The 72,089-nt window shown below is 48.6% G+C and overlaps 2 pseudogenes; one reads left to right on the plus strand and one right to left on the minus strand.

Moving 5' to 3' along the window:
* Positions 1-1,918: 1,918 nt before the first annotated feature.
* On the plus strand, positions 1,919-3,683 carry LOC149337602 (uncharacterized; annotated as a pseudogene).
* Positions 3,684-24,059: 20,376 nt separating this feature from the next.
* On the minus strand, positions 24,060-48,866 carry LOC149337603 (uncharacterized; annotated as a pseudogene).
* Between the last annotated feature and the right edge of the window lie 23,223 nt (positions 48,867-72,089).

A 72,089-nucleotide genomic window follows, 5' to 3' on the forward strand; every position in this document is an offset into this window, starting at 1 on the left:
AGAAATGGATTTAAATTTTCTCGTCAAAAAACAGTAGCTGTTCTTTTTTCATTGCGACGAGGCCAACAGGTCGATCCCAATCTACACCTGAATCACACTGCGCTCTCAATTAAACAAGAACACCAATTTTTAGGCCTAACTTTCGACAAGAAACTCACATTTCTACCACACATTAACAACCTTAAAAAGAAAGCTTCTCAAGCCCTCAATGTCTTAAAAGTGCTCTCCCGGAAGCGGTGGAGGTCCGATAGAGCAAGCCTTTTACAAATATATCGCCCTCTGGTGAGCTCCAAGTTGGACTACGGGTGCATAGTATATGGTTCGGGAAGAGCATCCTACTTAAAAAGATTAGACCCCATTCATAATCTTGGTCTGCGCCTATCACCTGGAGCATACAGAACATCACCAGTAGTTAGCCTTTACGTTGCAACTATTGAAGCCGCTCTTGAGGATCGAAGAATCGCCCTTACATGCACATATGTCTTAAAAACCCGTTCTCTTCCGAAACATCTCTGCCATCCAATTGTCACCAAGTGCGCATCTAAAAGATTATTCATCAACAAACCACATTCTATCAGGCCATTACTAGTGCGCTTTGAAGATAAATGCGAAGAGCAAACAGTGCTAGATGCCCTGCCGAATATTGCACAAAGGAATGAATATTTGCCACCATGGTACAGCCTGCCTTCAGTATGTGACTTCACAATGACACAGTTAGACAAAAAGCAAACGCCAAAGGAGTACATATTACGGGAATTCTTTGCACTACAAGAAAAGTATCACACCTACATTGAATTTTATACCGATATCTCAAAAACAAAGTCATGTTGGAAGTGCAGTAATGCAAGAAAAAAATAAACAGATAATGCGACTACCAGAATGCGCATCAGTTTTTACTGCTGAGTGTTATGCCATCTTCGTAGCTGTAGAAAAAATAGTAAGAGAGTACATCAAAAATAGCATCATTTAAACCGATTCCCTCAGTATGCTCAAAGCACTGCACTCCAGGAATGCTACTGAACCCATAATAGGAAACATCATACATAACATAGTTAAAATCACAAAACAAAAGCATAACATTAAATTCTGCTGGGTTCCTAGCCATGTTGGAATTGCAGGTAATGAGAAAGCAGATGTATGCGCTGCACAAGCCCGGAATGGCCAAATAAAGTAAGTGAACATACCGCACAGGGATTGCTTAAAGGTTATCTACAGTAAACACAGAAATAAGTGGCAGGCAGCATGGGAAGAGCACTCAAACAACAAATTACATTCTGTTAAGCCCATTTAAGGGGAATGGCAATAATGTAGGCATCAAGAACGTTTTACCGAAGTTATTTTATGTCGGCGCCGCATTGGACACACCCACCTCACGCACAACATTCTGCTAACCAAACAAAACAAACCTCTCTGTGAAATGTGTGGTGCTGAACTCAGTGAACCACATTTTAATTTCATGCATAGAACTAGAACAACTAAGAAAGAAATATTTTACATTTTACAGGGAAAGCACCCAATTACACCCCATGCTACTTTTAGGTGATCGAGCAATGGTTGACATCTCATGTATTTTTAGGTTTCTCAAGGAAGCCAGCATTTTAAACAAAATAGAAATCTTCACCTTTAACAAAAACTCTAACCTTGTATTTGGCGTATCATCGCCTCAGTTGCTTTTGCGCCATTAAAATCAATATAACTCACTAACATAGGCGTGCAGCTCAGAGAACGGAACAATCGTGGCGAGCTGGCCGTGGTCTCCTGTACGGATATTTACGGTAGGCATGCCGAATGCCGCATCAAACACTCAGGGCTTCTCTTCCATTGGCTGCTGACGAATCATCGCTGCGTCACCGCGCTCCAGATGGAAAAATGGGGAGTCTTTGATTGCCAAATGTACACACCTATTTTCTACGACGCTATGGTTAAGTTCACTGCCCTTAGAAACCTGCAGTTTTCCATGGTATTCCAGAGGACATCGACTTACAAGCAGCTGCTGGACGCGCTGCACTGCTTGCCCGACCTCGAGGAGATCGCGTTGGAAGTTTTCGACGCCGGCGAAGAATACAAGAACGTGGCCACCCTAGCTCACGTAATTAGGACAAAAGGCAAGCTTAATCGGCTGGCGATCGAGGACTTAGGTGTTGGAGGTGTTGGGCCATATATGCAGTGTGATCCACCAGTCATGTGGTGCAACACGGCAGCGCTACGGAGCAACGCGATCATCAGCGACCTTTGCATAGACGTCAGCTGGTTGAAAGCAGAAGTCTGCTGTCTTTTCTCGCAGTTTATCAAAGAAAGCGGCTCGCTGAAGTCGTTGCGCCTGTTCAGTTCGATCGAAAGGCCCACCTTTAACGTAGCCGATGTCGCAGGAGCGGTGGAGGACTCGAAGACGCTGGTTAGTTTACAGCTGAATGGCTTTATTATCGACACCAGTGAGACTTGGGCACTGGAGAGGTCCCTGTCCAGTGCCAAGAAACTGCAGCAGCTGGAGCTCATCTCCTGCGGACGGGCCTTCAGAGAGCCGAACAGTGAGCAGAACTCAGGATTCAAAACTGAAAGCGACTAATATAGCGTGGTTCGAAGGATTATGAAGCCCTTTGTCGACATGGTGCGCAATGTGAAGTCACAGCGAAGGCTCAGATTCCCTTTATATCTCCATACACCGAAGGACCAGCGGGTGTTGTTCCACACATTGGCGAATGAAGACTCTGTCGAAGATGAATTCATACGTGTTCGACTCATATCGCATCGTCAGTAAGCCAGGAACCGGCGTCCAAGTAATAATCGATAGCCTTTATAGAGGTGACCCGCTGATGGACGGGGTAACAGAGTGGGCCCGAGTTGTAAGCATTTTCCTGCTGGTATGCGGAGCAGCGCGCTCGGTTGGCCAATATAAGCAGTTGCACACATTCCACAGCCTATCAACCCTGACGGTGGAAGTTTATGCCTCTGTTGCTGCCGGACAAGCGGAAATTCTTGCTGAATTCCTGAGGCTCACCTAGTCACTGAGCACGATCGCATTGAGCTTTGAAGCGAAACGCGTGGAATCAATGGTTCTGCTCGACGGACTAGCATCAGGGCTCTCATCATTGAAGGCTGGTGTAGGCGTATGCGAGCCGGAAGCCTCCTCTCAGACGTCGTCTGCTCGAGTAAGAGGTTACGGGCGCTTACGTACAACTTGCACAGCGGGTATCAATCACGAGCGTTCTTCTCTACGCTCGCCAAGTCCATCCGGAACAACATCACCCTCCTTTCGGTGACGACGGCTGACTTCACTGTTCCAGACAGACAGCTAGACTGTATTAGCGAATTCCTCACCCGCAACGGCCAGTTGCTGGCCCGCAGCGCACAATTCGTAAGCGGCCGCGCCTTCGAGAAAACTGGTGCAGAAGCACTCGAGTTAATCGGCTCAAACCCCATGCTCGTGGAAAAAGTTCAAGAAATGTCGCCAGTAAAATAAAACAGAAGCTGAGGACATGGTCAGAAAGAGCATTGGTGATCTGTACGAGATGGACGGCTTCACGAGAGCAGCCGGTGTTGCCCGGCACAGCGTCGTCTGCAAACAAAGCCCCGACGGCCGGCCCGGCCTAGATGCACTTCCGTGGCTTTCCTGGTTGCACCTGCGTCGATATTTGCGCCTGATGGACGTTGTAGGCCCTTTTATCCCTTTATTGGTCTTCTAAAAAAAAGGTAGAAAAAAAATAAAAGAAATAGAGAGGATGCCTGAGCAGCAATGCTTTGCCAGGCTTAGCGTCAATTCCAAATAAATAGAAAAGAACTAAATGTTCCAAAGAAAAAAAATTTTCAGCAAAAAACAGAGGATTTAAGAAAAAACTCAAAAGAAAAGAAAACAAAAGGTTCAGCACAGTAAAAGTTAGTCGCAGGCAAACAGCCAAAGCACAACGTGAAGTCCGCGGAAAAAATAATAATAAAAAAGAAAATCCAAGTCACTGCAAAGTAAAGAAGTGCTTTGGACTGGGCTAGTTGGGACATATTTTCATAAATGCTGCGCTGCTTAGTTGCACACGGACAAAGAAACTGGACAAACGCTGAGGTTAAGCGCAATCTACCAACTGAAGTTTTATTCCTTGGAATAGGAAAAAGGAAAACACCAGCTCACGACGTAATCAGAGGATCGTGAAAGCACATAAAACATAACAGTGCACTGTAACAGCAAGAAGAACTATGGAATGAAACCATGACAATAAGCTTAACATATGAAAATAAAAACTTTATCTAAGCCCGGGATGAAATCGCACTCAACCCCCACCCCCCCGCGCGCCGCGCATCTGACACGCGCGGTTGATCCTATGCAAGTGTTTTGTCTCTCCGCAGCATATCTATTTCCCTGCGGGAAAGGGCTACGGAAGGGGCGCTAAAGTAATCGCCTTATTTGCCAGAAATCATCCGAAAGGCCTCAATTACCTCACGCTTTTTCTTTTCTGTTGCCCGCGCCAAAATAACCGTGTTTTGGAAATATGGGCTGCACTCGTGTTTCAGGCAATGGTTCGCCAAGTTTTCTGCATTCTGCATGGAGCGACATTTCCTCCTGTGCTCCAAAAGCCTTTCATTAAGGCATCGCCCAGTTTGCCCCACGTAGCGCTTGCCGCAAGAGAGGTGAATTTTGTAAACCATCCCCTTAGAGCATGGAACAAAGGGCGAAACATGCTTAACGCCGCACGCACTTTTCTCATCTGCAGGTCCTTCCTGGTTAACTTTTTTACAGATGCCTTTAAACTTTAAAGGAGCTGAAAAGACAACCTTCACATCAAACCTCTGCCCAATGTTCTTCAGCCGGTGCGAAATGTAATGCACATAAGGGAGGACCGCGAAAGGCTTCTTTCCATCACTTTGCTTCGGAGGCGAAAGCTCTTGATGTATTATTAAGTTTCTTAGGCAAGTTTCAGCAACACCAATTAGAGGCCTTAAGGGATATCCAGAAGAACCAAGCCGGCCCATTTGGATAAGCAAGCTATCATCCATTTTATGGTCACATGAGGGCCTGCTTCACGCAGGACATCGCGATGCCTCTTTTTACAAGCTTGGTGTGCCCGGATGCAAAAGGAAGTATGCCCTTATCTCCTCTCGTTTTATAATACCAACACATGTGGTCGCTTGAGAACACCATACTAATATCCAAAAATTGGAGCTGGGAATCTGAGGGGCGTTCTGACGTGAATTGGAGCCCATGATGTGCACGCGGCATTAGTGATAAGATATCTTCAGTTCTGGTCTCCGAGTACAAATCCTAAGGCAGGCAAATGAGGAAATCGTCGACATACCTGAATGACCCTGTGATCCCCAACTCGGTTAACTTCGGATGAAGCGTGCGGTTGCCTTTGGCCAAGAACAAATCACTCAATATGGGCGCAATACATGAGCCTATGCAAATTCCATCCTTTTGGGAGAGAACCACACCCTCAAATTCGACAAAAAGTAACTGGTGGTAGGCTTTCAGTAGGTTCAGAGACCGATCCACTGCAACACCACACTTGTTCTGAAAGCCAACTGCCCCGTAGGCGTCAATGCATTCTTCGACAGCAATAGGCACCTCCCTCTGCGAAATATTATAGAAGAGGTCCTTGACGTCCACTGAGAAGCACAGCACCGGGATAGACACACGCAGAAGCGAAACGAGATCTCTCGAGTCCCTTATTAACACGGGGTCTTCAACCGGCAGAAGGTCCAAAGGGCTCTGCAATAACTTTGCCGCGCACCTCTGCCAGGTGTCCCGGTCCTCAACAATCACTCGGAATGTCGCTCCTTCTTTGTGGGTCTTCACAGAAAAGAAGGGTTGGAGCGCAAGATTTTTGCTGCTGTTTATGTCTCCAGCAAGGCGGTGTAGTCCCCCTCCTTCACAAATCTTGGCAGTTTGTGTACGGGCAGCACTGAGTAGTTTCAAGTCGAGCTTTTTTCTGCACTCAAAGTTCTTCATGATGCCTTCCTTTGCCTTTTTTCTGTATTCTTCCTTGTACATCACCGCAAACTCCCCGGTTTTGTCTGTCAGAGCGACGCGTAAGTCCGAGTCACGCAACCAGTTGACAGCTCGGTCTGGCCTCAACCGCGACGTGTCCCCGTGCGTTCTAGCAGCCCCCGCAACCGCGCACAAGGCTTCAGCTGCGCACACCTTCCTGTCTTCCTCAGGCGCCCTGTCTGATACCTTGTGGACCATACTGATGATATCAGCAGCGTCAGCTCTCGGTTACACGGAGAACTTAGGCCCTTTGCTCAGCACTTCCTCGACCTGCTTAGGTAGCGTTAGTTCTGTCATATTAATTGGTCCCTTCCTGTCACCCGGAGGCCTGACGCGCTTCTTCGGAATTGTTGGGAACGCTGAGCCCCACATACGCTCACCTTCGGCCTCAGCGGCATCCAGAAAGAACCGTGACATGACTTTTGCGTCTCCAGGCCTAAGGTATGCCGAACAGGTATTCCTTATCCCAAGTTGGAACAAAAGTACCTGGCGCAATGTTTCTGATCGCAGGATCTTGCCCACACGTCTTGAAGCTGCTTCCGTTGGGATCACTCTTCCAAACACGGCAGTGATCACAGGTGACGACAGACCATGGCCGAGGGCATACGTCAGAGTACGCGTTCGCCACCGGGCTTCAGCGATGAAATTGATGAACACACAAATACGAAAAGAAAAAGCGTGAAGTAATTGAGGCCTTCCGGGTGGTTTCTGGCAAAGAAGGCGATTACGTTAGCGCCCCTTCCATAGCCCTTTCCCGCAGGAAAATAGATATGTTGCGGAGAGACAAAAGACTTGCATAGGATCAACCGCGCGTGTCTGTTAGATGCGCGGCGCGCGGGGAGGGGGGGGGGGTTGAGTGCGATTTCATCCCGGGCTTAGATAAAGTTTTTATTTTCATATGATCTTATTGTCATGGTTTCATTCCATAGTTCGTCTTGCTGTTACAGTGCACTGTTACGTTTTATGTGCTTTCACGATCCTCTGATTAAGTCGTGGGCTGGTGTTTTCTTTTTTCCGATTCCAAGGAATAAAACTTCAGTTGGTAGATTGCGCTTAACCTCAGCGTTTGTCCAGTTTCTTTTTCCGTGTTCAACTAAGCAGCGCAGCATTTATGAAAAGATGTTCCAACTAGCCCAGCTCCAAGCACTTCTTAACTTTATTTCGAGTTCAACGGGCTTCTTTGTTCCCTCCGGACCCCCTCTTCAACGTATTTGTGTGTTCATCAATTTCATCGCTGAAGCCCGGTGGCGAACGCGTACTCTGACGTATGCCCTCGCCCATGGTCTGTCGTCACCTGTGCTCACTGCCGTGTTTAGAAGACTGGCCCCAACGGCTGTAAACGCCTGTTTAATCTTCTCGCTACTGTTGTTTTGTCAGAGTCCAACTCTGTCTCCTTCTCCGGTGCCTTAGGAGGTTCCCTTCCACTGTCCTGCACTATGGTTTCTCTTGTGTGTAGCATCTTCATGTGGCTCACCATGTCGATGCCCTTGAGCGTCTCGAAATGCAGTGGGCATTGCATATTAGTCTTAGAGCGGGTTTTCGATGTGTTTGGGTCCAGCATCGACCTGAGTGATTTATGATTCCTTTTTGTACCCATAGTATCCCTTAATCTGTTGTAGAAACCTGCCCATTTAGTCTGCTCCTGTGACATTGAATATTCTGCTGCTTTAGTTATCTCTACAATGCATCTGTGGAAGCTTCTGTTTAGGCGTTGTCTCTTGTTCTCCTTAACTAGTCTGCGCCTTGCCCTCGACAAGTGTAGAAAGAGTGGATTGACAAAAAAGGTGTGTAGTGTTTACGTATTTTTTACTTAGCTCATTCTGCGGTTCTTTTGAAACCTCAGCGAAACTTTAGGCATGCGTCTTTAGTTCTACATGGAATTCAGTTTATTGTCCCTATTCTAGTCCTCTTATTTAGTCGTGTGTGAACACTGTATTGCTTAGTATGTATATATGAACACATCAAAATATGTCTATCATGGTTGTGTAGGCAACAGTTCACGAGTATTACCATGCCTCATGGTTTTAAAATTACGCGTGCGTTTTTGTATTGACAAAGTGTGCATACATATTGGCTGTTTTCTTGCTGACATTAATGATGCCAAGACGTGCACGTGCTTTCAAGAGCTATAGTGTCGTGGTGAATTCGAAATTGCTGTTGGTGATGCTTGTTGGCCGGCTTGTTGTAATGCTGTTTATGCTCATTTGTGTCCCTTCGATCGCTGGTTAAGTAACTTTCCCATCTGGCCTTATAGGTTCTGACCCTGGAAGCATTGGGTATTGGAAGATCACTGGAAGAAAAGTATTGAGATCCGTGGAGGCGGACAAGAAAATGGCCAAGAACCAGGGTGACCAGGAGCGAGAAGTTGCAAATTTTTTTAAGAGTTTGCCCTTGCTCTTGCAAAGAGAATATAACCTATTCGACAGCAAAGCCACATACTGTCGTGGATGCTGACCGTCGCGGAAACAGCTATGCACATGCTCCGTCTACAAGAAGCAGGACAACAAGAAGGAGACATAAAGCCGGTGATTGCTGTCCTTTTAGACATGAAGCGACAAGGAGAAAAACAAGAAGACAGAATGCCAGTCATTCCTGTCCTTCCAGACACACTTGTCTTTTATTCTGCGCTTTTCACACCAGTGTGCACTGTTAAAGGTGAGCACTCCGAAAAGTGGAAAGCTAAATCAAGCTTGTGTCTTTACACTGAAGGAATGCAGAAAACAATTTCATGAATTGTCTTGATGGCAGAAATATTGGCACTTGCTGTCCTCAGGATTATTTCTCCAGAGTTCATTTCTCCACACAGTGCCATTTATATGTGCAGCCCTCATCTTGTTACAAAAAAAAAAAATAAACTGTTCGCTAGAAGGCATACCAAGGGTGAAATGTTGTTATAATGATCATTTGAAGTAGATGCTGAAGTAGAGATCAGTATAGAATTTGTAAATGCATTGCATGGAGTTCAGGTTCGATGACAAAATTTTTTTTCTTCCTGTGCCTGAGTGCATGGGCCTCCCTGCGGTCATTTCGCCGTTCACTCGGGCCATCCAACATATTGTCGAAAGCACACCAATCCATGCAGTCATAGGCTTTCGTGCACATCGTTAGTCATGGAAATGCACAGTGCAGTGTACGAGACATGGCTTGGAAGGGTTTGTGCGATGTTGCAGTACTGTTCCTATTTTTCAGAAGCCATACAGTTAAATCCGCATTGGAGTACTGCTGCGACATTCACCGTACAACAAGCGGCTGCTACAACACCGTACAACAAGTGCCTCATGCTGTTGTGCCTATTTGCGCCTCGTGACAACAGTGAAACGGTAATTTCAGCATGCTTATTTTTTTTTTATTATGCTGTTCTGTTAGCCAGTTCATGCCTTGCATTGTTGTTCTGCCAATCACGGCACATTTTATTTGTGCTGAAATTTTAAAACTACTAAGGAAAGTACACCGTGTTTCCAAAGTGGACCTAGTATTAACGGCATGTCGTTCTCAACTACATCTTTGATCTGGGCTGTTTTATTTGCTCTGCTGCTGGGCAAAAGGCACGAATATAGCAGACAGGTGCTTATTTTATATTAGTACTACAGCTGTGCAAGTTAACACTAGATATCTAGCTGAAATGAAGTTTTAATTGGAATGAAAGGCAGCTAATTTACAGCTTTTGTTGTTGAATTGTCTGATTTTTGGAATATGGTAAAACATTTGTACGGCGGGATTTAAAGCACTGGTAGCCGTCACAAACGCAGCACCGATGTTCTGGTTTCGAAGCTCGTAGTTGCCTCGTAGTCTGCCGGGCGGCTGCACTCCTTGTCTTCTTTTACGTCTACGGGTTCGGCGCAACTTCTTCACTACAATCAACCCCCATCCAAGAAAGGGGAAGCCATCCTGGCGACGAAATGATAACGGGGTCGTAGTATGGCTTCAAGCGGTCGACGTGAACGATCTCACGGCCACGGTGGCGAAGGTCGCTGGAGGGAGCTAAAGGTTCCACGAGGTAGTTGACAGGGGAAGTCTGTTGGATGACACGATAGGGCCCTTGATATTTCGCAACCAACTTGATGGACAGGCCCCCTGGTGATGAAGGCACCCACAGCCAGAGGCGATCACCAGGAAGGAAGGTATGGGCTTTCTTGGGCTTTCTTGTACTGGTCTTCTGATGTCAGGGAACGGGCCAGCTGGCGGCACTCTTCAGCATGCCTGGCAGCTTCGGAAACCGATGTGCACTCCGAAATGTCCGGTCGGTAGGGCAGGATGGTGTCTAGCGGAGACGAAGGCTCGCGAGCATACAGGAGAAAGAATGGAGAGAATCCAGTGGTTGCTTGGACAGCGGTGTTATACGCATATGTAACGAATGGTAGAATCCGGTCCCAATTGGAGTGATCGGAGGCGATGTATATGGACAACATATCGGCCAGTGTGCGATTGAAGCGTTCGGTATAGCCATTGGTTTGCGGGTGGTAAGCGTTTGTGGTCCGGTGGACTTTGTGACATTCATGGAGGAGCGCTGCAACAACCTCAGATAAGGATTTGCCTCTATCGCTGAGAAGCTCACGAGGGGCGCCATGCCTCAAAATGAAGTGGCGAAGAAGAAAGGAGGTGCCATCAGTTGAGGTGGCGGCCGGAAGTGCTGCAGTTTCCGCGTATCGAGTGAGGTGATCGACGGCCACGTTTATCCAGCAATTCCCCGCTGGCGTGTACGGCAGACGCCCATACAAATCGATTCCCATACAAATCAGTCCGGGCAAGGGAGAAACTGTAGCGGAGCAGGAGGATGTGGGGGAGGAGGCTTGCGAGGCTGGCAGTCGGTTTACGAGCGCACATACATAACGACGAAGTTATACATGCCACGCCAGTAGAAGCGCTGTCGCAACCGTTCATAAGTCTTCAACACTCCCGCATGGCCACACTGGGGATCGTTGTGGTAAGAAGCGCAGACAGCACAACGGAGGTGGCGAGGTACGATAAGCAGCCACTTATGGCCGACTGGCATGTAATTGCGTCGGTAGAGGAGGTCGTCACGAAGAGCGAAGTGGTGCGCCTGACGGCGAAGGGCACGAGGGGCCGACGAGGGCAACGAGTTGGTGAGGAGAGCGATGAGTGACGCTAGCCAGGGGTCTTTGCGTTGTGCTGCAGGCATGTCGTCAACGGACAGGGAAGACAAGGCTGAGCTGGAGGCGGGCGGCAACCGGATGTCAGAGGGCACCGGCGAGCGGGATAAAGCGTTGTCATCAGTGTGCTTACGCCCAGTCCGGTAGACAACGCGGATATCATATTCTTGCAGTCGAAGCGACCATCGGACGAGACGACCGGTGGGGTCTTTCATTGAAGATAACCAACAAAGAGCATGGTGGTCCGTAACAACATCGAATGGACGCCCGTACAAGTACGGCCGAAATTTCTGAAGCACCCAGACGATGGCCAAACATTCCTTTTCGGTGACTGAATAATTGGTCTCGGCCTTGGATAGAGTCCGACTGGCGTACGCCACGACGTATTCGTCAGCGCCAGATTTGCGTTGGGCCAGAACAGTGCCGAGGCCAGCGTGACTGGCGTCGGGGTGCACTTCGGTAGGTGCAGCCGGGTCAAAGTGGCGTAAAATGGGAGGCGAAGTAAGTATGGTGCGCAGTTTCGTAAACGCAGTATCGCAAGCCGGCGACCAGGCAGAAAGGTCGTTTTGGCCACCAAGAAGTCGCGTCAAAGGGGCAATGATGGTCGCAAAGTTCCGGACGAAGCGCCGAAAGTAAGAGCACCAGCCAATAAAGCTGCGGAGTTGCTTGATTGAAGTAGGTTTCGGGAACGCAGCGACAGCTTGGAGTTTAGCGGGGTCAGGAAGGATGCCCTCTTTTGACACGGAATGCCCTAAAATGGTGAGTTGGCGGGCGGCGAAATGGCACTTTTTCAGATTGAGCTGCAGACCGGCGTCGGTCAGGCACTTCAAAACCGCCTCAAGGCGTGTGAGGTGGGTAGTGAAGTCGGAGGAAAACACCACAATGTCATCCAAGTAGCAAAAACGTGTTCCAGTTCAAACCCCGAAGGATGGTGTCCATCATGCGTTCAAAGGTGGCAGGCGTGTTACATACGCCGAACGGCATGACGTTGAACTCGTAGAGCCCATCGGGAGTGACGAAAGCTGTCTTGGCCCAATCACCCTGCGCCATGGGGACTTGCCAGTAGCCAGACCGCAGATCAAGAGAGGAGAAAAATTCGGCTCCATGCTGACAGTCAAGCGCGTCATCTATGCGTAGCAGGGGGTAGACGTCTTTGCGTGTGATTGCATTCAAACGGCGGTAATCGACAAAGAACCGATCAGATCCGTCTTTCGTTTGAACTAAGACGACCGGCGAAGCCTAGGGGCTGTTGGAAGGATGAATCAAGCCTCTGCGGAGCATGTCATCGACTTGCTCATCAATAATGCGACGCTTTGAGGCAGAGACACGGTAGGGACGTTGGCGTAACGGTGCTTGCTCACCAGTGTATATGCGATGAGCCACAGTTGAGGTGCGACCCAACGATGGTTGCTGGGCATCAAAAGAAGTGCGGAATCTATGCGTCAAGTCGAGGAGCTGGGCGCGTTGATTAGGAGAGAGGGCTTGGTCAACGGCGGTGGTGAAGGCAGCCGGCAGGGATGAGGCGGGTAAGGATCGAGGCGGGCTGAGGGCATTGAGGCTGTCAGGGTCTCAGGTGGCAGTGGGGGATAGAGGCGGCACTAAAATGATGTGATCGGGGCGAACAGGCTCGGCGTGTCCAGCGCATTCACCACGGTGTGAAATGATGGGGCAGAAAGACTCAATAGTCATGGCTAGATTGGCGCGGCCGCTTCGTACATTAAGAAGGGCGAAGGGTAGAGGAGGGCATCTTCGAGAGACGAAAAAAGAAGACGGTGTGAAGAGGACGATACGTTCAGAAAAAGGGGCACATATGACAGGAACAAAGGCACAAGAAGAAGGTGGGATAACGGTATCGTCCAAAACATTGCACTTGGCCTCTCGAAGAATTTCAGCGGTCGTAGGTGCGTCGCAGAGCGGAGAAAGCTCGACTTCCGCACGGGCGCAATGAATAATGGCTTGATGACGCAATACGAAGTCCCACCCTAAAGTAATGTCGTGAGAGCAGGCACGCTAAACAATAAAACTGATGACGTAGAGAACGTCCTGGATCGTGACTCGGGCCGTATAGGTGCCGAGCAGCTCTAAGTACTGTGCAGTTGAAGTGTGGAGGGAAACGCCAGAAAGCAGCAGGGCAACTGTTCGAATCAAACGGCAGAATCGAGCATCTATCACGGACACAGCAGCTCCAGTATCGACAAGCGCAAGGGTAGAGACGTGTTGAATAGAGAGTTCGATTAAATTTCGAGGAGACGTGGCAGGACTTTCGGACGTCGACGAAAGCGCCGTTCTTGCCTGCGGAACTGCGGCTAGTGCTTTTCCGGCGGTGGAGAGGTAGGTCGGCGTCGCATCGACGAGGGCGAGCGACGATGCGGAGAGGGCGAGCGGAGCGCAGGTGAGAACGGGTGGTGAAAATGGGACGAGTGATGAAGCGGTACACGGGGAGGGGACGGTGGCTGGGCATAGGTGGCCGGGCTCTGGTCGGCGACATACGGAGGCATGCGACGGCGGCACAGACGGGCAACGTGGCCAGGGAGGCCACATGTGAAGCAAATGGGCCGGTTATCAGAGGTGCGCCAAGGGTTCGCAGGGGTGGTACACGGCGCTGGGAGGAAAATGAACGCGGGGGTAAGGCGTAGGAAGAGAAATGTGCGGGTGGTGGTGGCCGTGCCATGGCTTTTACATAAGATAGGGGAGCAAGAAACGACGTTCGTGGTGACGAGACAGCTTCGGCATAGGTGAGAGGAGCCGTGAGTTGCACGGCAGGCAGAAGGAAGCACTTCGGCAACTTGTTCGCGAATAACATGGCGAATGCCAGGTGGCAGCTGTGAGGTTGACTCTGTAGTGCTGGGCAGCACTGATAACTGCCGAGCAACCTCTTCCCGGACGAAGTCCTTAATATGTTGAAGGAACGCAGAGTCGTCAGTGACATTGGAGATGGCTGCGACCGTTTCCTCGGGTTGCCGAGTGACGACACGTTGCCGAGTGACGACACGTTGCCGGCGAAGCTCGTCATAACTCTGGCACTGGGTGATGACAACAGCAACAGTGTGGGGCTCTTTTACCAGTAACATCTGGACAGCGCCTTCATCGATGCCTTTTAAGATATGTCGAAGCTTGTCGCTTTCGGGCATCGAGGAGTTGACACGATGGCACAGGTCTAAAACATCCTCGATGTAGCTTTTGAATGTTTTAGAGCGCAGCTCTTTGGCGTCCGTTCCTGGGTTTCGCGTCGGCGTCGGCGTCGGCCTCGTAACCAGCTCCGCCCCCAATGTCACGCTTTTCAATTGGTCGAAATGCTCGTGACGTCACAGTGCGCGAATTTCAAATGGGGCCAATTGTACTTTGGCTAGTAACCATGCAACCAATCAAAGGGATCGTATAGTGATGCTGCAACTAAGTTGGACTGAGTTTAGTTAATTGCTTAATTAATCAATTAGCCTAATTAATATAGAGGAGAATGAAGATGTCAGAAGAAAAGAAAAGAAAGACGCGCGCCGCAGCGACAACAACGTCCGCGGAAGGAGACGCTGGTGAAAAAAACAGATAAGTACGAAGCCGCGTTCCCTCCACCACCACGCACTTCCCCACTCAGTAAGACGTTGCTCGTTTCATATACGTTGTGTCGAACATCCTAGACAGTTCCAACAATTGACAGGTTAATGACAGAACACGATGGATAGAAATACAATAATATAAATATGAAATAGCCTAATTAACCTTTCTAGTTAGACCGCATAAATCAATAAAACCGAGAACGAAATTGGTCGAGTTGGGGAATCGAACCAGGGTCTCCGGAGTGCGATACGAGCACGCTAGCCACTCCGAAATACCAGCTGAATGGTTTGGAATGAACACAGGCGCGTCTAGCTAATACGGCGTCTTCGTTCACTCCCATCTTCCCCCTTTCCCTTACGGCGAGGTGCAGGTGTCCACCCAGATATGCGAGACAGATACATTTCCTTTCCTCAAAAAATAAATTTACCGTCCAGCAAGGCGTACAGCCGAATTGGCGAAGGCGTTCTCTGGACTCCCTGGCAGCGTTGCAAGACGCTGTCGCGTTCCACTCTTACAGGCGAAGCTTAACATGTTAACCACACATCAGTAACACACGCAGACAGCCAATGGACGCGTATTCGCTGGCAGCACTTGATTCATCATTCACAACCACATTCTTAACGTACGCTCCCTTGCCGCACATGCCAAGGACGTACACCACGATCACATTCTGCGCCATTCCTCTGTACTTTGCTTTGCTGAAACCTGGATGGATCCCGAAGAGCCTCTCGAAATCATAGATTTCCTATACTGCTGTGGTGCTCGCAGAGACCACAACAGAGCGGCGGGAGTCGCTATCTACTTGCGCACAGGTCTCTCTGCAATACCAGTCGAAATGTTTGGCACGTCACATGAAGTTCGCGAACTGTGCGCCGCAAAGTTGCCCAACGGCTTGCTGGTAGTAGCTGCCTACTTCGCCCCTACCGCACTCACGAAAGACGTCGTGCACTTCCTGCAACTCGCATTAACCGTCCATCGATCCACACCGATGTTAGTAGTGGGGGACTTTAATGTTGACATAAAGACAAACAGCAATTTCCTAACACTTATGCGGGAGAACATCCCGTTCCTCTCGCTCGTAACGCGTCCCACGGCTGTGACAACCTCGCGAGGCACTTGTATAGATCTCGTCTTTGAGAATCAAGCATTGGTGTACCAAGTCGAACATATATCAGTCTCTTTCTCCGACCACAAAGCTTCCTTCATGACTGTCAAGAACTGTTAGTGGAGTCTTTGTTAAAGGAATACGTGTGAAAAATAAAAAAAAAATCTCTGATAGCGCATACATGTGTTGCTCGATTTCTTTGCCTCAATCTATCGAAAAGGTGAAACAGCTTATTTGCTGCGCTCAAATTTCGCATTAGGAAGTAACGTAATCGTCGGCAATTTTTTCAGACTGCTGCGCCCGGCCGCGCAAACGATGTTCGGCGCGAAGCTTGCGGACTGCAGGGCGTCCAAAGACATCCGCAAAGCGGGCTTTGAAGGTTGCCCACGTCGTGATGTCGGCTTCGTGGTTAGTGTACCAGAGTTTCGCGACTTTCGTAAGGTAAAAGATGACGTTGTTGAGTTTAAGGACGGCATCCCACTTATTGTGCGTGCTACGCGTTCGTAAGATGAAAGCCAATCTTCGACGTCTTGATTGTCGGTACCGATGAAGACTGGCAGGTCCCGGGGGCGAAGCATTCCGGAGCAAGCAACACAGGGGGCCGGAGAAACGGGGCTGGATGTGGTGTTGCCGGAGGTAGTCATCGAGGTGGGGAGCCGACGGCTGCGGAGTTCCAGGGTGGACAGAGAAGATCGAAACCCACGACTTCCACCAAGTGCACGGTGGTACCCGTCACAAACGCAGCACCGATCTTCTGGTTTCGAAGCTCGCAGTTGTCTCGTCTGCCGGGCGGCTACACTCCTCGTCTTCTTTTACGTCTATGGGTTCGGCGCAACTTCTTCACTACACATTGTTTATATTTCTCTTCTAACAGGGAGGCAATGAAACAGTGTTTGCCAGCAACAAACAGTGAAGCAGTTACTCACTGATTAAGCACCTTAACTTTTCCGAGTAAATGATGCACAATTTTTATAGCTTCATTTATTGCTTGAAGTAAATTGTATCGCTCCTAAATTTGCCTGCACTCTTGGACTCCATCTTGGGTGGCTGCATGGCGGAAGAATACTTTAGGTGAGCGAACGGCCGCCGCCAGCCGCCGAGCGCCAATGCTCTGTTTCCATAGCGTGCGACAGATGGTGCAACGAAATTGCACCCGCTGCAATCGCTGATCGGCCGAGGTTCTGCTGTGGCGCCTGCTTATGCGCTCGTTGTAATCGTTGTACTCGTCGCTTTCCTGCCGAATTTCAGCGACCAACTTCTATTGGCCCTCATTCCGCGCATCAAAAACGTAATACCCAGCGACTGCTAAAAGCGCACTTAACAAAGGACGTAAACCTACGAGAGTTATGTTTTTCTCTTGCCGCTCTCACCGATTCAATCTGTTGGTATGAATTCCGTGGGTGGTATAGTTTTAATTTCTCGCCGCCGTTTTCTATAGCTACTACGACGATGAGTAGCTGTAAAGATTGTATATTTTTTGCGTCTAAGAGAATGACAATAGCAAGCATGCCCGGAAGACTAGTTGGAGAACAGGACAGGTTTTATCAGCTAGCGTGACAAACACAAGTCCGATCTCGTGCCACGACATGCCAGAGCGCGACTCGCGCCAGGCGTACTTGTATAAAAGCGGCACCTCGGCCCACTCGATGTGGGTACTTCCTACAACAAAGCCCATCCAACCGAGGCTCCATATGTTCTTAATTAAGTACGCCCACGCAGCTTTTTTCCCTGCCACGGGCACCTGGTATGACTCCAGTGATTGCATGCATACATGAAGTATAATCCGACTTGGACAAACCATCTCGATGACAGCCTTTTTCCTAATTCGGCACACAAGTACTGCAAGGTTTTATTTACTTTATTCCAAATCCGCAAACAACCACTTTTTTTTTCGCTAAAATAGACTGCGCTGACAATTCATAGCACTAAAAGATTAGAAAGCAATATAAGTCATTTATTTTTTTGAAACATCGGAAGCACACATTCACATTGATCTCAAATATATGACAAATACAAAGCAATGTTGAAAACATTCAGGGCTCAACTGCACTCGTCCCAGGTGCGTCTGCTCACACAAGCTTCGATATTTTTCGCAAGTCCTGGCTTTTCTTCTGATTCTTATTTTTTAACTGTTGGCAGGACTGTCGCATGCGCATGCAAACATAGTAGTGTGTTAACCTGGCCAATATATCTTCTTTTTGAAACTCGCAAGGGAAGGTAAAGTGACAATAATCCAGCACAGCGTCAGTTGTCTTGTCGTACACATCCCCCTGGCTTGCATACTTCATGAACTCTTGCTCAATCTGCTTAAAGAGCTGGAAAATATGAGCGTTTAGATGTGTTAGCCTCCCTCTCGTCTTGAAGTTCTTCCAAAACTATCGCTCGTCAACCGGCTGCCTGGCGCAAACCGTTGAGGCACAGGTACCGCTTTACGCTTCCCTGTGGCCTAAAAGCGAGCGTTGGACAACATTTTTTTGTTGAGGTTGGTCAGCCCATGCGTGGGGCACGTGTGTCGATGCGTCAGTCATCCAGAAGGAACTCAAGGGGTTGAGGGGTTAAAACAAGTGTTCACTCACAGGCAGGGAAACACAAAAAAGTAAAAACGAACAGAGGAGTAGCAGAAACTATACATAACACGAAACGCGACAAGGAGGAGACGGACAGCACAAAAACATCCTCATCCAACTATAGAGAACAACAAGGCGTACAGTGCATTGAAGGAAGGAATATACAAAACGTTAGAGGCAGGAAAACGAGAAAGTCCGGCGGACAATTCACTTACGGGGGCCGCGGCGATGACTCCGGTTCGGGTGGCTGTCGATGGGGCGATGAATCGACGGCGGCTGGACTTGCGCGATGGAACGCGGGTGCCTCGGCGCGGTAATTCGGCCCTACACGCCCGCTTACACACTACCCAACCTCTTTAGTTGACCATTTCCTCCCGACTGTGTTCCCTACAACCCAGACGGGCCGGCGGAGAGCACACTTTCTCCCTTCCCGTCATCATCGGGGCACTTTTTTTTCAACGCGGTGATGATTGGGCCGAGGGGACGCATTAACCCGCGCAGCTCCCTCGGAGCGGCGCGCGGTAGAGCAGGAGGAGACGCAAAAGACTTAAGTCTTCCGTGACAGTCGTCGCCGAGTCGGCCAGGCCTGCACTCTCCACTTCCAAAAAAACAGCGCACCCGTACCACCTCCCTTGGAACTTTCCACGGTTCCTGGAACTCCATTGTCGGCTTCGTTCGCCGATGGCCGAGCCCCGAGAGAGACCATGACGAACGCCCAGCAACAGCCGTGCTACGAGCCTGTTACTGCGCTATCCGAACGCCGCCTCTGCTCTCTCCTGGTGAGACACGTTCCACTGGTCTGTGACACAGCCCCCCCTAAAGAATATTATACCATAATATTTTGCTAGGTACAGGCCAGCGGCAAATCGCTATCAACAGCGAGAACATGGAAAAAAGGCTTCAAGAATCCCGCGTTCCTTACAAAAGAGCAGCAATGAGCACTCAAAAGTGGCTTGCAAGTTACAACCTACAGGCATGCAAGCGGCAATTCAATCATTTGACCTCCGAACAGTCACAACAGTCACCTCACACAGGTACGGATATCTGCACTCGATCTCGCGGACGCTTGTCAGTTCACGCGCACCGCACTGCACTCACTGTCGACGTTCACATGAAGTCCAATTCGGGCATCACATTACACATGTCACATCGTAACAGCATAACCTTACATTTATATTACGACAAAATGTCATCACAGTGGACACAGTCTAGAATATACAAAGGATCACTGCATGTAATCAAGATAGCGGACACAAAAAAAGAAAACTGACACTAGAAAGGTGTGACAGCAATCTAAACAACCCGCCTGAGCCAATTAGCCTATCGACTAATGTAGTCTGCCAAGACGTTATCACTCTTGTGTAGCCTCTGGGAATGGTCCGCTGGCAGGAGCCGCAGGATATGACAGAACGTTTCGCGTCGGCCTGCAGTCCCGTGCAGAAAAATTCACTCCGAACTTTGCGCACTGTTTTTCTGGGGCCCTGATGTCCTCCCATTACACCGCCGTTAGGGTGCTCGAGCACTGCTGTCCGAAATTTCTTGGGAATGACTACTTGAATGTATTCCCCTCCAAATTTAGACGTGAATTTGCGTTGGAGAACTCCGCTTTGGAGGAAGAACTGGTGGCTATCTCCGTTTCTGCTGTGTGCCACCCGATCTACTGGTCAAAGCATGCCCGCAGAGTGAGGTCACACTTCTGCTCTTGGCATAGGACTTCGCTGCTTACGTAATTAAAGTTGACCGACACTCTCAGTCCCCTTAGTTTTCCCTTCTCCCGGGCTTGGCCCCTCGTCACCACGGCGTTTGCCTGGTCAGCATCTGTGTCTGCGGAAGCTGCTCTCCCATTTTCTCCGGTGGCATCCGCCTCCACAGCGTTACCACTCCCTGGTGGCTCTAACCTTTTTGAGGACGACATCTTCGCAACCATCGCTTCTAGTTTCCAACTGGGATCTGGGTCGGCGGCATGTCTGGCTCCTCCAACGTTGCCTAATACGAGGTCGTAAAGGGGAACTTCCATACACTTCGCTCAGAGCCGTCCCTTGAGGTATGGGGTGTCAACGTCGACCCAACCCTCTGGAAGCGTGCTAACCGACCGATCGAGGAGGTAAACAGGAGAATTGAATCCCGTGAGATCGGCATCTTCGACCAGGCTCCTCCTCACTATAACCGTGCTGCACCCGGTGTCTAAGCACTCGAACCCCTTGATTACCGACCAAACCGGTGACTACAGGAAGCTTCTCGCTCATAGTTACAGCTTTATCAGTCAAACCAGCGCCAACAACAGGAACCTTTGTCCCATTTTTTAGTTCAATGTAACCATCCTCGATACATAACAATGCTGATTCTTCAGCGGCGTCTTTTGGCTGCGTCGAACCCTTCTGCCAACACTTCCAGCTAGTATGGCCTGTTTGCCCGCACTTGAAACATTTTGGAGGTTGCCTATTGCCTTCCATTTTGCCAACGCGGCAATTTTCGGGTCGGTGGCCGAGGTGTGTGCAAATGAAACATTTCTGAATTTTCAAATCCTTTGGCTTCGCAGCCGACTTGCGCTCGTGTTTCATTTCGCCTCTTTGTTCAGAGCTGTATTCAACTGACGGCTCCCTCTTTGGTGCTTCTCGTTTTGAAAACTTCACCCATGCGTGAGCGTCCACCTACTGCTCCGCTTTTTCTACCATTTCTTCGAGGGTAGGGTCCTTTTTCTCTTTAAGAAAGAGCTCCAGCGGCGCCGCACAGCTCGAAAGGTACTGGTCCTTCACCATCAGCTCAAACAAAGCCTTGTATTCCTTCTTGGTGCTGGAAAGCTCTACCCACCGCTCGAGGAAGTTTCTGAGTCGAGTCACAAACTGTGAACACGTTTCTCCATTCATGGGCGATGCCCCCTTAAACTTCTCTCGGAATCCTTCCTCCGTCAATCGAAATCGCAGCATCAGAGCTTGCTTTCATTTGTCGTAGCTCGTACAATCAGGCGCGGACATTCGACTAAAGACGTTTAGAGTGTAGAGCGGTTTATTGGCACGTTGAAGCGCCGGCGACGAAGACCCTGGCGCAAGAACTCTAGGAACAAGCGAGGCGAGGGACCGGCACACAAGCGGCAGTTCTCCAGCACGAGCATTCTACGGGCGGCGCTAGCGCTTCGTTGTCGTTGTTGGCGGTGCTGTATCATCTTCTTTATTCCGAGAGCATCGCCGCTCAAACACAGGCTAAAATAAGTGGACCATTGGTCCCGTGGCCGACCTTGGCTTTCTGCCATGCGCTCGGACGAGAACCGGCGTATTCAGCATGGTATGGCCGATGGATCTCTTCTTCTGGCTCCGTCGTCATACCCGCAAGCACTACAGAAATTAGAGTTAGGACAGGTCACCGCACTTCTTCGACGGGTGCAGAACTCACCGCTCTTCGTGTCGCCATTGAATACATCAGTCAGCAGCGCCCTCAGCGGTGGTCTATTTTCACCAATTCGAAAGCTGCCCTCCAAGGCTTACAAGCTGCTCTTCGCCGTGGAGCCCATGAACAACTGGTCGCAGAAATTCCACAGCTACATCACTCTGCCATCAACAAAGGACATGACATTATCTACCAATGGCTACCGGGGCACAGCGGCATAGCAGGTAATCACCGCGCGGATGAGGTCGCGCGAACTGCTCACGACGACGGCGATTGTGTAGATCCCCATTTCGAGATCGGATGCAGCGAGCAGGCTTCGCGCACTTGCGCGGGACATCACGCTTGCCGCGTGGAATTCCGGCCAATTTTGCAATTCCCGTTTACAATCATTGGACCCAGATCTGAAGCTCCGGCTACCATCAGGCCTACCACGACGAGAAGAAACTGCTGTGTCGCCTCTGGCTTGGTGTAGCTTTCACCAACCACTACTCATTCTTAATCGGTATGACTGATAGTTCTGCATGTTCCATCTGCGGGCATGACGAGACCATAACCCACATTCTTTGTGACTGCCCTGCCTACACCACCGAAAGGCAGTCTCTCAGCCGTGCGCTGGAGCGCCTAGATACACACCCTTTTACGGAAATGAAGATTCTCGGCCACTGGCCGCGGCGGTCGTCGGCGGAGAAGGCCTGCAAGGCACTGCTCCGCTTCTTGAGAACTTCTGGTCTGCACGATAGGCTGTGACTTTAACGAACAGTGACGTTTTATAGTGACTTCAATTTTCTGTTACTCTCCTTTGTTTCTTTTTTTTATCCCCTCACACCCTTCCCCCCGTGTAGGGTAGCAAACCGATTATTCTTTCGGTTAACCTCCCTGCCTTTCCTCTTCTATATGGTCATCCTCCTCCTGCCATGCGCTCAAAACGCCTCAAATAGGCATCGAGGTCATCGCGCTGCTCATCGAAAACAGGCATAACTTTGTGCGGGTACACTTTGTTCTCTTGCACCGCCCCTCTCTCTTCCGACCCGGACCTGGAGTTCGTTTCAGAAGCACTTGCGGCTTCCCGCCTCAACAACAACACCTCCTTTTCCTTTTCAAGCAAAGCCATTCTTATTTTGGATTCTTCTCTTTGCCTCTCCAACTTTTCATCTCTCATACGAGCTTCGCGTTCGGTTTCCTCCTTGCGCCAAGTGCGCTCTGCATTTATCTCCTCTCGGCGCCTAGCCCACTCCTGCTCAATCCAAGAGAACAGTTCTTTGCTTTCGAAGCCGAAGCTTCTTGCCTGCTCTACCAGTTTGTCAAACTCGGCCTCTGCCATCGTGCTCAGGAAACAGTGGATGTATAACCACTAGCACCATCCTCTCTTCTGAGTCCCTTCGGAGCCTCAGCCTCGACACGTGGCTCACCGGTCCTGTCGCGCGGACGCGAATTATTGTCACAACTATCGCTCGTCAACCGGCTGCCTGGCGCAAACCGTTGAGGCACAGGAGCCGCTTTACGCTTCCCTCTGGCCTAAAAGCGAGTGTGGGACATCTAATTGTTGAGGTTGGTCAGCCTGTGCGTGGTGCGCGTGTGTCGGTGCGTCGGTCATCAAAAAGGAACTCAAGGGGTTGAGGGGTAAAAACAAGTGTTCACTCACAGGCAGGGAAACAAAGTAAAAACGAACAGAGGAGTAGCAGAAACTATACATAACACGAAACGCGAAAAGGAGGAGACGGACAGCACAAAAACATCCTTATCCAACTATAGAGAACAACAATAAGGCGTACAGTGCATTGAAGGAAGGAATATACAAAACGTTAGAGGTAGGAAAAGGAGAAAGTCCGGCGGACAATTCACATACGGGGGCCGCGGCGATGACTCGGGTTTTGGTGGCTGTCGATGAGGCGATGGCTCGACGGCGGCGGGCCTTGCGCGATGGAACGCGGGTACCTCGGCGCGGTAATTCGGCCCTCCACGCCCGATGACACACCACCCAACCTCTTTAGTTGACTGTTTCCTCCCGACTGTGCTCCCTACAACCCGGACGGGCCGACAGAAAGCACACTTTCGCCCTTCCCCTCATCATCGGGGCACTTTTTTTTTCAACGCGATCACGAAGGGGCAGAGGGGATGCATTAACCCGCGCAGCTCCCTCGGAGCGTCGCGCGGGAGAGCAGGAGGGGACGCAAAAGACTTAAGTCTTCCTGGACAGCTGTCGCCGAGTCGGCCAGGCCTGCACTGTCCACTTTAAAAAAAAACAGCGCACCCGTACCACCGCCCTTGGAACTTTCCACGCTTCCTGGAACTCCATTGTCGGCTTCTTTCGCCGATCGCCGAGCCCCGAGAGAGACCTAGGCGGACCCCCAGCAACAGCCGTGCTATGAGGCTGTTACTGCGCTATCCGAACGCCGCCTCTGCTCTCTCCTTATGAGACACGTTCCACTGGTCTGTGACAAGTTCACAAGGTCTGCTTCAGGTGCTCTTCATAAGCCTTTGCGTCCCACAAGGGCTTGTTTGCAAATGGTTCATGACGTCTGCTTCACCAGCTTCCTTGTGACCAATCCGGGGACGTAATAGATTATACAGTGAACAACGGTTGCATTGCAGTCATTGTGTTCAAATACGTCATCGCGCTCCCTGCTTCCCTCGTTAATCAAGCCGTCCAGCTTGTGTTTGAGATCTTCCACTTTTTTCATCCTCTCTACAGCTGAACACTTCTATGTGTGTCTGAGGTCAGCCAATGTCACAAACGCAGACTGGCTGTTTTCGGGGGCCATGCAGTTCCCAAACTGCGGTGGCTTGAGCAACGAATAAAGTGAAAGCATACGATAAAGTTGCAGAATTGTTGGAAAAGTAGGATACTCATTTTGGCCCCCGGCTTGCCTTATTAGGCCAAAAATCCATTCCAAGGGGTTTTGGTTCATCTTAGCTGAAAGGACATACTTGAACCCGCATCCCGTCAAGAGCTAAGCTGACAACTCTCGAACAGACTTTAACGTCACTCGAAGTCCCTCCGCAGTAGACTGACTCAAAAAAAGGTCTTTAGGAATGACTCCATCCACAACCTCTTGTTCCCACTCGTCGAGCCACCTGAATGCACTGTCAATAATCAGCTTGTCCTGGCATCCAAGAGTGAGTCCTTCTGCAGGAAAGAGGCGGTTGAGGGCACCGAATAAGTTAAGAAAAAAGGAAAACTCAAGAGTTGGCTCCATGTTGTAGAGCCGAGGCGCACCTCTCTTGGTGTTAAAACTGTATCCCTTTAGCTACAGAGTTGCTAAAAAGCTGGGTCGCGAGTTTCACCCTCATTTTCAGCATGTCGGTGGAGCTGACGTGGTTATAAGTTAGCTTTGGGCGAACTCTCAGTTCTGCAGCATGTTTTGTGTCTGCCACGTAGAGGGCATCCTAGTGGGACCATTTTATAAACCGGCCTTGTCTTCTCAGAACCATCTTTGCGTACAGCCGATTGCGAATACATTTCAAAAGGTGAGGGGCATCTGACAAGATATGCACTTTTCTAGAGGTATCTATAAGATGCTCACATGCATTCACAACGTGACCCAGTTCACCATTAACTCCAAGTTGTCTCCATTTTGCTCGGTTGGTTTAGGCTCCATCGCGCACAACCCCATCAACAAATATACCAGCATTCTATAGCTGAGCTAGAAGTGTGCCTTTAGTTGTTCATTTTGATGCAAATACAGCTACGGGCTTCTAAGGTGAAAATGCAAAGACAAAACCATGGTCTGCCATCTCATTGCTCCGAACACTTTGGTCTCCGTGATCAACAAGACAACTGTATGTCATCGTCTAAGAGTGAACGGCCATCTCTTTTCTCACATGTATTTCATCTAAAATTTTGCACTCCTCTAACTAACTGTGGACACTCAAGGAAGGGGCAATATGCTATTCTTTCGCAAGAAGGAATACGTAGCAGGGCATCGTATGTAGAGCAGCAAGCACAGTAACAGCCAGTCATCTGTATATTTCCTATTGTTTTTTGTTTTGCACTTGGCAGCAGAAATACATTCTTTCAAGAGAAGTAGCTGTGGTAGTGGTACATTAAGAGCCTGCTATTTCTCTACGGCATCCTCATCTTTCAATTGCATCATCTCCTTCTTGCTGTCTTCCAATTGTTTTTTCAGCTGCTTGTTGCGTTTCAGCAGCCTTGCTCGTGAACGCCGCAATTTAGCTATGGAAGTTCGCAAGAAGTCAAGCCTTTGCTTTTGGGCTGGCAATGCAGTTGTGCGCAGCGCTGACAGCCTTATGGATTTCAAGCGTTGCTTCTGCTTTGTCCTCAAAGTCGGTCGGGTAGCATGTATTCTTAAAGTGTCTGTGAGACTGCTGCAAGGCCGACGTATGGCACCTCCAGACGTCACCAGTGGGCACTTATTTTGCCTTCACTTTCTCTGACAGTCAACAAAGGCGCACTCGGGCAATACGGAGGGAAAACTTTTGAGACTTGGTTCTCCACTGCAAACACTCAAGTTGCTGACAGCTGATAACATCGATTCCACTTCAGAGACAGAATTCGCACACGAACTAATCCCAACACTCGTGCATTCAACTGGCTTTCCTAAAACTGGACTGGCATATCGCTTTTTACATGTAGCGACTTTTTTCGTAAACACGACACAAGACCCATCGCAGTGTTGGATGCAAGCGTCGTTGAACAAGTTGTCCTTAATGCCCTCAGCATCGATTCTGTGAACCTCCCAAGATGGTTTAGGAAGGCACAACTTAGGTGCTGAGCTGAACAAAAGCTCAAACGGTGTCCTGTTAGTGCCGTTGTCTTACTTGTTGACGGCTTCGCTGGGTTCGTTTCCGTCAATGCGGCCGATCACTGCCTCTCTGTCAGAAGGGTGCGGCTAGCATCACAGGAGCTGCTAGAGTTTGACACAGTTGAGCAAAGAACAGTAGAACGAGCCTGCTGCTTTACTTGCTTGCGAGGGCTCTTGATTTTCTTCGATAAGTACTTCGGTGCGCCTTTGAAAATGGTACGTACCGCATCCTTCGCGAGGCCAGCTCTCCTCTTTCCCGACATAAGCACACGGCCATTAGTTTCGGCAGACCAAGTCCCCAAAATGACATGTGGCGCGAAATGTCTTTCACACACGGTCCGTCCTCTGAAGCACCCTGTCTGCGCGGTATAGCCCGCCTTCATGCTTACAGCCTTCCTTCGTCATCCGGCGGCTTGAAGAGTGAATACTTCGCTGCACATGACTTGTACCCGCTGTTGCAAAATGGCACAAAGCACTCTGACATCGCACGGCCGCAAAAGGACTTGTGCTGAATGATCCATCCACTATCGCGGGAGACGAACACCTTTCCCGCCGAAATGTTAGCCGAGGAAAGCAAGGCAAGGCAGGCACCCGGCATGAACCGGAGAGGGTGCTAGTCTGGTGCGCTCTCTCTCACCATGCCGAGTTACTAGAACGCTGCCCGTTTCTTTGCACAACGCGCTGACGCTGCGCCATTCCCTCACCTAGTTTATCTTGCACCCTGGGTGGCTAGTTTTCAATTTTTTTTAATGAGCAATGCATTGACATAATATATCAGGGTTATATTTAGTGTTGTTGATGGCTTCGGTGTGTGGGATGAGTGAGGGGCAGATAAAACTTGGTTGTGATATGATGTGTCTGCTTTCTAAACTAGCATGTCTTACCTTTGGGTTCTGCTTTCTTCCTTAGTGTCCATTTATCACCATCCACTAATATACAGTTTAGTCTGCGTGCCATGCACCAGCATGTTTCCCACTAGATTTAGCAAACATGACTTACCGAAACGTTAGCTTATGCCTTGTCATGCCCACCGACTGGACAACAAGTGAGGGTGGTTTAGCCGGTAGCTGACAGTAGAGACCTTGAAGTGGGTTGCAGCTTGACTAATACTCCTTCTAATATGTTCTTGAAGACATCTTCGCAAGCCATGCTGAAGTCGTGTTTTAGACCATCTACATCCCCGCAGGGGGGCGTCTGCAGCATGCAGACGTTGGTGAGTGGCGACACCACGGGGTATCCCGAGCATCCGCAGGGACATCCCAGCAGAGGGATGATGGTGAGCAATGCGTCACCACGGACCCGAGCATCCGCGCCTAGCCGTGCGTGGCATCGCCGTGTCCGGGGAAAAGGGGATCCTGGTGGTTGAGCCGATGCCGAGCGTTTGGACCCTTAAGGCCCCTCGGCGGAGGCAACACACCACTTTGGCCCCAGCTTCCTGTAGACGGCACCTCCGGCCTGACCCGACCGGGGGAAATCGGCAGTCGCCTTTTCCTGTTCTCCTCTCCATCTTTCACTGTCCTATCTCCTTTGTTACAACTTTCCTGTATCCTCTTCCCTTCTTGGTTTTTCCCTTTTTTTCCTGGCGGCGAGGGTTAACCTTGTGTGGCCAACTGCCCTGAGTTGCGTCATATTTGGTTATAGTTAAGGTGTACAGCTGGCGTGGGCAGGACTTGCCTTCAAGTTCCTGTCGCGTCCCCTTGTTGGACTCCATGGTGGGTGGCTGCCACCATGACCGAAAAACTAAATTTTTTTTATGGCTCCCCCCCTTTCAAAACCAGATCGCTCTCTCAAAAGAGGGCGGAACGAAGCAGCAGACTTTTTTGCGAAAAAGAAGCCAACTTTCACAAAATTTCATGTAATACACAGCAACTGTGACGAAAAGCAAGCCCGAACCATATCCCCCTTCCTTGTTACCAAATGCTTAACAGATGCCTTGGGGCCTGGCTACAAGGTATCAAAAATAGTCAGTGGCGACCTGCTCTTTGAACTGCGTGAGAGCATCCAATGCTCGAAACTCTCCAACATTGCTTCTATAGGGGACATCTCTGTCTCCGTGACTCCCCACCGATATCTTAACACAGCTAAAGGCGTTATCTCAGAGGCTGACTTCATCCATCTAACAGAAACCGAAATGCTTCAAGGACTTTCTCATCAAAATGTAATTGACGTGCACCGGATCAAAATCCGCAAGGACAACAAAGAAATAGACGCCAAACACATGGTTTTCACATTTAACACCAGCAGTTTGCCCGAAACGATCGATGTTGGATACCTGAAAATCACCGTCAGACACTACATACCGAATCCCCGCCGCTGTTTCAACTGTCAGAAGTTTGTCCACGGCTCACAGAGTTGCCGCGGCCGCAAAACCTGCGCGAAATGCGCTTCGAAGGACCACCCTTCTGAGGAATGTGACGCAGCCCTACGCTGCGCGAACTCTGAAGGAGACCACGCTGCATACTATAGGGCCTGTCCGTCCTGGAAAAAGGAGAAAGAAATCATTATCATAAAGACCAAAGAAAACATTTCATTTAAAGAAGCCAGAAGGCATTTTGCACTGACAAATACATTCTCTTTCACAGTGAAACCAAACTTCGCTGATGTGGTGCGCAGGGGCGTAGCACCACACAGCGCTCCAGCATCTGCGCGGCCGCTTCCACCGCGCCAGCGGCAGGGCCATCCACGCCCCAGGCAGGGACAGCGAAGGCAGCTCTGCCAACTCCAAGCCAGGGAGTGCCGGCCCACGGGTCAGCATCCCGCAGGATTTCCCCCCGTCGGGGGAGGCCTGACACCCACACACCCGCGGCTTCTTCGCGGTCGTCCAGCACCTCTTCCGAAATGATTTACCAAACTCCCAGCCCGCCTGCTTCACAGCGGCGGAACAGCTCTCTTGAGCGGAAAAAAGGCAGGGCCACCATAACGGCCCCAGAATATAAGTAAACCTCTCGTTGCTCCTACCCCAAAACATAAACATGGCTTTTCTAGTTCAGTGGAACTGTAGAGGAATATTGAGAAATTACGATGACATAAAAATATTTTAGGGTCAATGTCACCCGTAGCCTTATGTCTCCAGGAAAGCAATCTAGGTCCGCAACATGTGAACATCCTGAAGCATTATGAAACTTTTAGACGCGATCGTGAGCAGGCAAATAGACTCTCGGGAGACGTCGCGATTGTCGTACAAAGCGGCGTCCCTGCTCAAGAGATCAGACTCGAAACAAAACTTGAGGCAGTTGCAGTCAGCATTGTCAGCTACAAAACAATTACAATCTGCTCTGTATATATTCCTCCACATCTCACACCAACATTCCACGATCTGCAAGGCCTCATTGATGAACTTCCAGAACCATATCTAGTAGTCGGGGATTTTAACGCTCACTCCCCTTTTTGGGGTAGTGAGCGCTGTGACTCTAGGGCTCACTCTCTAGGACTCTAGGGCTCTGTGACTCACAAATAGTGTATGCCTTTTAAATACAGAAAAAGCCACATACTGCTCCCCTGCCTCAGGGAAAATGACCTGTTTAGATTTGTCTTTTAGTTCACCTTCTGTTTTTAACTATTTTAACTGGGACGTCATTGGCAACCCATATGGCAGCGATCACCTCCCTATACTAATTACTTTAACATCCCCACCGGAAATAATCCCCACAAGGCCACGGCGCTGGAAGCTTCACCTCGCGGACTGGTCACTTTTTAGAGCAAAGGCAACCTTAGAAAATATAGTTTTAGAAAATCTCACCATCGACCAAATAAATGAAAAGTTCACTAATTGTATCATAACTTCCGCACTCACAGCTATTCCTCAGTCGTAAGGAGTGGGCGACAAAACCATAAAGTATGGTGGACAAAGGACTGTAAAGAATAAAAAAAACAGCAAAATAGAGCTTGGGGTAAATTCCGCAGGTATCCGACAAATGAAATTCTCTTAAATTTCAAAAAGGCAAAAGCTAAAGCTCGGTACGTCCGTCGCAGTGCCGAGAAAGCTTCATGGCAAAATTATGTTTCATCTATCAACAGTCGGATCCCATCTAAAAAAAGGTGGGAGCAGGTTCGTAAATTAAATGACAACTTTTCACTATTCACAATTCCTTTTTTAACAACACCTGGCACACAAACAAGCATAGAGGAACAGGCAGGCATATTGGGGGAACATTTCACTGCAATTTCAAGTTCATCACCCTATACGCAGTCGTTTTTAAACTACAAAAACACAGCTGAAAGCCAGAGGCTCCCAACAAGTGGAGGTTCAAATGAAAGATTCAATAGTCTATGTACCCTCCAAGAAATCAATAGAGTACTATCTACCGGCAAAAAAACTGCTCCACGACTCGACGAAATACATTATGAAATGCTTGCCCATCTTTCCGAACTAGCCGTGGACGCACTTTTAAGATTCTGTAACACAGTTTGGATATCTGGTAAAATACCGGAAGCCTGGAAGAAAGCTATTATTGTACCGTTTCTTAAACCTAGCAAACCCCCAACCTCTCCTAGCAGTTATAGACCCATAGCATTAACCAGTTGTCTCACCAAATCCTTTGAAAGTGTGCTTAATATAAGATTAACTTTTGTCCTTAAATCCTGTGAACTTCTTGATATTCATCAGCGTGGATTTAAAAAGGGATGTTCCACTTCAGATCACCTAGTTCGCCTTGAAAATACTGTCAGAGAAGCTTTTATACACAAACAACACTGTCTTAGCGTCTTAGAACGCTGCCCGTGTGTGCTTTGGTGTGTGGGATGAGTGAGGTGCAGATAAAACTTGGTTAAAATATGATGTGTCTGCTTTGTAAACTAGCATGACTTGCCTTTGGTTTCTGCTTTCTTCCTGAGTGTCCATTTATCACCATCCACTAATATACAGTTTGGACTGCGTGCCATGCACCAGCACGTTTCCCACTAGATTTAGCAAACATGACTTACCGAAGCGTTACCTTATGCCTTGTCATGCCCACCAACTCGACTACAAGTCATGGTAGTTTTGCCGGTAGCTGAAAATAGAGACCTTGAAGTGGGTTGCAGCTTTACTAATACTCCATCTAATATGTTCTTGAAGACATCTTCGCAAGCAATGCTGAAGTCGAGTTTTAGACCATCTACACAGTACGTTCTGCACTGCTCTTCCAGTGCCCCTATGGTTGCTGTTAACTGTATCCACGTGTTAGTGACAACAAGTGGTGGCAGTGAAAGAATACAGCAGTAGTCACATACAAATCAACATAGCAGCGGCACCCCTTAAAGAAGCCCTCTAACCAATTTCATTACAGACGTGTTGACATCAATTGTTAGAGGCCCTCCTTTAAGGGGTATCTGCCACTATGTCTTTGAGTTGTATCCAACCATAGCTGTATTCTTTCACTGCCACCTCACACACACACACATGCACGCATGTACGAACATTCTGCAGCATGTGGATACCACTAACTGTGGCTAAAGGAGCACTGGAAAGGCAGCGTAGAACGTACTGTGGAGATAGTCTAAAACACGACTTCAGAATGGCTTGCCAAGACATCTTCGAACATATGGGAGGGAGTACTGACCAAGCTGCAACCCATCTCAAGCTCTCTTTTGTCACCTACTGGCTAAATCACCCGCTTGTAGTCGAGTGTGTGGGCTTAACAAGCAGATAGCTAGGGATCTTTAACATAGTAGGTTTGTGTTTCTTGGGAAAATTATGCTGTTGTTTCATAGGAATATATATCAAGAAGAGACACACTTATGCTATTAAAGCTGAAAAATGCTTGATACAAGCTCCCACTTCGTTGTCAAAGTGTGTTCTGCGAATAAATCAAAATTCAAAGGTCTCAGGCAGTCTGTATAGACACCTGGTCACGCTGACTTCGAGAAGGCGTGGCTTCCGGTATAGCGAATTGGATACTTAAGCAAACCACTCCCACTTGGAACTATGTTCTGAGGGCTGACGCTGCAGCAGTTGCGGCTGGTTAATGCTTAGCCTGAGGTTAACTTTGATTGCCTGAATCATTATTCTTAGGTCCAGTGCAAAAAGCTAGCTACCACAGCAACTTCTTGATCTTGAATTTTCGCCCAAGGTATATTAGTCTTTTGTGGGCATCCTATCTATGAAGCATTCATTACTATACTCGTATATTATCTGATTAACTGGCCGTTTTCTTTGAGCCTCCCCGTCATTCCAACAGTAGTCCCCTGGCCGGCTGTACTGTTTTGAAGCACACGTTTCCTTACTAAGTCCAAGGGAAAAAACTGAACGGCAGTGCTATTCACAGTGGTATATGCAGGCAGTGCTATGCGTATTGCTACGACGAAGTGGAAGTGGAAGACGAAATGGACTCCCGTGTGAAAGGGACGAACGAAGAAGAAGAGGCTCGGCGTACCTCACATTCGCACCAGAAAATACAAAGCAGCCATGATACCAGAGAGGATGCTTCCTAGATTCTGGCAACGACAATATGCCTGTGCAAAAATGTATCTTTCGGCAACGACACCGCCTGCGGCAATGCCGCGCGACGAACTGCGCGCTGGTCCCAGGCTGCCCAAGTCGTCGCAAGGCCTAGCTGGTTTCGCATCTAAGCCGCAGCTGACGGCGCTTCGGAAGTCGCCTGCGCTATAATAAAAGGCCTACTATTCACATCGCTTTACTGCGGACTCCTCCCATAATAAAAGATATGTTCGATTTCCACGACGCCTTCAGCAACGGAGCTAGCACACGGCACGCGAACCGCATTCAGTAGCAGCAGCACCAAAGCGGCTGTGGGATGAAATTTGATTGTATCGCAGTCATCAATTTTACCAGCAACTCGGTACTGGTCAACGATCGTCAGAAATGATGCATTTTTGACATGCATCTATCCCTGGGCTTACTATGGACGAGAACAAACAATACTAGCGTGTATTCAGACGCCGGAGGCCGGCATCAAGGCTGGCAGGCCGGCCCGGCGTAGCTCGGCCCCGAGCGCCCTGAGGAGCACGCTGTACGCCATCATGACGCTCCCGCTCTCCGCGCTCGTATTGGCTCCCGCTTCCCGTCGTTGAGTTTGCCGCGTGCAGCTCGTCGTTGACATCCAACAGGTTGGACGCAGGCGACGAGCTGCGATCAGTCGTTGCGACGTCGTTCTCAACGGTGCGCAGCAGCGAGTCGCACACACTTTTCACACATGTGTCCCCGCCACTCATCCGCAAAAGTCGTTCTTTCAGCTCAGGGTCCATAGTTCGAGAGAAGCCGCAGCGACTGTTGCGAGACACAGGTCAACACAGCAGACAGCGGGGAAGAGAGCGAGCGAATGAGCGCGTCAACCGGAAGTAAACTAACCGATCTTGTCGATGACGTATTTGTGGGCGGAGCATTGTCCCGGCCTGTAATCTTTATTTTTTTGATGGTTTCCTCCGGTGTACGAGTTGAGAGGGAAAAGGCTGGTGGTCATTTTTAATAGCCATTATCTCTGGTTCTACACAAGTTGCATCAAAAATTTTTGCGCTAGGATGATGAATCGTTTAATGTCTATCAGTGTTTCGACTTCTCTTTGCCTACATGGCCACCTTTTCAGGGACATTTTAAAAGTCGCCTGGGGTGCTATGCTGGAAGGCCCGAGTTTGCTGAAACTCGGAATCTTCCCGAGCTCTGGCGACGCCCTCAGATGAGTGAACTAATGGTAGCAAGACAAAATCCCACCCTCGTCACGCCTCAAACTTCATTAGGTTATCTGGATATATTCCCTGCTTTATCATCACATCGGCGCCACCTCATCGGCTTCTTGGGCGGTCTACAAAGAACGAGTCACGTGAGCCAACCGCCGGTGCACTTTTCATTTGTGTGTCGCTCCACCAAGTGCACTGCGTGTGCAATTAGACAAACGAGGTTTGTTGAATTTTATAATGCACTTAATACACCTTTATAAGCATTTCATAGTGTGCAAGATTTGGATTTAAAGCGCTTTGGAGTGATTTATGCATTATTAAATTTTGCTTTGTACCGCGAGGGAACGCTACCAACGCCCGTCATCAGCTGACCGCCAATGGCGACGAGGTACATGTGCAATGTGAAGGCTACGGAAGTAGTCCGCAAAAAAAACTAAAGAGAGGCGTGTCACTCCGCGCTGTTTCGTGGCCGTGTGGTCTAACGCGTCACTCCGGAGAGTCGACAGGCAATGGGAGCGTGTGGGTTCAAATCCCGCGTGGTGAAACTTTATCTCACATTTTTTTTTCCTCGCAAGTTAAATTTCGCGTGACTTGGATGAGAAAACTCGTTTTGTTCAGAATCGCTTGAAAATTATGCCGTGTTCTGAAATGAACTGCATGCATCTGTTCATTTCATGCATGAAATTCGTTGTCAGTGAGCTCGCACCGGCTTTTGGTCAGCAGTGGCGGTTATCTTCCCGATTTTGCAGCATTGTGACTATACTTTTTAGATGCAAGTGAGAGGTTTGTGCGAAAGATGATATTCATTCGTCGGATTTAATTAATTAGCACAGTGGTGAGTGCTCTGCAGTGGCCCGATTAACAAGTGGCCATCTGCAAATTTCGATTTCGCCGTTGCTGAGGAGCCCACTTTTTTTGTGGGCCTCTCTTAAGGTACCTGGCATGTTATGAATTGTTCTGTGGAACCGGTTGGCGGCTGATCCAGTCTTCGCCAAAAGAGTCTGGGACCGACTTTGGCACTTTGCTGTAAGTAGGCCAAAGGACTTGGCGAGAACAATTATTTTTTACTGATTGCAATGCTCAATGCATAATGTGCCTTCCACGTGAAATAGTTGACCTTCAGCATGTCAGGGCTGGACTTCGAAGGGGCCTTTACGCCAATGTAGGTCCCGTGGACGCATCCCACGACGTCTGTGATGCCGCCGCGCAGAAGGAAACGCTCCTCAACATACGCACGCTCGGCCGCAGCCGTGGGCAAAGCGAGCCACCGCTTCTGCACAGCCGCGTCGATAAGCGCGTCGGAGACGTCCCACACACAGCGGCTCACAGTGCTTTATTGGCGTCCAATGAAGCGGTCAGCGCCGACGCTCCCCTGGAAGCTCTCGGTCGCGAAGAACCGGAGGGCGCAGAGGACTTGCTCTTCGACCGAAAGCGAATGAAGCCCGGTACGCACTCTCCGCAGGCGTGGGTCGTCGCCTAACTATTTACACAACCATCGTACCGATTTTTTGGAGAGGCGAAAATGTCGCTGGAATTCGTCGTCGGCCAAGGCAGTAAACGGGTCCAGCCGGCCGTACTGACATTTGCCGTCAGAGGAAGCGATTACCCAGGCTGCTGCTGCTGCCGCCATGACAGTCCCGAGATGAATTCGGGGCACTTCACCGTTCACGAGTTTAGCTCCGAGTTCACCTGTCAATCAAAACCATTGGTCACGCCCCCGGCGTGCCGTACATAAATTAAAGGCGTACGCGCTATGGGTGGGCCACTCCCAGCATCCCTGCCGGCTACAGGTATGCTGCGCGGCTGTGCTGATTACTGACAGACATCGACGATGTTGACCGTCGAAATATAACAGGCAAAACGGACGTCATCGCTGATTAATCTAAGCACCTCTGCGAAGGACACGCAACGTGGCGAAAGCCGCCGATTTCTTCGCTCGCATACCAAGATTGCACAACACTATAGCCTGTTGTAACCACGTAAGACACAGCACAACGCTGAAGGCCCGTCACACCTGCTTGCAAGGCGTCAAACACGGAGCACGACGACGTACCGGTGCTTGGAGCACGTCCTACTCCAACAACATCGCATCACAGGTGTTTGGCTTGGCCGTCCTTTCATCGGTGATAAAGCTCAGCATCAATGTCTCAAACACATCTCGGATCGACAAACGATCGCTGCTCCAGACCCAGTGCAATAAAGTGTCTGTAATTTCCAGCACGCAAGCACTGCGTACTTCACAACCGTAACACCTTTCTCTGTTATAAGTCCGATTCCATTATTGCAAACAGGATCCCTCACCTGCCCGAATGATATTAATGCGATGTTCCTGCGGTATACAACGGCGATCGACGTTAGTGACCAAACCAGTCCGCAAAACCTTGAAGTGCGCGACGTTAACAAATACTACGCAGATACGCGCGCCACCCCCTCCAAAGCTTTTAGTCAGCGTCTGGTGACATAGGATGAGTTGCGTCGCTGGGTAGCACGCTCTTCGCATCCGCAATGCACTAAAGAGGCGTCACACATAACAGGCATACGTAATGAATCATTGAATACAGCCAAACAGCAATTTTTTTTTCTCACACCGCATCACAGCCGCTCGCACGGCCAATTCCTACCGCTGATATTCGCCAAGAGCGTACTAAAAGCATGGAGGAAAAAAAACTAGGAGAGAGTGCGCTCAGCCTCTGCAAGCCATCCTCCTCTGACGCCGCTGCCGAGGGCCCTTTTGCGCACTGACTCTTGGGAAATAGGCCCTCCTCCACAGTTACCAGACTGCCAACCAGCGGTGCTTTTTAGTGAACGTCCGTGCTCCGATGTAGCGCAGAAGCGCAGCGCCTGTGTTGCAGCTTTGGCGGAATGCGTACCGAGCTCGAGGTTGTCTGAAGGCTCCGCGTCTCAGCACTTCTGTTGATTACACTCTCAGTTTTTGGGTGCACTGTAGAAAACTGCAGGTAAACTTTCCATCAAAGGGTGCGGCCGCGACCTCGTCACTGTTCAACTGTGGTTCATAAAGAGAATAGAGAGGAATTCCTTTCGTCGTTATAAACACATACGGAGCGTTTATTTCAGCGCATGCTATAAGCGGAGAACTCGAGAGTAGGCGAAGAAAACGAGCCTCTAAAAAAGGGCGCAGTGGCTTCCAAAGCGCTCACGGCGCACGGACGTGTTTAACGAGCGCTCTGGCGCGCTGCGCAAGATTCTATTTCTCAGGCAGGCGGACTTCGGCCCGCCCATGGGCCCGCTGTTCTCCGCTATTCTCGAGGCACAAGTCGCGCCGAGTATGCCGAGTACGCTCGCGCACATACGCAGTTCCGGCGTGAAATGCAGCCGTGAAGTATTTCTCTCTGTCGCTGTCGAGAGAGAGTGCCGGCGGCTTTACGTCTGCTCCTGCGCACAATCACTTACAAAAAGAAGTAAACCGTATGTACTACTTAGCCGCGAGCACGCAGCGTCCTGTCTCGGACTAATCGCGCGCGCGGCACACTGTACTAGCGGGCGGGGTGGGGCGCCCGGCCCGTCCGAGGTAGCACCCACGGAGCGTTCGTATCACGCGTGCACTACCTGGCGAAGAGCAAGCGGGAAGTCAAGTCCGCCTGCTCATGAACGCACAAAGGCTCACCATTGTTCTGTCACGGATGCGCGCACTGCCGCGCGGCCACAGGAGCGCTTAGAGACTGTCCGGGATGATTCCCACTATACCCTGTAGGCCGCGAGCATCTCGCGACGCGGCACTGCAGAAGCGGCACAGCGAAGGAGCATGTGCTCCAATATCTTCACTGCGCCGCAGTCAGCGCACGCGTCGCTCGTGTACGGCGGCCGCTGCAGCGAGCGAGCAGTTTACGCTCACCACAGAGCCGTCAGTGAACACAAGCAGATGGTCGCACAGTTGCTCGTAGAGCGAAACCGAAACCGAAATCCGGCTCAGAGCTACCGCTGCCTTGTCACGTGAGGGCCTATTTCCCATGATTCTTTCCATTATATTTTTTATGACTAGGCTTCAAGATTGTGACGTCATACTCCCTCCTTGTTTTTTCTTCCTCCATGACTAAAAGCAATGATTGGCCACAGCGGGGTGTGGCAGCGGCCGTAGCAGCGGAGAGCTCCACCTGAGGTCACTGCAGAAAGCAGCAGTGACGCGGGGGTGCAGTGAAGTTCAGTTTTTTGCTTTTGTTTATTATGCAAGCCAGAAGATGCATGACTGTTATATTTTGATATACGGCACAATAAAATATATTATCGCAATGGCCGAAAAATAAGACAGATTCAGCGTGTAGTAGTTGCCCAGTCTTTCCAGTCGAAGGCAGCGCTACCGGCGGCGTGTCAGCGAAGGAGCTCTCTCGTTTTCGACACGGTGGGCTGCCGCTCTAGTTCGTATGCAAGCCACGCTGCAAGCAATGGCCTCACTATCGCCTCTAGCGGTTGAAAGTGTCAAATCTTTGTTAATTTCCTAAAGCTGTGCTTTTCAACAACGCTTTATTGGATTCAGATTTTAAAATACATTTCGAAATAAACAAAATGTTCATAATATTATCTGTTGCCTTTTAACGTATTCAATTCAATTCAATTCAATTTATTCTCCAGTTATACACTGGAACGTTCTCCGGGCTAAAAGGACCGACTGGGCCTTGACTGAGTCCCGGAGACGTTTACGGAGCAGCGACAGGCAGTACATACGGAGAAATACTATACAATACAAAAGTTAAACAGAGTATACACATATAAAAAGTACATACATATATACAAAGCACACAAAAGAGGACACTTATACAGAGTTATATAACTACAAAATGCGAGGAAGAAGGCAATTACAATTTACTAAAGTATTCGTGTAGTTTTTTACGCGAAAGGTTATTCATATCTTTATGGCGATTTAATATAACAGGTAGATTGTGCTTTATGGACTGCAATTTATAATTGGTGCGAAAATGAGGAACGAGCCAAGGATCGGTGTTACGGGTAGCAACATTGTGTTCGTGGCGTGTCAATGAAGATACACGTTTAAAAAAAGATTGGAACTCTTTTGTGGAAAAGAGAAATGACTTCAAGATGCGATACTCATAAAAGTGATGAATTCGGATAATATTGTAGTCAGGAAAACTATCGGCGGTGGTCAAGCCAGGATCAATATTTGCGATGTGGCGCATAATTTTCTTTTGAAGGATACTGATTTTGTTTATGTTGCTTTGTGTTGTGGTAGCCCAAACTAGATTGCAATAGTTTATTTGAGAGAAAAATAAACCATAATATACTTGAAGCCTAGCTTTTACAGGAAGTAACATTCGACAGCGGGATAGCGCGCCAGCAACGACAGAAAGCTTCTTACAGATGTGACCGATATGATTGTTCCAGCTCAAATCGCTGTGAAACGTTACGCCTAGGATTTTATGTTGTTCGACGAGTTCGATAGGTTGGCCTTGATATTGTAGTACGCTGTTCATTTTAAAAATCTTATTTCGGGCGCGAAATAATATTGCTTTGGTTTTGGTAGCATTAAGTTTAAGAAAATTAGACTGTGACCACATGCATATTTTACCGAGTATTTCATTACATCTTACAACTAGTGTGTTTGGGTCACTACCGGTAATTAGAAAGCTACTGTCGTCGGCATAAATGAAAAATTTAACTGTTTTGTCAATTTCCACTAAATCGTTAATGTACATGTTAAAAAGAACGGGGCCCAATATACTTCCCTGCGGCACGCCGCAGACAATAGGTAACAAGGAAGATTGTTGGCTGTCTAGGGATACGCGTTGTCTTCTGTTACTCAGGTAGGACTTAAGCAGCATTAGCGGTTCTCCACGAATGCCGTATGAATGTAACTTGCCAAGAAGAATGTTATGGTTTAGGCAGTCGAAGGCCTTACTAAAATCAATGAAAACGCCTAGTGTAAATTGGTTGCTGTCAATGTTTTGTACAATTTCTTCTTTTATTTCCAATAACGCTGATTCTGTTGATCTACCCTTTCGAAATCCAAACTGCGCATCGCTAAGAATATGAAATTTTTCTATGAATTTTGTTATGCGGAAAAGAATTATTTTTTCAAGTCCTTTTGAAAAGACGGGAAGCACTGAAATTGGCCGGTAGTTAGACATTAGGTTTTTGTCGCCGCTTTTGTAAATTACCGATACTCTGGCTACTTTCATAGCGTCTGGAAATGTATGTGTTGCAATTGCCAAATTAAATATGTGGACAAGCACAGGAGTAATATATTCAAGGACATATTTGATTGGCTTGATTTGCAAGTTATCAAAGTCGAGGGCTCTACTGTTTCTAAGGTTCAGAAATGAACTGAAAACTTCAGATACATTTGTTGGTTCGAAGAAAATACTTCCCAAAGGAACGTTACTGATATTGACTGTTTTGGGGCACGTGTGTGGCATTACTGATTGGCATTACTGATTACTGAAGAGAAGAGAAAGGGTTGATAAAAGAGTGCACCTAGTGCGCACTGTTCGTCTTCGGAAATGGAGAGACAGATAGAGCCTGAAAGAGAAGACACGCCTTTGACGCGCCCGAAAAGGCGTGTCAAACAGCTAGCGGCGAGTGTGCAGATAGATAGCAGAGAAGTCACGATTTCGCGATTGCTGATATGTCGCTGATAACTTCAGGTAGCGCTGCGGCCTGGTATTGCGCAGTGTATTGTGTTTGAAGTGTGAAACAGGCGCGCAGGGTGCGCTTGTATCGCCTTTACGTGGCTTTATCTCTACATTTTATTGTGCGCTGCCTGCGCAAGTTCCGCGCTATCTTCGTTCACTGACTGCCGTCATCGCAAACTCGGATGAAACTCGGGCGAGCGCCAAACTCGGGCCTTCCGGCATAGCGCCCCTGGTGTTTTTTTTTGCGCTGTAAACCTAATGCTAATGCGTTACTGCTACATGAATCCCATTGATCGCCTTCGCTCTTTTTAATGTGTTGGAATTAAAATGAAACATGGCATATATTCTAGTCGTGTAGCGGGGGGCAGGAAAGAGGGAGAGGGGGCCTACATCCGCATTAGCCAGGGCCCACATTTTTCATAATCCGGCCCTGATAAATATAGGCTCCTTAATTGAGTAAGAGGAAAGGCGAACCGAAAACTGAACCCATTTATATCGACGGAGAGATAAGATAACAACGAATTATAGGGCTTCGTAAATGCTTTTTTTTTCACTCGTCGACGCTAAAAAGGCCCTCTATTCTATTTTATCGAGTTCATCAGTATGCGACGTGGCATACTGTAAAGAAAGCGGAACTTGGCTCTACGCTCTAAGAGTTCAGGCGCTATAAGTATATACTGTCGAAACAGCCCGTATATAAAGTTCTTGTCTCCGCACTGGCGAGGGTTTATAGGGTTTGCCCTGTTTTCTAGAGAGAGCTATAGAAACCCATTGAGGATGCTTTTCGATCTCCCAAGAAGCGGGAAGCCGGAGCAGAAGCAAATCGTTGCGGCCGCCGTGGTGTGCCGCATGAACGATTGCCTTCCGTCGGCTAACAGCAACTCCAGCAGCAATCACTCGAGCGTCGTCGACAGGGCGGATATTGATTGCGTTGCGCCCTCACCGCCACACTGGCCAGAGTCAGGAGCACACTCTTCGACAAAAGAGTTCCCGTTTGCATCAGCGGTGGCCGAAAGGGCAACACAGCACTGCGTGTTGGCGGGTTATAGGTACTTTTAGCTGTTTCCTTATTTATTTTTTCACTGGCGTTGATGGCAGTTGTGGAACTCTCCAGAGTTTCAGTGGATTTTAAAACAGAGATGCTTGACCTTAAAATGTCCGCGTGTTTTTTAACGTGAAACATTAGGCGAAACATTAAAGTTCAGCTTAAGTTAACGACAACGCTGCGAGCTATGGAATGAAAAATGATAGGCGTAAAGTTAAGAGATCGGAAGCGGGCGTAGTGAGTGAGGGAACAAACGCGGGTTATGACATCCTAGTTGAAATCAAGAGGAAGAAATGGGCTTGGGCATGGCATATAATGCGAAGGCAAAATAACCGCTGGTCGTTAAGGGTAACGGAGTGGATTCCAAAAGAGGGCAAGCGTAGCAGGGGCGGCAGAAAGTTAGGTGGGCGGATGAGATTAGGAGTTTGCGGGGATACGGTGGCCGCAGCTGGCGAAGGACAGGGTTAATTGGATAGACATAGGAGAGGGCTTTGCCTTGCAGTGGGCGTAGTCAGGCTGAAGTTGATGAGACGGTTGGACAAGTCTCTGCAGAGAATCGATGGACGCTGCTTTTGTTTTCCCGTATTTCATTGAGAGAAGGCAGGAGAGAGAACTTTGTACCACGTGCCAGGTTCGGATCGTGGTCGCTGTAGACACGTAGGTGACGCAGTAGCCAAGACAGTGCAACAAGTGTTGTGGCCCAGTGCTGTCCACAATCCGCCTTTTGCGGGAGGGTGTGGCGCTACCACGAGGGAGCCGCGAGAAAAACATTGAATGTGAGTGTATAGCAGACAAAACAAAAGGGTATCCTGCGAAATGGCCACGCCAGCACAGAAATCGAAGCTCCCCGCATTTTTTCCCTCGCGGCCAAACGTAGGGACAGTGACTGCTGTATCATGTTTCGTGCAGTATGGGGGAACGTTACAGCGTTTTGACAGCCCACTCGTCAACAGACGCAGATGCAGGATCGTTTACGGGTAAGTAGGCGTATGCTTGGCCCCTACAATGACCTGTTGAGATGCCATTGGCTGTCAAGAGGGTCATCACGGTGTCGAAAAGATGCAAGCCGGTATGCGAATCAATTGGAACAAATACAAGAAACCGTTCGTACACTTGGCCATTTAAGCAGTATCGTAAAACAACTGACAGTTGATCAACGTGTGTAAGGTCAGGAATGGAATCAACAATTAAAGAGAAGTATTTTGCCCGTTTCACTTCGTCAACGAGACGATCCTTGACAGCCTTTGCCATATGCTCGATAAATTCGTCACAAATGGTTTTTGACAGATACGATGGGTGACCTTTTCCCTTGTTCCCATAGCGTTTGATGTGCTCCTCTAGAAAGGGATCAAACTTGGCAATGGCTTCAAGCACTCCCAAGTAATTGCCATAACTTGGTGAACCAAAAACCTCATCACTTCCCCTAAACGCTAGGCTGCGCTCAGCTAGAAGCTTAACTACAATGACTGCGCGCTTCAACACCTCTGTCCAGTAAGGGGTCCCAGTGACAAGATGCTTAACCAGCTCCTTGTCAATTGTGCTGCTGGAGTTAGACCGGGCGAGCCATGATGTCACACTGTTCTGGTGCTCGACGCTATTTTCATGGGCGCAAACCTTTTCTTATAATTTTTTCCAATCAGAAAAGCCATGCGTAGTGAAAATACTCTGGTTGCTTCTAATCGAAAATAGTTTGCACATGAAGCAGTAAACAGAACCTTTGGACTCCGAATAAATCAACCAGTGTCGCTCGTACGCTTCCCCATTTATAGCATATCGCACGAAAAGATGAGGTGACATATAACGTTTCTGAGTTGTGTAGTGTCTTTCGGAAGACGGAAAAGTTTCATGCCGATTTTGAAAATACACTGGTCCTTTCTCAAGGCATACACTTCGAAAGCTATCAGTAATAACGTCCGGCCACTTAGCAGGCTCACTTTGGAGAACCTTATTACCCACCTCCTGCTGCGGGGAGCTCTGTACTTCTTTGTTGCCGCAGCGAGAAGCCGTGTGACCCGTCCTGTCGAGGCACACTTTGTGGGTGGGAACATGATGACTCGAAGCCGCACTAGTAGGAAACAAGTGAGTCGGTTCTTGGAATGTTGTTTGCTAGCGCTCGTCAGTAGAAGGAGGTTCGTTGGGGATGTTTGGCGCCTGTTGATCAGCAGAAGCAGAAATCGGGCGTGGCGGAACGGACACCTGGAGCTCCGTGGCAGAGGCCGGGCCGAGTAGCAACGACGTTGCTAACTCAGGAACAGGACAGACCTCGGTTAGCCTCGGTTGCTCAGATATATAAACGAACGAGGTTGCCACCGTTTTCTCAGGATCCAGACAACCAAGATGAGTGAAATCTTGCTTGTTGCCAGGAAACCGTAGTGTTGGAGTCCTTCACAGAAGCGTTATCGGTACTATCGGGATATTGGTACGGGCTCTGGGTAGAGCAGTCATAATGCTCCGCGGAATCTCCATTCAGAAGATTCTTTGTCATCTTTGGTAGCCTCTGTTCACGCCCTTCTCTTTCTAACTTCACCTTTCCTTTAGATGCACCACTTTGATGCTTCCGACCGGGCATTTTCGCATGAATGGACGGCGTCACAGCTGACAAAAAGTTGAGATAAAATGGAATTTGACAGGTGTGCAAAGCACGAACGACGAACGCTGCTCCTCCGGACTTGGCGTGGCAAGACGAACGCGACCTCCCGATATCAGTTCAGAAGCGTTTGCGGGTAGGTAGGCCGGAAACGCTGATTGGTGGATGGTATGCACTTCTCCGTGACGTTTTTTGGTGTCGTCCTTGTTCTCAACCAGACGTGGCGTCACCGCGCCTCCCTCGGCTTGTCTCTGGAGAACCTAGGGAATCGCTAGGTGCGCCCGCCGCGCCGCAGGTGCGTGGCACGCGGGTATTCCCCTACCCTGGTCCCCAACAGTGGTGCCACCAAATGGCCAACATCACCAGCATGCGCCGGGAGCAGTATCCTCTCCCCCGAATAATGGAGAACTTGCAGAATAACCAGCGCCCTCTACAATTTTCCAACGAAAAACCCTCGTACGCAGACGGCAATCTCGCATTCTTCATCGACGATGAACAGCTGGACGCCCCCACTCCAGCTGTTTTGTGCTATGTGTCGTGCGCGTGTGATCGAACAGTGATCTCCCAGATCTCCACGCGCGTGCGACCTGTATATATGTATATATTTACCTTGTAGATATGTAAATAGATTCATTGAAAATGTACCCCTCCCCCTGTCCTTTCTACTGTCCCCTCACCCCTTTTCTTTCATTTCTACTCTCTGCCTGCTGTCCTTTATTTCGCTGCCCCAGCTCAGGTGCTTCCTGTCGCGATAGCAGATGCCGGGGCTGCAAATATTCTGTTACCTTCCATATCAAATGTTCAATAAATAACCACTTACTACTACTACTACTACTTCATCGAAAAGGGAGAGGAGAGACGTCCCTTTATTTGTATGGGAGGAAAATTGTTCAAAGGACACACTAGAGCCGAGGCGCGAACGAGAGGAGCGGGTCGATACAGGTACTCGTCAAGGGAATGCATCATTGTAACCTTTGCACAACTTTCCTTTACACTCTACCTGGAAAGCTGGTAATGTCCGGCGGGGCTTCAGGTTCACGCAGATTTGGGGACAGCCCGGCACACCTTTTCGAAGAAGGACACAGTGCAGGGCTACTGACTCATCTCCCCTCGCGCTAACCCCTTCAGGCAGCAGGGCAGGAAGAGAAAACGTGTCTGTGAACGATAGTTTTTGGCTGGAAAACATCTTCCTGTAAGTCAGCTTTCCCACAATTTTGCAAGTTGTCAATTCCTAGTACCAACCAACACCACCATTCGGTTCGTGAACCACGGTTCACGAACCTCTGCATTTCCAGCTTGTGGCTTTCGCCATTAGTGCATGAGAACATCCACGTTCAGCTTTGGCGGCCGCAACGCTGCCAGCCTAGCTAATGGCCATGGTGCGCTTGCATGCACAGCAGGAAGTGATTTGTGTGTAGACCATCCAGGAGGGAATGTACAAGGACGTTAGGATAGCACAAACGCTAACAAAAGGCGAACAAATGCTAGTTGGGGCTCGAAACCCATTTTCGGTTCTAGCAAGTAACAACGTTGGGGAAAAGCCACCAGCTGTGGGCGTCTTGCAGTAGGAAGGGTAAGAAGAATGGAAGCTCTCGAGAAGCAAAGGTAAGGCTGCATACAGCGCACGCGGTGTCGCGCCGCCCAGGGAAGCTTTTCTAATAAACTGCGGTATTGCTGGAAGACTGGTCCTTGACCGAGGCAACACCTCCTATGTTCCAATACACTGTATCGCAGCAAAAAACGTGGACACAAGAGACGAGAGACGATTGACCAAGGTGGGCAAGAGGAACATGTCGCTGCCATAACGAAACGTCGATGTTTTCTTGCAGCAGCGCCTCGAGAAAGGGTTAACTTCTTCCACTCGCCGCTGTCGGTATCCAACGAAGGGAACGATGAGACATTTTATGGTGCCATTCTCGGGAAGACGCTTCGCAACGCACTGCAGAGCCGACTGCCTTCTCTCTTGTCCGTCTACCAGGCAGGAGCTACTCGCTGCAGTTCCGGCAGGGGAGACGGACAATAGTCGCGGGGGAGAGCGAAGGTGGGCCCCCGCCACATGAATGGCATTAGAGGAAAGTTACTGGTGCCTCCACTACGGCTTGTACTGTTCCGGCCCAGGCTTGGTTTCGGCGAAGTGAACACAGCATTCGCAGGAGAGCGCCGTGCTGTCGCTTATTTCCTGGCTTTGACAAGTCAAAAAGACAGCGTGTCATGGCACGCCATCCCTTACTAAACCACGCCTGTCACTCCTCTTCGTACTTAAAGCGTTTCTCTTCTTACTAAGAATTATAAGAGTTAGCCGTTCCGGCCGCCAATTCAAACAGCGAGAAAAATTTCAGCGCTGCCGGATTCGTAATGCAGGAGCGCCGCTCTTGCCTCAAGCCATCATCAATGCTGACTTGCGGATTCCAGGATTCTCAAATACACTACACCTTCAGACGCCACTGGACGAGGGGATTGGCAAAAAAACACAAAAACCCTCCCGCAATCCTTAAGGAAACGTATATATCGCTTCGTAGGGGGGCCCTGCCGGGGTGGAGGGGGATTCCTGTTTTGGCAGCTCGACAAGTTCTCCTACCAACCGATTCAGCTAAACGAAGTTACATTAGCTGGGGGCCGTCTCTTCGTTTTGGTTTCCTCGCTTCACACGTTTCGCTCGAAGTTCCATTGACTGTGGTTCCCACTTCCATATACTAGCAGGTTAAAATAAATGGGCCCCCTTGTCCTGCTGTCGGAGGTGAGGCCCTGGGCTGCAGCCCCCCGACGCCCCGCCCCCCCTAATCCAGCGCTGATTTTTATTAATGTAAATGGAGCGGTGAAAGAAGCGGGGGCGGGGCATTTGTCACCGCCGTCTTATTACAGCGAGATTCTTCGACACAGCAAGAAGAAATTAAACGAGCACGCTTCGAGACTCAAAGTGAAGCCGATGGGAGCTGAACAGAATACATCCAGAAATGTACATATCTGAATGCGTACACTGCGGAGTGGAGAAAGAATGATACCATATGATATGGACCTGCCAAAAAAAAAACCAACGCACCAAGAATAAACAACTCGACGGCTGTCAGCCTCTGATCTGCGGCGCCAACACGAGTTGAGGCGAGTTCCAGCTGTTGCAGCGTCCAATGGACTCCCGGAAGAGCGTGCCCGGCCACCTAACTTTGCTTCAATCATTTTTTTCTCTCTCTCTTCCAGGGCGAACTACCTAACAACCAAAGCATTTTAAAAAAATTTTCGCTACGATAAACCGCGTAACCTCTCGAGTCCAAGTTGTCCGTTATTTTCTCTGTTTTTTTTTTGCTTCCTGGCTACTTCACTCTAAGACCACCGTGTATTTCTAGGAATGCAAGCCAACTCTTCCCTTCAGCAGTGCGCTCACTGAGACTCGAAGCCGGGTGACTACCTGTTAAAAAAAAGGCTTACAAACCGCCGATGCTGCTGCCAAAATTTTTACTCTGCCAGGTAAAACAGAAAATTTGCGATCAGCACTCAATACTCGTCACCGCTGAGGCCGACTTTTTTGTACTTTCAAAGATTCGGCACGTCGATGCAGCGAACCACAGCGGAGAGCCCTGCCTTTCGAGCGCGTCACAAGTGGAAAGGCCTCAGAGGACCACTCCGACAGCGATCGCGCAAGTCACGTCCGTAGTCCGGTCTACCCAGCAGGCACGCAGTGCGAGATTGCGAAACGCCATCTCAACTTCTTTCGACGTTCGTAGTCGAGCCGCCTACATGGCTGTTCGAGGGCTTTTAAAAACTTGTTTTTTTTATCTTCAGTAAGGAGACAAGGCTGATGCTCAGAGAAGAAAAAGACGTATAATGCATGTCCCACGCTGATCAAGGCACTAAAATCATTCGAGAGAAAAAAAAGATATATTATCGTCGAAGCGGTAGCAATTAAACTGCAAACACAGAACGCTGCTGGAACGTTATGAGACTTTGTCCCAACTTTAAGAACGTGCGCTACCCAGATGAGTCGTGGGAAACACCAAGGGCATCACTTGTTCTGCTTTCAAACTACTGGCAGGCTGCATTCCAACTTGGGTATCTGCTCGGCAAAGTCAGCACCGGTCTCCAGGACTGTCATCGTGCGTAGCAAATCCAGGCACAAACAGGGGACTCACACTGCCGCACAGATGTTACAAAGTAGGCCGGTAAGCCTAATAGATCTTCTTACTTGTGACATTCAACTGTGAATTTCGACGACTCCTGGTGCCTTCATAATTTCTGCCGTTAAGAATAACGCAGGCCGGGCGCAGCTCAAAACGGCACTTGTAGAGTTCTCCAGGCTTTGCCGGTTGCTTGGTTACGAAGTGCTCCGAGTTCGAAGAACAGACGATTGCCGAATGCTTTCTTGTAGTGGTCGATGCACCGATTCTTAAGGCACGTCGCGTGGCTGCTGTCGTGCTTGCCTCCGGTTCATCACCAAGGATCTCGTTGAGAAAGTCGATTTTGCTGAGGAACACGTTCCACAGGGTTATCCAGGCTTGCCAAACGGCCAGCACCAGGAGCATGTACATGCCCACCAAGACCAGGCCGATGGACAGAGCTGCCAGCATCCTGGGCCACTGTCTTGTCGCACCCTCAGGCGGGCACCGCTACCGTCTTCTTCATCTCCAGGATGGCGTCTAATGCTGCTACGGTTGATCCTGATAATGATAGTGACGCTGTGGTAAAAAAAAGAAAAAGACAGCGACAAATTGAAGGTGTTGAGGGGAAAAAAAGCATCACAAAGATGCTTAGGATTCGCAGTGGGAAGATGGCTGACAATGCCTGGATGGTGCGAATACAAAGGTGTATGACGTGGATTTTGGTGTCTGTGGTAGCCAATATGTTCTGAAGAAGAAGGCAAGATAGCGAGAGAGAAAACTTTTAATTAGCATAGATTAATTCGTAGTAGCCGGGTGGTAGGGGCCCCTAGTCCTGGGCTCTGCTGGCGGTAGTTGACTTGCGGACTAGTAGGATGATCCAGGCTTGCTGGTACAGGTTGTCGCTGGTCAGGGTCTCTTCCCTCTGCTCGTGTGTCGGGTGTGGCAAGTTGGTGGTTAGTCATAATTGTATAAAAAAATTGGAGGGGAGATTTAAGCTCCGCCTACTGGGTATGACGTAATAGCGCTGGTGGATTGATGCCCATACATGCAGAATTGGTCATTCTGTAATTTATACGTTCGTAGATCCCTGGGTGCCCTCGTACCAACCCTGACGCAGTGAGACAGAGAGAGGTTAATCGATGCGCCACTGCACTGCGATGGCAAGTGGAGCAACCGCTGGTGCTTCCACGACTCAAGTTGCTCGTTTCGAACAGCCTCTAGCGACCATGCGATCATTAATTTAACTGCCACCTTCCATGATAGGCCAATCCCTGGGTTATTCCCATGCAACCACCTTCAGGCCCCACCCTCCTCTCTACTATAAGAGAAGAGGACGATTTCTTTCTCTCTTTCTCCACCTCTCTCTCTCTGCCTTGTGCCAACCGTGGAAGGTCGCAGCTGACTCTTCAGTGTACCAACATTAGCAGGTGTATACACCCATTTCACCCGCCAGATGGCAGCTGGTTGAGTCTGACACCGCCGGTGCGCTCGGGGACGTGGGGTTCTATAAACATCATTATCAGCCTCACTACGTGCAGTGAAGGGCAACGGCCTCTTCCATATCTCTCCAAATACCCCTGTCCTGTGCCAGCTGCGGCCACCCTATCCCCGCAATAGTCTAAGAGCACTTGCAGTTGGGCTAGTTGTTTTTGGTTCATATTGCTGATAGGCTAGTTGGTTTTCGCGCCTCGTCCTGTTATCTTCCTTTGTGTCTCGTCTGTTTTTTTCTCTTAAAACCTATTTCACTATCCCCGCAAGCTTCTTAACCGCAACCGCCCAACTAACTTCCCGCCGCTCCCCGCTACGCTTGCCTTCTCCTGGAATCCACTCCGTTACCCTTAAATACCAGCGGTTATACTGGCTTCGCGACAAAAGCCCTGCCCAAGCCCATTTCGTTCTCTTGAGTTCGACTAGTATGTCATTAACCCCGCGATTGTTGCTTTACCCATCTGCCAACTTTCGATCTCTTAACTTTACACCTATCATTTCCCTTTCCATAGCTCCATAACCTCCACTATGACGAAACCAATTAAGGGGCTCTTATACTGTCACACAGAAAGCGACAGCGAAATCGAATCCTAGCACGCAGTGAGAAAGTGAGCTGCCCTTCAGAAGCACCATGCACCAACCGCCTTCCGAAACATCGAAGAGAGATAGCACCTGCAAGAACGCGAGCGGAATGAAAGTGGAGCAAACGGCGAAGTTCCCGGCGCAGATTTTGTGCCGGCACGCGCTTTCATCAGTCCCGTCCGATGCCAGGCCATATCGCCCGTTTTCAGAGGCTCGCTATAGGGAGGCCTTTCAGGGAAGTCCCCGCAGGGAGGCGTCTGCAGCATGCAGACGTTGGTGAGTGGCGACACCACGGGGTTAACCCGAGCATCCGCAGGGACATCCCCGCAGGGGGATGATGGTGAACAATGCGTCAACACGGACCCGAGCATCCGCGCTTAGCCGTGCGTGGCATCGCCGTGTCCGGGGAAAGGGGGATCCTGGTGGTTGAGCCGATGCCGAGCGTTTGGACCCTTAAGGCCCCTCGGCGGAGGCAACACACCACTTTGGCCCCAGCTTCCTGTAGACGGCACCTCCGGCCTGACCCGACCGGGGGAAATCGGCAGTCGCCTTTTCCTGTCCGCCCCTCTATCTTTCACTTTCCTATTTCCTTTCTTACAACTTTCCTGTATCCGCCTCTCTTCTTCGTTTTTCCTCTTTTTCCTGGCGGCGAGGGTTAACCGTGTGTGACCAACTACCCTGAGTTGAGTCATATTAGGTTATAGTTAAGGTGTACAGCTGGCGTGGGCAGGGCTTGTTTTCCAAGTTCCTGTCGCGTCCCCTTGTTGGACTCCATGGTGGGTGGCTGGCACCATGACTGAAAAACCTCAATTTTTTATTGCTCACCCCTTTCAAAACCTTATCGCTTTCTGAAAAGAGGGCGGACCGAAGCAGCAGACTTTTTCATGAACAAGGAACCAACTTTCACTAAGTTTCATGTTATACACAGTAACTGAAAAGAAAAGCAAGCCCGAATCATATCCCCATTTCTTGTTACCAAATGCCTAAAAGATATCTTAGGGCCTGGCTACAAGGTATCCAAAATGTCCAGCGGCGACCTACTCCTCGAACTATGCGAGAGCATCCAGTGCTCGAAACTTGCAAACATTGCTTCTATAGGGGACATCTCTGTCTCCGTGACTCCCCACCGATCCCTCAACTCAGTCAAAGGCGTTATCTCAGAGGCTGACTCTATCCACCTAACAGAAACTGAAATGCTTCAAGGACTATCCGAACAAAACGTAATTGACGTCCACAGGATCAAAATCCGCAAGGATAACAAGGAAATAGACACCAAACACATGGTCCTTACATTTAACACCAGCAGCTTGACCGAATCAATCGAAGTAAGATACCTGAAAGAGAACGTAAGGCACTACATACCCAATCCCCGTCGCTGTTTCAATTTCCAGAAGTTTGTCCATGGCTCACAGAGCTGCCGCGGCCGCAAAACCTGCGCGAAATGCGCATCAAAAAACCACCAGTCTGAGGAATGCGACGCAGCACTACGCTGCGCAAACTGCGAAGGCGACCACGCTGCGTACTCCAGGGCGTGTCCGTCCTGGAAAAAGGAGAAAGAAATCATCACCATTAAGACCAAACAAAACATTTCATTCAAAAAAGCCAGAATGCGTTTTGCACTTAACAACACATTCTCCTTCACAGCGAAACCAAACTACGCTGATGTGGTGCGCGGGGGCGTAGCACCACACAGCACTCCAGCACCTGCCGCGGCCGCTTCCACCGCGTCTGTGGCAGTGCCATCCACGCCCCAGGCAGAAACAGCGAAGGCTGCTCTGCCAACACCAAGCCAGGGAGTGCCGGCCCACGGGTCAGCTTCCCGCAGGACTTCCCCCCGTCGGGGGAGGCCTGACACCCACACACCCGCGGCTTCTTCGCGGTCGTCCAGCAGCTCTTCCGAGGTGATGGACCAAACTCCCAGCCCGCCTGCTTTACAGCGGCGGAACAGCTCTCTTGAGCGGAAAAAAGGCAGGGCCACCATAACGGCCCCATAACATCAGTAAACCTCTCGTTGATCCTACTCCAAAACATAAACATGGCTTTTCTAGTTCAGTGGAACTGTAGAGGAATATTGAGAAATTACGATGACATAAAAAATATTTTAGGGTCAATGTCACCCGTAGCCTTATGTCTCCAGGAAACCAATCTAGGTCCGCAACATGTGAACATCCTGAAGCATTATAAAACTTTTAGACGCGATCGTGAGCAGGCAAATAGACTCTCGGGAGGCGTCGCGATTGTCGTACAAAGCGGCGTTCCTGCTCGAGAAATAAAACTCAAAACAAAACTTGAAGCCGTTGCAGTCAGTGTCGTCAGCCATAAAAAAATTTCTCTCTGTTCTATATATATTCCTCCACATTCTACATTAACAGTCCACGATTTACAAGAACTTATAAATGAACTTCCAGAACCGTACCTAGTAGTTGGGGACCTTAACGCTCACTCCCCTTTTTGGGGAAGCGAGCGCTGTGACTCTAGGGGTCAAATAATCGAAGATTTTATCCTCACAAACAATGTATGCCTTTTAAATACAGGAAAAGCCACCTACTGCTCCCCTGCCTCGGGGAAAATGACCTTTTTAGATTTTTCATTTAGCTCACCTTCTGTTTTTAATGATTTTAAATGGGATGTCATTGACAACCCATATGGCAGTGACCACCTCCCTATACTAATCACTTTAACTTCCTCACCAGAAATAATCCCAACAAAACCGCGGCGCTGGAAACTTCACCTCGCCGACTGGTCACTTTTTAAAGCAAAGGCAACTTTAGACGATATAGTTTTATAAAATCTCACCATCGACCAGATAAACGAAGAGTTCACTAATTGTATCATAACTGCCGCACTCACAGCTATTCCTCAGTCGTCGGGAGCGGTGCGACAAAACCATGAAGTATGGTGGACAAAAGACTGCAAGGAAGCAAAAAAACAACAAAATAGAGCTTGGGGTAAATTTCGCCGGTATCCGACACATGAAAATCTCGTTAATTTTAAGAAGGCAAGAGCTAAAGCTCGGTACGTCCGTCGGTGTGCCGACAAAGCATCATGGCAGAGTTATGTTTCATCCATTAACAGTCAGATGACATCTAAAAAAATGTGGGAGCAGGTTCGCAAATTAAATGGAAACTTTTCACCCTTCACAATGCCTTTTTTAACAACACTTGGCACACAAACAAGCATAAGGGAACAGGCAGACATACTGGGGGAACATTTCGCTGCAGTTTCAAGTTCATCACACTATACACAGTCTTTTTTAAAACACAAAAACACAGTCGAAAAACAAAGACTTTCAACTAGTGGAGGTGCAAACCAAAAATATAACAGTGTGAGTACCCTCCAAGAAATAAATACAGTACTGTCTGCTGGTAAAAAAAACTGCTCCAGGACCCGACCAAATCCACTACGAAATGCTGGCCCATCTATCTCAACCTGCCGTAGAGGCACTTTTAAGGTTCTTCAACATAGTTTGGATATCAGGCAAAATACCTGAGGCCTGGAAAAAGCTATTATTGTACCGTTTCTTAAACCTACTAAACCCCCAACCTCTCCTAGTAGTTATAGACCCATAGCCCTGACCAGTTGCCTCGCCAAATCCTTCGAAAGTGTCCTAAATATAAGACTAACCTTTGTTATTCAATCCTGTGAACTTCTCGATATCCACCAGTGTGGTTTTAAAAAGGAATGCTCCACTACAGATCACCTAGTCCGTCTCGAAAATACAGTCAGACAAGCTTTTATACACAAACAACACTGTCTTAGCGTCTTTTTGATTTAGGAAAAGCATATGATACAACCTGGAGGTTGGGGATCCCCCAGGACTTAGCTGAGCTCGGCATCCGTGGCAGAATGCTGAACTCCATTAAAGACTTTTTATCTAACCGCTCATTTAATGTCCGTCTAGGCTCAACCCCTTCGAGGGATTTTATTCAGGAAAATGGAGTGCCTTAAGGGTGTATTTTAAGCACAACTCTTTTTATTGTAAAAATGAATTCTCTTAACAAAATAATACCAAGGTCTGTTATGTATTCACTTTATGTAGACGACCTCCAGATAGCTTGCACATCCTCCAACATATCAACATGTGAAAGACAAATACAGCTGACAATAAATAAACTGACAACATGGGCAGGCAGAAATGGTTTCCGATTTTCCCCACAGAAAACAGTGACCATTCGGTTTTCACTCAAACGAGGCTTACAGGCAGACCCTACCCTACACCTTAATGAAATAGATTTAGCAGTGGAAAATGAACATAAATTTCTAGGCATAACATTTGACAAAAAACTCACTTTCCTGCCTCATATTAACACATTAAAAAAGAAAAGTTCCCGATCACTGAACATACTCAAAGTCCTTTCACATAAACACTGGGGTTCTGACAGGGAAGGGCTTCTAAAAATTTATCGCTCTGTGGTACGATCCTCATTAGACTATGGTAGTATAGTACATGGTTCAGCAAGGCCATCGTACTTGAAACGACTGGACCCAGTGCACAATTTAGGTTTACGTCTTGCAACTGGCGCTTACAGGACGTCACCCATTAATAGTCTCTACGTTGAAACAAATGAACCATCTCTTACAGATAGAAGAAGCATACTTACATGCTCATACGTTCTAAAAATCCGTTCCCTACCAAAACATATCTGTTACGAAATAGTTACAAAGTGTCCATCCAGAACACTTTTTAATAATAAACCACAAACTACCAGACCACTCCTCTTGCGTTTTGAAGAGATGTGCGAGAGTCTCGGTGTACTGAACACATTACCAAACATTGCGCTCAGACGAGAGCCACTACCTCCATGGTACAACTTCCCTGCAATATGCGATTTCACTCTCACACAGTTTCACAAAAAGCAAACCCCGCAACAACATATAGTACAAGAATTTCTTGCACTGGAGGAAAAATACAATGGGTTTGCGGATTTTTATACGGACGGTTCAAAAACAGCCACCTACGTAGGAAGTGCGGTAGTACGAGGGCGTGAGAATGAAATAATCAGACTTCCACAGTGTGCATCAATTTTCACAGCCGAATGTTACGCTGTATGCTTGGCCGTAAAAAAAATAGTAAATTAAAACCTCAGGAACAGTATTATTTACACGGACTCCCTTAGTTTACTTACAGCTCTCCACTCTAGAAATGCAATTACCACGATGCTCGGTGACATAATACACAACATAACAAAAGCAATAGCTCAAGGAAAAAACATAAAACATTGCTGGGTGCCGAGTCACGTCGGAATTAAAGGCAACGAGAGAGCAGACCTCTGCGCTGCGCAGGCTCGTAGCAAACAAATAAAGAAAGTCGACATTCCCTTTAAAGATTGCATGAACTCGGTACATTATGAAATAAGGAAAAAATGGAAGTCCGCTTGGGACAATGAATCAAACAACAAACTACACTTTGTAAAACCAGTTTTAGGCGAATGGAAATCTTGCACCCACCAAGAACGGTTCAAAGAAGTCATTATTTGTCGTCTTCGTATAGGACACACGCATCTGACACACAATTTCCTACTGTCAAAAAAAGAGCAACCTTTTTGCGAAGAATGCGGAGTTGAAATTACGATTAACCATATTTTATTCACTTGTATGAAATTGGAAAAACTAAGGAAAAAGTACTTTGCTCAATTTTATAACGAATGCATCCCTTTTCATCCCGCACTGCTTTTAGGAGATGATGCAATTGTTGATATATCATGTGTTTTCAGCTTTCTTAAAGAAACTGGATTTTTAAGGCGGAAGCCTTTAATGCCTCATCGTTGTAAGCAGGAGCTGTCGACAGAAAATGTCACGCTTTTCAGTTGGTCGAAACGGTCGTAACGTCACAGTGCGCGAATTTACAACGGGGCCAATTGTACTTTGGGTACTAACCATGCAACCAATTAAAGGGATCGTATAGTGATGCTCCAAGTAAGTTTGAGTTTAGTTAATTGCTTACTTAACCAATTAGTCCAATTAACCTTTCTAGTCAGACCAGATAAATAAATAAAACCGAGTAAGAAATTGACCGAGCTTGGGAATCGAACCCCGGTCTCCGGAGTGCGAGTCGAGCACGCTACCACTTCGCCATGCCAGCTTTTTTTTTTATTTATTTATTGCCTGACTTCGGCAAGAACCACAGTACACAAATACACTTACAGAGCGCAATGAGCAATAATTAACAACACTATCCGCCCGGGGGTGCGTGGCTTCATCATATTAAAACTCCTTAAGCGTCACCAAAGGCTCGACTCTTTCGAGCCACTCGGGAGCTTCAGGAGCAAGTTTCTGAACTTCAATATACTTATGCATACACTCCCGAAAATAGATCCGTGCTGGCCGTGCATCAGGATCGCAATGATATCCTGCCATTCTGGAGCGCCAAATACAATGGAGGCCCATTAGCATAATGAGGTCGAATGGTGTCCCATCCTCACTCTCTACAGGCAAGTACCGAATACCATGAGCGTCGAGCGGAAATTCCTTTTTTAAAGTCCGTTGCAAGATGTCCCAAAAGTATACCCCCTCCCAACAGTGCAAAAAAACGTGGTCTATTGTTTCTGGTTTTTTACAAATTAAACAATGTGATCCCCAAGGTAGAAATAACTGCTTCCTTTCCAAGAATTCCTTTACTGGTAGTGTTCCAGTATGTAATTTAAAGAAAAAAGTTTTTGCACTTGGCGGCACCTGCATCGCCTTCACACGCTTAAGTACGTCGCGTCCCTGGCCTCCATTGTATAAGGCCCTGTACATAGGTTGTGGAAGAACTACATCGCACAAATCTTTATACAACTTCTTCCTGCTAACAGAAGATAAATATTCATACGAAAATCGAACAGACAGGAATCGAACACTCGCGACAACCTCTCTAAAGTAACCAAAAATACGTCCCGAGAAACTTTCGGTTGTGACAACAAAGTCCGGCAGTGCATTTCCGAGCCTTAATTGGCACACAGTGCGCAAAAAAGGATCGCTTACATCGCGCACAAAACAAAATCTGCTTACAATCTGCCGCAGAAATAAGTGTCCCAGACTCAGGCCGCCATCCTTCACCCGCCTAAACAAATTGGTCCGGCTGCAGCGTTCCCAGTCCGCAGCCCACACAAAAACGGCAAAGATCCGGTGCACTCTCTGTACGTTCATCCTTGCACAATGCAACACTTGCATCACGTACCACAGCCTAGACATAAAAAACAGATTGCACACTGTGGCCCTTGCGAAAATTGAAAGGTGTCGCCCTTTCCACCTTTCCACCTTTTCACGCGTGGCTTGCGTCTGTGCTTTCCAGTACGAATCGCTATCGCGATAACCGTCCAGTGGGACGCCTAAGTACTTTACTGGGGCCGTCACCCAGGACACGTTTGCAAAATTGCCGGGCTTCGTTGGCCATTCTCCGTGCCAAAGCCCCAGGGACTTTGACCCATTCACTTTACTACCGGTGATCTTGGTGAATTCTTTTACGCATGCCACGGCCTCGGTTATACCTTTCCGATTCACTGTGAACACCGCGACATCATCCGCATAAGCCAGCAGCTTAACTTCTGCTGCCTGTAGCTGGAATCCTCGAATTTTTTCACTTTCCATGATATTCAAACACAACGCTTCAATGTAAATGCAGAATAGAAGAGGGCTGAGGGGACAACCCTGGCGCACCGAACGCTGCAGGCTAATGGGGGCCCCCAAACTCTTATTTACAATTAATCTTGTCGTGCAGCTCCGGTACGCCAAGGCCACTCCCTCACAAATAATGGACCCTAAATTCACATGGTCGAGTATACAGAACAGGATATCGTGCGAAACACAATCGAATGCCTTCTCAAGATCTAGCTGAAGGATGGCTACACAGCTATTTGTGTAATCACAACATTCCAGCACACACCTCGCTTTATGAATATTGGAAACAATAGAGCGTCCCTTGATCCCACACGTCTGGTGGGGACCGACTATATCCTGAATTACTGACTGTAGTCTACGGGCTAAAATCTTCATGAAAACTTTATAATCCACGTTTGTGAGGGCGATAGGAAGATATGCTGTGACCTGCTTTAACTTTTCTGCGTCATCGGATTTAGGGATTAGCACTGTATGGGATTTACCATAAGACGGGGGCAATTCATTTTCTTTGTAGGCTTCGTTAAAAACTACTGTCAGTACTGGCACTATTTCGTGTTTATATGCTTTGTAAAAAGCGGCGCTTAACCCATCAGGTCCAGGAGCTCGATGGTGTGGAATGAACAAAGGTGCGTCTAGTGAACACGGTGTCTTCGTTCACTCCCATCTTCCTCCCTTCCCGTTACGGCGAGGTTCAGGTGTGCACCGAGACATGCGAGACAGATACATTTCCTTTCCGCAAAAACCAATTTACTGACGAGCAAGGCGTATTTGTCCGCGTTTCAGATTGTTCCAAATTGTCGTGATGTCACCACGCGCGAATTTTGACGGGTGTCCATACTTTTTTTTTTATTCGAGCTGTTTGCCATCAGGCATAATGAAAAAGGAAAGAAACTTATAAAAAGGAGTGCAAACAAGCCTCGCTTAAAAAGCGGCAAAAGTTCGTGATATAGCGATTATCTAGAGTCCACTTGGTATAGTCGTCTGCAACGTCCCATCGCAGGCCAACCTTTCTTAGTAAACGTCGTCTCACGGAAGCTGTAGCCGGGCAAGTCCACAGCAAGTGTTTTTCATCACACTGGTCGGGCGCAGCACCACAATGGGGACACTTGTCTGTCACTTCGTAACGTTTGTCACGCCACCGATGACGCACAGAAGGAGTCAGAGCCGCTCCTGCCCGAATCCGGCGCACAGATACCTCCTCCTCCCGAGTGAGACTGCGGGGGAGAGGGTACGAACACGGAGGCATTAGAGCGCGTGTTCGCTGACGCAAAGACTGTTTCTCGGAAACATGGGACAGGAACGGATCTGAGGGAAGAGGGGAAGGTGGCGGGATATCGGATGTGTCAAGGTGTGTCATTGCATCCACATGAATATTATGCGGATCCTGGGCATGCCCGCGAATCCAGTGTATACGCACAGGACAGGGGTATTTTGTGCAAAGTTGGTGAATGGATTGTGTAACTTGGAATGTGCGCCGGACAGCCTTAAGCTGCTTAAGGGCGGCAAGGGAGTCGGTGTAAATGTGTACAATATCGAAAGTAGGTACGAGTGGAAGGGAAGCAATGGCATTGTGTATCGCCTAAGCTCCAAGGCCAGGGGGGAGCAGGGCCTTGTAGCGCGGGAGTTGAGATGAGGATGTGAGGGACTGTAAACTGCAGTAACTCCCTGCACTGCTGTGTGTGATGCATCGGTGTATATTATGCACCCTGAAGGAAGATGGGCGGCTGATATCGGCGTCGAAGCAGAGGGGCGATTGTCTGTGAGCTGATAGTATGACCATGGAGGAAGAGTCTGTAAACGATGAAGCTGACGCGACATCTTGCGGGCTCTGTTTGCCTCACGCTGGTCGACAAGTTCACTCAATGTATTAAGTTGAGCGTACTCTTGCAGAATGGGTATGGGTGTGATACGCGGAAGATAAGTTATGGCGCGCATAGCCTCCCGATTGATTGATTCAAGGGAGTGCCACTGTCGGCGGGTGAGGCGATGAAATTGCGCTTGGTACACTATCCGCGGCTGAAGGATGGAGCGCACGAGCTGACGGGCAGTATCAAAACGCGCTCCGCCAGAGCGCATAGCTATGCGTCGAATCAGACCGAGAGTAGCGTGAGGCGATCTACGGGTCGCGTTTAGCCACGGAGTCCCAGTCCCAGATGTATGAAGAAGACCTAGAACACGCACACTTTCAACTTGAGGAATTGGAGAATTGTCTACCGTAAAGGTAAAAGGTGCTGCTTTCCGTAAGCCACTTCTGTTGCCAATGCGAATGAAACAAGATTTATTACACGAGAGGGTCAGACCCAAAGGGGGTAGTCGTGATGTTAAGGCATCCAGCGCTTGCTGAAGCGCCGACTGTGGCACAGACGCATCTGGATTACAGGACCACAAGGTTATGTCGTCGGCGTACGCAAGGACGCGCACAGAAGGAATTTTCTCTAGTGCTCGGACAAGAGGTATAAAAGTTACATTAAATAATGTGGGGGCGAGGACGGAGCCCTGGGGTACACCGCGGTTGGAGGTAAAGTGACCAATAGGCTTCCCATGGATACGTACACTGAAGGTTCTGTTTGTTAAAAATGAGTGTATGAAAGGAGAAAGCGATGCGGGAGACCGAGATCTTGAAGGGTGCCAAGAATAGAAGAGTGTAGGACGTTGTCATATGCCTTTGTGATGTCAGTCGCGATCACCGTACGAACAAGATGACTATGGGGAGAATGGTTTAGTACGTCCGCAGCCAAAACAGCCAGACCGTCTTCTGTTCCAATGTGAGGGCGGAACCCAATTTGAGATTCTGGATAACAATCATTCGATTCCAGCCACCACGACAAGCGAGCTGCTAGAATGTGTTCATAAAGCTTGCAGATAGTAGGCGAAAGTGAAATAGGGCGGAGGGCCGAAAGAGAAACCGGCGGCTGACCTGATTTGGGGATTGGGACAACGATTGAATGTTTCCACTCTGCAGGAATAACTCCAGAATGCCACACCTCATTGAATGTATCAAGGAGGGAATGTAGAGCAGGTCCGTCCAAGTTGCGAAACAACGAGTTAGGTACACCGTCATGCCCGGGAGCAGTGCTTGTTTTGAGGCGATCAATGGAGGCCAGCAATTCTGCCATGGTAAAATCTGAAGTAACCTCATCAGGGGGCTCAGAAATCGATAATATGGGAGAAGGGATAGGGAGGCAGTCATGATGTGGGAAAAACTGACGGGCTGCTTGTTGTGCAAATGAAGTTTTATCCACATTCAGAGCCAAGCGAATGCTTTCGGTATAATCAGCTACTTGAGAAGTGCGTTCCATGGCGTGAAATACCCGCCAAAGATGTCTATTACCCTGTGTAGAGGAGAGGCGGGCACACCATGCAGTCCAGCGTTGTCTGCTAAGTCGCTTTGAGTAGCGCCGCGCACGTGCAGTAGCCCGATGAAGAGCTGGAAGAGCTGAAGGGTCGTCGGGATTACGAGAAGCATAATGATCCGCCCTGCGACGAAGAGCCCAGAGATTAAGGAGATGCATGTCCGAGTTCGGATCATCCTCATTTACAGTAGTGGCGAATGTAGCGAATGTGGCGAATGTAGTAGCGGCGCGCGCTATCCCTATATGAAACTTTGGCCTGAGTTTCGTGATCAGAAAAAAAAAAACATTGAAGGACTATGCTCGTAGTAAACTTTCTTTAATGAATGCTGCCTCTGTTCGAGACGTTTTGCTTGAAAGACAAGCCTTCCGGAGAAGCTGACTAACCGACTCCCGCAAATAGTCAATTCAGCCACAATCTTTTTAATTGGCAGTTATATTAAACGAGGTGAAAGATAATATAGAGCCAAGGGCGCTGCTTCGTTTGGCGGCGATAGTGGCTGGTAAACCAGATTACCTTTACTGCGAAGATATTTTTTTCTGACGACTTACTTAACCTTATAACTTTTAGTTAAAAAAAATGAAGTAAATACTAATTAGCACCCACCAAAGCGTAGCCTTACGAACTTTCTGTGCAAGCTGTACCTATTTCCTTCGTAGCCGTATGGTAGCGGTTTGGTGGATGCTAATGACTAACAACTGGCTTTTACAGCGAACGTTGTTATAACTTCGGCTTAGCTTATAGCCTTGAATTCGACCGTGAAACTTCTGCAGCGTCAGTCTTCAGAATTAATGATTTCAGATGAATAATTGCAATTTATTTTATTTGATTCACTTATATTCACTTCAGCTGGCACCCAACCTTGGCAAGTGGCAAGATGGGCAGAAAGAAATCTCCCTCTCCACATTTAGGAGAAAGCATGTAGAGGGCGCCGCCGCGGTGGCTCAGTGGCTATGGTGCTCGGCTGCTGGCCCGAAAGACGTGGGTTCGATCCCGGCCGCGGCGGTTGAATTTCTTTGGAGGAGAAATTCGAGGCCCGTGTACTGTGCGATGTCAGTGCACGTTAAAGAACCCCAGGTGGTCGAAATTTCCGGAGCCCTCCACTACGGCGTCTCTCATAGCCTTAGTCGCTTTGGGACGTTAAACCCCATAAACCAAACCAAACCATGTAGAGGGCAGTGCATGAAGGAAGAGCAAGAGAGAGGCACTGGGTGAGAGGCGATGAGTGGCCAGATTAGATTTCGCCGATTCCCACAGACATTCCCTTTCTGGCTGCCGATGCAGATTCCAGGGCCAAATGCAGAGCTAAATGGCTGAACCGAAGTTAAAGCAGCTTTAGCAGATTAATGCTTTATGCCGACAAACTTAGATCTGCAATTGTTTTTACATTTCTACTCTACCTTGGGGGATTGACCTAAACATTGGACGAACATTATTTCAATTTCTTTGCGGGCTCTCCCTCTTCCTCTTTGCCTCGCTTTTTCTGTTACTGTTTACCTTCGCATTTCTTTGCTTTGAGTTATACCTGCCAGCAGATGTCTAGGCGGATAAGAATAACTACTTGAGGAGTACAATATGCTGACCGTGTTTAGAGGCAGTGAACAAGGAAAATGAGACATCAGTAAAGTGGACGTTAGATGAACACGGTCCTCAAACATGTGGACATCTATGATGCGCGCAAACGAAAAAGCGCCTGTTGATTGCCTATAGTTAAAGGTACGGGAAGAAATCCCGGTGTTTTCTTGACTAAAACTGTATAAAAGTGGGCTATCGATAATTTCAACTGAAAGGGCTTACCAAATTTAAAAAAAAAAGCACGGGGTTGAAATTGAAAGGATCTTTTTTCAACTCTCTTCATGCTGACATGCTCATAGTCAGTTCGAATAATCAGGAAATTCTAATTAACCGATTTCGGATGTAAAATAATAGTTGTGTGCATGATACTCCAGCGAGGCTTTCCTAAACTCCATCACGCATCATGAAAGAGGACAAAGAGTGTTCTATTCTTCGTGCAGACAACTACAGGGACTAATCTCCCCAGGGTGAACAGTGAGCTCTACTAATCCCCATGGCCCACTTACAGGGCACACGTTCCCTTGAATCGAAATTCTGTTCGCGTTTATTATGCTCAAAGCTCTCTCAGTTTTATTGGGTATGCGGGCTGCAATTTAGACAGAAGGCCCCTGACACAGGCCTAACAGCTAAGCTTTATCTTCCGGTTACGTTAGGCTAGGTTAGGTGGTGAACGAAGGAAATGAGCATTAGCTGTGTCACTGCGGGCGGACAGCTGAAATTAGCGGAGCGGATTAGGATAAATGGGGCTGTAAGAGGAAAAGAGAGAACCGCAGGTGCATACCATATCTCCACGCGTCCTCACTAAGTGTCGCCAATCACCACAGTAGGAGAGTAAAATATGAAGTAAAATACTATATGAAGAACTCCTGAGAAAATTGGACGATAACAGGTGGGCAGCTAGGGTATCTAAAAATACTTGTACATAAAGAGCGATGACTTACAGTGGCGGAAAAGAACCAGGAAACTAATAAGTATGCCGCACACGAGGACGGAGAAAGGAAGAGTATTAAACGGCAGGTTGAAAAGGCGGAAGTTAAAAATTGGATTAATTCAATGGAAAAGAAGCATAGTGTAGAACTATATCGATACTGGAAAAGGCAGATCAGGAAAGAATATTTCTATGATAACTTCAGAGGCAGTGCCCTACTCTTTGAAGCTAGGTCAGAGTGTCTTAGAACGCGCAGCTACTAAAATTAACGATGATGATGACGCATGTGCTCTGTGTTGTAGATCTGTGGAAACAATTGAACACCTCATACTGAAATGTGATGGTATGCATTCGGATGTCGATGCAGGCACAGTCACTCTTCCTGAGGCCCTAGGGTTTAAGATAAAAGTCGTCATGTAAATAAATCTGCAGTCGAAGTTGGCACAATATTGGTTGGGCTTAGCTTTGGTTAAGCCTCGTAGGTTGCGAAAGCAGGTGTTTTATACTGCATATGCAGCGCCTCTAGTGGGCAGAGCGCTGCGCGCCGTCGCAAGCGGCCGCCGTTACCCGACGAGCCGAGTGGGTAGCCCCTCTCTCGCTCCGTGTATGACGTCACGCTATAGCGTCACTAGCGCCTCTAGCGGGAGGAGCGCGGCGCGCCGTGTCAAGCGGCCGCCGTTACCCGAAGAGCCGAGTTGGTAGCACGTCTCTCGCTCCTGGTATGACATCACGCTGTCACGTCGCTAGGCATGGTATGACGTCAGGGGTCATCCTAAAGGTCAAACGTGGCAAGTGGCCGCCGCTACGCGAAACGCCGTTCTTGGGAGTAGTATTGCTTTCGTAATAAAAGCGATTGGAGGATTGGTGGCTGAAAGGCAGAGAGATGACATCAGGTTAGTAGTGTAGGAAACCGTTGTGAAAGAAGATGGCGAACCTTAATGGAAATTAACACAGATGAACAAAAAAAAAAGGTGAGCATGGTGAAATTGCCACCACCCCGTTTCAAAGGTGGTGCTACTATCCATCCAGAGGAGTCGTAGAGATGAGCATGACAAGTCCCCCTACAGTCGGATACAACTTAAGTCTGCAGTGAAGCTCCGCCCACATTCAGGATCACTGCACAGAATTCCGGAATTCTGTCTGTCGCCTAGGCCTCCACGACTAAAAAGAAGTCCCTTGTTGAAACTTTTCTTGCATACCTAAATAAGAAGCTTATCACAAGAAAAAAATTACAAGCTCTAGAGTTTTCGTACCTTGCTTGTTTAAGATAGTCAAACATTTAAAAGCGGAATTCATTTACTGTTACGATTGGTTAGCGGAGTAATACAGGACGCCGCAGTCCGTGGCCCAGTGTTAGCAACTGCTGTATTCTTTAAGTTGTATCATACTATAGAAGCAAAAACTGCACGCCTCATATACCTCGACAGGGCCCGCGGAAGTCCTGCTGCGGCTCACGGCGGCCACCAGAAATTCCACACACCGCGAGTCACACCAGCTAAAGAGAATTGGCAATAAAACCGACGCTTCTTTAACACTTTCGGGCCACGTCACAAATATTAGGTGGTTTCAGCCGATGGGGCAATCCTGATATCACGCCAAGCGAAGCAACTCAAGGCGGCGTCAGGTCACTCTACGGTGGGAATTTAGAGCTCGAATTCCCTTACAAAATAAAAGCGCCTTGTGTCGCTATACTGCAACAAGGTGAATGTTCGGGATGGAGTTGCAGCTCGGCCGGAATGAAGAACAGGATGAGCAAATGTCGATGAGTGGCACGAATTAACTTGGTTCATTCACATGGGGCGATATAAAAAAATATTTACAGTATGTACAAAATTACCAGATGAAACAGGAAAACAACCTAATAACGGCCGCACACCTCAGAGGTAAAGGTTACTGCCAGCATCACGCTGTTGGCTTCTCTCGAGCTCCCAAAATCCTGATCTCAGCTTAGCTCAGCGCTTGGATAACGTTCGGCAGCATTTTGGGGGCCTTTTTAATGAACATTCAAAAAGCAGCCTTTCGGGCCCAAGCCTATAGATTGGATTTGATCTAAATGAAAAAAAAAAATCAGAGCGTGGCGCTCGCGAACCTTTGAAGAAGGCTTACATGACTACAACCGCGGTTACATAGCTGCGACAGGAGCGCATCGAAGTGAGCTGGCTCAGCGGCTGCTACATTGCGACGCATTGAAGGTTTCGCGAGGGGGCGCTACCTTGCATGGCAGCTGCAAATTACGGCATTGCGACATGGCCTCTTTCACTTCAGGCCAACGCTACTAGGACAAGTTTGTTCAAGCAACGTTACTTCAGGTTACAGCAATTTCCGATTTTTCGGCGGCTTCGCCGACTCTCTCCAGGAAAAATTCCCTCCTGGATCGCCCAGGCCGCCGGAAATGCTCTTTTTTTTCACCGCTCCATCGGTATCCTCACGTCTTCCACGGCTACCCACTCCCTTCGCTGCGTCGAGCTTTCGCAATTACGTGCATTTCTGGAAGGCACACTGGCTCTGCTGCGGTTCCTAGCGAGGTGAGATGCTTACATGACGTCGACGGGGAGAAAACCCGTCTCGCTGCGACTTGTAAACTACGCTTAGAAATACAAAAGCACTCTCGACTAGTCGGAAATGGTCAGGAGGGAAACAGCAGTGGTCGCAATATCTTTACAACCTAGACGGGCAGATCTCACCGATATGTGTAAAAATTATTAATATAGCATGCAGAAAACTAAAATAATGTTGAATTGTCTCAGAAGGAAACAGCAGTTTACAATTGGTAGCGAGGTTCTCGAAGTGGTAAGGAGTCTACTCAGGGCTTGTGACCGAAGATCAGTGACCGAAGATCTGGTACACGATAGTGAAATAAGATGAAAGAGGGAGCATGTGGCAGGTTCTCGCTGGTTATATATGACACTTTACCAATATCCCTCAAGAGAAAAGTATATCCCAATGGAAAAAAAACTTGCATGGTCCGTCGCCGGCTGTCAACTAGGCCGTCTATGTCCCGAGCTCGGCAAACCAGCTCGGGTCGCGGTTGGGGATTGATATTGGCTTTACACGAGCCAATCAGCACTTGCCGACGCCGAGCCATGCACAGCCCTACGACGGCCTAACGATAAATTACCTTTTATACTAGAGAGTATTACACACTAGAACGACAGCTGTACAAAATACACAAAAAGTATTCGGGAAGCCTAACTTGCATTTTCTGTAATTTAGACACGAAAAAGAAAGGGATGCAGCGTATCACACTGGAGTAGTGGTTTGACTAATGACGGCATATTTAATGCTGAAATCTGAATAGCAATATCACGCAAATGAAGTCACAGGAACACTGTACGAACCAGAAAAAGTCAAGCAACACTATCATGCTGAGCACACATCCGCAGAATGAAAAATTTTCACGAGCTTACATGCCACAAATCGAAGAACCTGCTGCAGCCAGTGACACTTGCAGGTTAAGCATTATTATTTCATTCAGTGGTGATCCTGTGATGACACATACGAGGAATGCAAATGAGCGGATTGCAGAATGTAAACTTGGGTCACTGCCCACGCCAAAAACGGAGGTAAGTTGACGTTTTGGAACCGCTACGGGTTCCTTGTTCACAAAGATTGTGAGCAAGGAACCCGTAGCGGTTCCGAAACGCCAACTAATCCCCCTTTTTGAAGTGGTCAGAGACCCAAGTTTACATTCCGCTATGCCACTACCTCACCAGACGGGATTCCGTCAAACTCTGGATTTCAAATACCTTCTATTAGAAAAACTCTTAATAGTGCCGGCTGTTACACTTGCTATCAAGACATTAGCGTTTGAAGCCTCTATTTTTGCATCCCTACGCGTCAGCGGCCAACTATTGCCTGGCGTTTGCCAGCGGTCAGTTGTTTGCCTTTTTTCATTCATAGGCCGGCAGAGCAGTTGCCCAGTTGTTGCCCGACGCTGGCCCGAGCTAAGTAGGCCAAGCACATCGGCTACCAACGCGTGGCCGGCGAGTCACCAACCATCGGCCATTGGCCAATTGCACTTGGGATAATGCTGTGTCTTACCTGTACTCATTTGTGGGGCAGGAAAGTGGAGGCTAACGAAAATTCTCAACTTAAACTGAGAACAATTCAGCGAGCTATGGAGAGGAAAACGTTAAAAAACAAAGAAAGCAGAGTGGGTCAGAGAAAAGGAATGCAGGTTAATGACAACCTAGTCAAAACCAAAAAGAAGAGATGGGCTTTCTGCAGGGCATGCAATGTGAAAGCAAGGCAACCGCTGGCCCTTAACAGTAACGGAGTGGATTCCAAGTTATACCTGTGCTACACGGCAACGTTCGAATGACATCCGAGTCGAATGACATTCGAGAATTGGAATGACATTCGGACTCGACGGACTCCCGCGGTGCTACACGACACTTTCCAAACGCATTCGAAAGCCTCAGCTCGTTTTCAGTGTTGAGCGACGACGACGGCGGCGGTCACACTAGTCCGACAACGATACTATATATCACGCTCAACAGCAGCATGTCATTATAATGAAATATCTAGTTTACTATAATATCATTGTAAGGGGACAGATTTGTCAGGCCAACGACACCGACGAATCCGATCGGCGGACGGTCAGCCTTGTCGGCGGCTGAGCGAAAGCACGACGATGAGGCGGCCGTGTGAATATGTTCGCGCTTCTAAATGAGCGATACGGACGGCTACATTTCACATGTGCACACCTGAACACTCACCAGCGATAAGCGCTTGCCAAATTAATTTCAGTCGACGACGGCTCCTTTCCCTTCTGCGAGGACTAGGCCTAGCGAGTCCACCGGGTTGGATCTGTGATTGCGGTGGTTGTGAAGAGCGAATCACAAGCTTTGGCGAATGCAAATGGTCCCCGAGTGTAGTTTTGGCAACAGCGACCTGAAATCAACTATTGCTTACACCGCAGGGCACGTATACGATGAACGGCAAACGCCGATGTGACCCAGACTGCCGAGTCGGGCTTTACGGCCAGCAGCAGTCGTTGCCGTCGCTAGCTTGTGGACTTCCTCCATGCTTGTGGATAACAAGTTAGGCCGTTCCAGTTAAAGCGAATGGTCGCCAAACATACTTCTGCATGAAGTAGTTTGAAATAAAGTACTGGTCACGTCGGAAGAAGCCGGGACAAGAATGAGAAGCGCCGGTCCTGCTCGATGTCAACAACCCGGCTGTCGTGTTTCTCAAGCGTGCGATCGCATCATCGCTTCCGACACATTGTCGCACTGCGTAAACAAGCACGGGTACAACTGGTAAAAAAGAAAACAGGTTTTTTAATAGAACAAAAACACAGATTACGTTTTATGTCATGAAAAAAGCTCTAGCTGTTCGTACGCAGCAATGTAAAGAACAGTATGAGTACAGTCGTCCTCATCGGCGCACTCCTGTAGAAATTTCATGCTGACGCGGTTAATAATCGTTGGTGTAATATTATCTTTAAGCATTCCCTCAGACAGAGCACGAGCTATTTCCTAAACAAACAGCAGAAAAAAAGCGAGCAGCGGTTATCGAAATGAACAGCTACAGAGCCGAAAGCAGTCGCTCGGCTGGGGGCGGGGCGAAGCGACGGCAGCGGCGACGGCTATTGGTCGGTTAGGGCTCGAAGGCATTCCAAAATCTGGAATGTCTCCGCGTAGCTCCGTCGACTCGAATGTCACCTGAACCGAATGTCGTTGAAAAACTTCGTGTAGCAGCGTTGATTTGGCAGTCGAGTCGGATGACATTCGGTTGGAAGGCATTCGAAACGCCCGTGTAGCAGGGGTATTAGGTGGGTACATGAGAAAAAAACACTTCTGGGCTTAAGGTGGCCGCGGCCGGCACAGGGCAGGGTTTAATGCAAAGACATGGGAGAGGCCTTTGTTCTGCAGTGGGCGCAGCCACGCAGGTGATGATGATGATGAACAGCTGTGTTTATATCGCTGCGGGTCTTTTCAGCCTTGACGCTATGTAATCAGCTGACTTCGCTAGGAAGTTGCAGCATAGTCGCTGCGCCAGCCGAGTGTAGACCAAGACGCGACTGGGCCTTCGAGAAAATGCATGATGAAGCCGCCGCGGTGTCTCAGTGGTTGTGGCGCTCGGCTGCTGACCCGAAAGAAGCGGTATCGATCCCACCTGCGGTGGTCGCATTTCGATGGTGGCGAAATGTTAGAGGGCCGTGTGCAGTACGATGTCAGAGTTCCATAAAACAAATCTCCGGGTGGTCGAAATTATCCGGTGCCTTCCACTGGGTGTAGGAAAAAACGTCCCCGGAACATGCATCCCCGGAAAAAAGGTCCCTGGAAAAAAGCTCCCCTGAGGAAGCACCGCCTAGGAAAAAATGTCCCCAAGTGAAGAAAAAAAGTTTTTCCGAAACCCACTGCACAGAAAATTGTCTCCAGGTGCAGTGCATAGGCGCTGAACTACTGCCGCTAAATATTGCGTCGGCGTCATGTGATAGCTCGCAGTCCTTGTGCCTACAGACACGATCGATGCCCAGCAAGAAACATTCGGTCATGATGTCGAGAGCCTTCGTTATGATCTGACGATAGATATATATTTTTTGCACTTTCTCTCTGCAGTCCACGATATTTGCTTGTATTTAGCTACTCTATCGAGTTGTCTTTCTCATAATGTGTTTTGTTGCAAACCTTCCAAGTGTTGAGCGAAAAACCACTGCCACACTTGTGTTGGTCTGACCATGCCGTTGCGTTTACGGGTCAGTGACTCGTAGCACCGGCAAACAGCTTGTATCCGCCTCATGCGAGCCGTACATGCAAGCGTGTCGCATGCATGCGAGTTACATGCGAGGCGGCCGGATGCTCAAATTACGGCGGCTTACGATACGTTTGATGTCACCCGTTTGGGGACATTTTTTTCTACTTCGCAAATAGGGACATTTTTTTTTCCTGGGATGTTTGTTACGCGGACGTTTTTTCTGGGGGCATTTTTTCCGGCTCCCCCTTCCACTACGGCGTCCCTGGTAGCCTGAGTCGCTTTGGGACGTTAACCAGAATGCACACGGGGGAGTAAACCACTCCCCTCTAACGGGGAATGGGGTACACGTCCCCGAAACCTGGTGCCATCGGGCGCCAGCGCGGGTGCATCCTGCATTCTCTGGGAGGGGGGGGGGGGGGGGGGGGGGGGGGTAGGGGGCCTTTGGCTTTTGCTCGGCCGGCACGAAAGCTGCTCCAGTTGGCGGTCATTTCTTCGCGCATGGAAACTTCATGGTGGAGGCATGGTGTGACACCTTGGGGGGAAAGGGGGGGGGGGGGGCAACGCCTTGCGAGTAATATAAGAACACTAAGTACTTCGAGGAAATAGACCTCTGCCGTCCAACGTCATTAGCGCGCGAATTTCTGGTCCGATGGGCAAAAGACGCGCCCTAGCGAGGCTGTCACCGGGAGAAGAAAGACTGCGTGGCGTCTCGAATCGGTTAACAAAGGCTGCGAGGGAGCGCTCGACACCAGCAAAACCGGTTCAGAACCTAAAGCGGACGATTTTGCCCTTCGGGCCACAGCAGGCGCGGTCATGGAAAGGGGTGCAACGCCTGGTGACTCATATGAGAACACGAAGCCTTCTAGAACACTGTAACAAAGCATTTTCGACGAAACTTGGAAGCCAACTAAGAAAAGCTTTTCCGCCGGACCCGGTCGGTAGGAAGGAGAGTTTTCTCAGAAATGCATTCGCTTCCCTGGGTTGGTGTAAGCCGCGTTACTCTTTCATGAAAAATTTGTCATCTCAGCCTTTCGTTTGGAAAAAGTTGAAAGTTACCCTGCGCAATGAAAATATAATTTGAAGGAAGAAACAGCGCGACGAAACACGGACACACGAAGAAATGATACACACACGAGTGCTGTCATTACTTCGTGTGTCCGTGTTTCGTCGCGCTGGTTCTTCCTTCAAATGCATTACCAACTAGAACGGAACCTTGCTCTTCTGAAAATATAAAATCGGAGGCGCAATAAAATGTTTGCCTTTTAATTTTCATTCCTTCACTGTCGGGGACATGCAACTGAGATGGCACCTTTTATTAATTATTTTCTTCTTATTTGTTCACACATGACTAAAGAATGAAGGTAAATGGAGGCCCAGTAGCACAACTCAGATTTATGCATGTTGCATCTTGTCAGCGAGCGCGTAACCAGAGAAAAATCAGTAAGTGCATTGTTTGAGCTAATGAG

Source organism: Amblyomma mixtum, chromosome 7 (genome assembly GCF_055824585.1).
Source record: "Amblyomma mixtum isolate Tamu chromosome 7, ASM5582458v1, whole genome shotgun sequence".
Classification (NCBI taxonomy): Eukaryota; Metazoa; Arthropoda; class Arachnida; order Ixodida; family Ixodidae; genus Amblyomma; species Amblyomma mixtum.